The sequence below is a fragment of the Dasypus novemcinctus genome, chromosome 6 (assembly GCF_030445035.2).
Source record: "Dasypus novemcinctus isolate mDasNov1 chromosome 6, mDasNov1.1.hap2, whole genome shotgun sequence".
In the NCBI taxonomy this organism is placed as follows: Eukaryota; Metazoa; Chordata; class Mammalia; order Cingulata; family Dasypodidae; genus Dasypus; species Dasypus novemcinctus.
The window spans coordinates 357,962-430,050 of record NC_080678.1 but is presented as its reverse complement, the minus strand read 5'-3'; the positions used below and the strand labels follow the sequence as shown (position 1 = coordinate 430,050).

Sequence of the window (72,089 nt, the reverse complement as noted above, 5' to 3'; positions counted from 1 at the left end):
ATTTTATTCTACTGAAAAATATGTCTTGTTGTGGAAGTTGAGAGAGGTTCAATTATTTCCGTATAGAAAGGCCAGGACTCAGGAATGATTTTGAGAAGGAAAAATGGTTTATTGACCACTGGTAGGACTCTTGGGAGCTTTCTGTTTCAAACTGGAGCCTCAAACAAGATTTTCAAGTTCCTTTTATACAGGGTGGGGAGTCAAATGGTACTTTTATCAAAGAAAATTACTTTCTTTATTAGTTAAGTTTTTGCCTGAGTACCAGGTAGGTTTTGAATTAACATATAGCCCACATTCCAGACGAGCTTGAATTAGCATCTTGCCCACATTCCGTCTGTGCAAAATTGAATACACATTCAGTCTTATATCCTTTCTGAACATTCAAAGCCCATGTCACTTAACTGGATTTCTAGAAACTAGGCACACTTGGGTACAGAATTAGATGATTTTGCATTTATGCACAAGCTGTATTATATTTCCCATTCGAGGCCAAGTCCAAGTTCCCTTAAGTTTCAGCAACACCACCATCAGAATTTCTCTGGACTGACTGGTATGTATATAGAGTTTGCTAAATGGCCTCCCAGGACTGGAGTCATTGTCAGGGTCACCAAGGACAGGACTACAGTTTCTTACCATCCCACACCCACAAGTCAGGACAGACAACTTAGGTTATCTCTGAAGAGACAAAGAGCCTCGCACCAATAGCCCACCTCAGTCCTACAAAACAGTGCAGATTTTTAAGAGCTAATACAACAAATGGAAGAGAACATCTGAATCAAGTAACTTGGTCACAGAGAAAGCAAAGATAAAACAAGTACTGGGACACAGAATGGAAATGGATCATTAAGAAATCAGAAAGGATCTCTGAAACTAGCAAGCATGAAAAGAAAATTGGAAATCAAAACAGTAAGGCAAAGTAATTCTGTACTGATTAAAAGCAGCAAAAATATTCTGTGGGAGTTGGTGTAGCTAAGTGTTTGAGCACCTACTATGCTTGTGGGTTCAATCCCCAATACCTCCTATAAAAAAAAATCTGTTAAATATTCTAAAAGGTGACAATTATCAGTTTTGAGTGCACACATCCACCACACAGTCATATTATAACCACAAAAATGAACATCTTACTCTTCGGTGGCCATCCTTGACTCAGCTTTTTTCAAGAATCTCCACTTTGAGCCTTAGGGTTTTGCATTCTGCTTCTGTCACAGCTTTCACAGACCTCAATAAGTAGCAATTCTCTTCCATATTCTCTGTAAAGGAGAACACCTTTGTGTTCTGTAAAGGAGAACAACTTTGTCCTCTCTGTGTCTGCTTGAGGCAGGGAGAAGACAGTATAGAAACCCAAAAGCAAGAAGTCAAGCTTGGGGAGCGGACTTGGCCCAGTGGTTAGGGCAACCACATACCACATGGGAAGTCCATGGTTCAAACCCCAGGCCTTCTTGACCTGTGTGGAGCTAGCCCATGCACAGTGCTGATGTGCACAAGGAGTGCTGTGCCACACAGGGGTGTCCCTGCATAGGGGAGCCCCACACGCAAGGAGTGCACCCTGTAGGGAGAGCTGCCCAGTGCAAAAGAAAGTTCAGCCTGCCCATGAATGGCACTGCCCACACAGAGAGCTGACACAAGATGAAGCAACAAAAAGGAAACACAGATTCTTATGCCACTGAAAGCAACAGAAGCAGGCAAAGAAGAATACGCAGCGAATAGACACAGAGAACAGACAACTGGGGTGTGGGAGAAGGGGAGAGAAATAAAAAAGAAAAAAAAGTTAAGCTTTACCTTCCTAGGGCAAAATCATTTCCACTAAATGGGAGTTTCCAACAAACAGCATACCTTGCAGCTTACAGTTAGTGGACATCAAAGTGCTCAGCTGACATTTTAATTGATTCATATCATCCTCAGTTGCTGATGGGGCCATTTTTTCTTGTGAATTCCAAACAGAGAAATACAGATAACTGTGAGGGATAAGTAAAATTTCTTGGCAGCACATAGGACACTGTGTGAAAGTTTTATACCCGGGATACATCCATCATCTGTATCATGTGAAATTTCATCTTAGTGTTCATGTTGTAGAGAAATCGGGTGTGCGCGGTATCGAAGGCCAGGACACGAGAGTACCAAGAAGGAAGTTGGTTTACTTTGACCGGCCGGGCTCGGTGGACTCTTGTCCTAATAAAAACCGAGCCCTGAATAGCCTTTTCCAGACCCTTTTATACAGAGGATATAGGATTAGGGAGACTAACAGTGATGGTATGCAAACAGACCTTTGGTTACGTTCTTCAGTGTTTGATCTTAATATCAGATAGGTTATTTCCTCCAGGTGAGTTACATATTCTCCACATCCAAGCAAGCTTGGATTAGCATATCTTCCACATCCCATCTGGAGGCAACCCTGAATACACATTCAGTCTCACATCCTTTCTGAACATTCAAAGACTGTAGGGCCTATATTACTTATTTGGCCATTTTGGGGACTAGGTACACTTGGAAACAATTTTGAATTTATGCACAAGCTATATCATATTCCCCCCTTTGAGGCCAAGCTTAAGTTATTAAGCTTCAGCATCACTATTGTCTGAGTCCTCCTGGACTGACTGGTATGTATATAGAGCCATGAGATGGGAAGCTGTTTGCCTTTTTACTATACCTGTTATTAGGGTGCACATTCCGTTTATGATGAAAGGGAGGAGGCATGGAAGGATGGTGCATGCTCCTATGAAGAAGGCAATTATTCCCAGTAGAATTTTGAAATTGTTTACTATTGATTGCCAGCTTCCAAAGGGATTATTTAAATTCCAACCATTCCAGGTTTGCACTGGGACATGAGCAATTTTTACTATATTGCTTGTAATTTCATCAATAACCCTTCCAGTGTTATCTAATTCAAGGCAGCAGTTAGAGAGATTGAATTTTCCACAAACTCCCCCTTCAGCTGCCAAGAGATAGTCTAGGGCAAGATGGTTTTCATAGATAGCATTCCTGAATTTAGTTTGCTCTTGGGCTAGTAAGTTTAGTGCACGGGCAGTTTCATTAGTTATTATTTCTACTACAGCTTGTAGGCAGATGATTCAGTTTAGCATATAGATAGGAGTATGATAACCCCACATGCCACCCTCTGCCCAAGTTGCTGGCTCATAGTATTGGATTATATGCTCAGGGGGCCATTCTTCACCTCCCCAGGTAGTGACAGCCTGTTTTTCCCTTATGTTTTTTTTTTTAGTAATTTTTTTATTGACTTTGTAATAATATTACATTAAAAATATATATATATGAGGTCCCATTCAACCCCACAACCCCCACCCCACCTCTCCCCCCCCCCCCCCCAGCAACACTCATTCCCATCATCATGACACATCCATTGCATTTGGCAAGTACATCTTTGGGCACCTCTGCACCTCATGGTCAATGGTCCACATCATGGCCCATACTCTCCCCCATTCCATCCAGTGGGCCCTGTGAGAATTTACAATGTCCAGTGATTGCCCCTGAAGCACCATCCAGGGCACCTCCATGTCCCAAAGATGCCTCAACCTCTCATCTCTTCCTGCCTTTCCCCATACCCATCAGCCATCATGTCCACTTTTCCCAATCCAATGCCACCTTTTCTATGTGGACATTGGATTGGTTGTGTCCATTGTACCTCTATGTCAAGAGGAGGCTCAGATTCCACATGGATGCTGGATGCAATCCTCCCACTTTCAGTTGTAATCACTCTAGGCTCCATGGTGTGGTGGTTGTTCTTCTTCAACTCCATCTTAGCTGACTGTGATGAGCCTAATAAATCAGATTGTAGGTGCTGGAGTCTGTTGAGGCTCAGGACCTGGCTATCACATTGTCAGTCCAGAGATTCAAATCCCCTAAATATATCTTAAACCCCAACACTAACTGCAACTCCAGCACATTAGCATGAAAGTCTTATGAAGAGAGATCCCATCTGAGTCCAGATTCATCACACATAAACACCAGTTCCAAAGAGGGGCCATCTGACCTGGTAGTTAACCCCATCGGCCATGACCATAACTCCCATGGGTCTCTTTAGCCCTCAAAGGAACCAATACCTGGGGGTTGTATCTGCTTTATCTGTCTCTCAGACTCTGCTCAGTTGTGCATAAGGGCAATCCTTCTGACAGCCTCCAGACTCTTTTTTAGAGACTCGTAGCCATATAAACTCATTTATCCTTTCCATTTCCCCCTTACATTAGGTCAAACAGCATTTTAAAGTCATGTTATTTTATGTAGACAGGGATATTCTGCTGATTCGCATTGAACTTTCCATATGAGGTCATTTTCCAGTTGCATCATCAGTTGGTAGTTGATAGTGGTCCCTCGGTGCCAGGGAGGCTCATCCCCAGGTGTCATGTCCCACACTGGGGGGAAGGCATTGCATTTACATGCTGAGTTTGGCTTCAAAACTGGCCACATTTGAGTAACATGAAGGCTGACAGGAAGAAATTCCCACGCACAATGCTGCTCTAGGCCTTGTTCTTATTTTAGGCTTATCAGCTCACAAGCATAGTCATTAGCATCAGTTGAACCCTCACTCCCTCCCGGTCCCCACCACTGCACCTGGGAGACTGTCACTGCTCCCCTAGGGACCACGACAGAGCACCACTGGCCAGGAACCCAGTACCCCCCCTGCTGTGGTTTTTAATTGTTGCCACTATGAGTATATCCAAACGTTACCATGCACCCTGGACATATGTTCTGTACAGCTCCCTGTCAGCCATATATCACCTGTAAATGGTATCCTATACCAGTATTCCTCCATTGCCATTGTTGAACCACTCTGTGATCCAGAACTCCCTGAAATTTGAAGCCCAATATAATGTCAGGGTCCCTTACTAGGAAATGGCATATAGCGATGGGTTTAAAGGTTAGATAAAGAATATGTGTTGACTTGGAAAAAATTCTACATCCTATCTTTTTCTTTTTTTCCCCTAATTATTGAGCTTCTCTTCACAGGAGCCCTAGACCACAGCAATGCATACATATAATATACAGCACTCCCATACATCCACCACAAAACCTTTTCCCTTCCACAGCGATACTCTTACACCCTATTCACATCATATTTACTTAACGTGATGTACAGAGTCTGAGACAATAGCTTTCAAACAAAGTGACATCTGTGCTTACATTGTGGTGCATACTTTAGGATACACAGTTTTTTACATTCTTAGTTATCCTATATTTTACATTATGGTTTCCATTATCAGTCTGTCATCTCCTATATGTTATGGTGTAATATTACATGTTTTATATCCATCCTTGTGTACTCTCAAGAAACTCCTCTCTTACGCCCCATTTACCTTGGTTCCACACATTTAATGTCCATTTTCCCTTCCACCTTGGTGCCCACAGTGACAGCCAACCTCCGTTTCCCGAGGAGCCACTTCCAGAGATAGATGGAATAGTGTTCAGGGCCTAACTTGCTCAACTACCCCAATGCCCTGGGAGCCACCCTTTCTCTCAAGGGATACAGTTCCCTCTATTTGATGGCATTATGCCTCCCCAGGATGTGGGTCCAACCCCACTCTCACTACTTGGGTTTCTACCCCATGGTGTCACCCACTCTGGCAGAATGAGCATTTAGACATTCCCCAGGAGCCTGTCCTTCATCAGACCCTCCCCTCCGAGCATTCTAAACAGGTAACCCTCTTTATTATATTTTGATATGATTTTCTCGGCATTTTACTCTCCGCCAACACCTGACCCTATCCTGTGTTCGTATGCTACCCCGCCCTCCCCCCACTTTTGGGTGATGTTACCCATCCGCCCATCCCCAGCCTCCCTCAAACCCACAAAGCCCCAACCAAAGGCAACCCCTTGCCCCCCTTTTATCTCTTCTTTGTGTTCATACTTACCACCATCTCATCTTAAATTCCACCCCTGCAGACATCGGCTCACATCCTTCCTCCACCCTCCGATTTCCTGTAAGTCTATCGTTCAGTCTCTTGTTATCTAGGGCAGCTTGGTTATTTCATATCATTGAGGTCATGTAGTATTTGTCCTTCAATGTTTGGGTTGCTTCACTCAACATAAGGTTCTCAAGATTCATCCATGTTATCACATGTGTTTGTAGTGTGTTTGTTCTTACAGCTGAGTAGTATTCCATTGTGTGTATATATCACATTTTATTGATCCACTCATCTGTTGATGGGCATTTGGGTTGATTCCAACTTTTGGCAATAGTGAACAATGCTGCTATGAACATTGGTGTACATATATCGGTTTGTGTCCTTGTTTTCAGTTCTTCTGGGTATATACCCAGCAGTGGTATTGCTGGGTCATATGGCAAATCTATGGCTAGTTTTTTGAGAAACCGCCATACTGTTCTCCAGAATGGTTGGATCCTTCTGCATTCCCACCAGCAGTGGATGAGTGTTCCCCTTTCTTCACATCCTCTCCAGCACTTGTATTCTGTTTTTTTCATAGCTGCCAATCTTATGGGTATAAGATGGTATCTCATTGTGGTTTTGATTTGCATTTCCCTGATAGCTAGAGATTTGGAACATTTTTTCATGTGCTTTTTTGCCATTTGTATTTCTTCTTTGGAGAAGTGTCTGTTTAAGTCTTTTTCCCATTTTTTAAATGGGTTGTTTATCTTTTTATTTTCAAGATATAGGAGTTCTTTATATATGCAAGTTATAAGTTTCTTATCAGATATATGGTTGCCAAATATTTTCTCCCACTGTGTTGGCTCCCTTTTTACTTTCTTGACAAACTCCTTTGAGGTGCAGAATGCTTTAATTTTGAGGAAGTCCCATTTATCTATTAGTTCTTTTGCTGCTCGTGCTTTTGATGAGATATTCATAAATCCATTTCCTATTACCAGGTCCTGTAGATGTTTCCCTACACTGCTTTCTAAGGTTTTTATGGTCTTGTCTCTTATATTTAGGTCTTTGATCCATCTTGAGTTGATCTTTGTATAAGGTGTGAGATGGTAATCCTCTTTCATTCTTCTACATATGGCTATCCAGTTCTCCAGACACCATTTGTTGAATAGGCCACTCTCTCCCAGTTGAGAGGGTTTGGTGGCTTTATCGAATATTATGTGGCTATATATGTGAGGTTCTATATCAGAGCTTTCAATTGAAATCCATTGGTCTATGTGTCTCTCCTTATGCCAATACCATGCTGTTTTCACCACCATAGCTTTGTAGTATGTTTTGAAGTCAGGTAGTGTGATTCCTCCAATTTCGTTTTTCTTTTTCAGTATGTCTTTGGCTATTTGGGGTCTCTTTCCTTTCCAAATAAATTTCATAGTTAGTTTTTCTAGTTCCTTAAAGAAGGCTGTGTTGATTTTTATTGGGATTGCATTGAATGTGTAGATCAGTTTTGGTAGGATAGACATCTTAATAATGTTCAGTCTTCCTATCCATGAACAAGGAATAGTCTTCCATTTATTTAGGTCTTCTTTGATTTCCTTGAACAATCTTGTATAGTTCTCGGTGTATAAGTTCTTTACCTCTTTAGTTAAATTTATTCCTAAGTATTTGATTTTTTTATTTACTATTGTGAATGGTATTTGTTTCTTGATTTCCTCCTGATCTTGCTCATTATTGGTGTACAGAAATGCTACTGATTTTTGTGCATTGATCTTATAACCTGCGACTTTACTAAACTCATTTATGAGTTCTAGAATCTTTGTTGTAGATCTCTCAGGGTTTTCTATGCATAGGATCATGTCATCTGCAAATAATGAAATTTTGACTTCTTCCTTTCCAATTTGAATGCCTTTTATTTCTGGTTCTTGCCTCAGTGCTCGAGCAAGTACTTCTAAGACAATGTTAAATAGGAGTGAAGACAGTGGGCATCCTTGTCTTGTTCCTGAGTTTAGAGGGAAGGAGTCTAGAATTTCTCCATTGTAAACAATATTGGCTTTAGGTTTTTCATATATACTCTTTATCATGTTCAAAAAATTTCCTTGTATTCCAATCTTTTGGAGTGTTTTTATCAAGAAAGGGTGCTGTATTTTGTCAAATGCTTTTTCTGCATCAATAGATATAATCATGTGGTTTTTTTCCTTCAATCTGTTTATATGGTGTATTACGTTGATTAATTTTCTTATGTTGAACCATCCTTGCATACCTGGGATGAGTCCCACTTGGTCGTGGTGTGTAATTCATTTAATGTGTTGTTGAATACGATTAGCAAGTATATTGTTAAGTATTTTTGCATCTAAGTTCATTAGAGAAATTGGTTTGTAATTTTCCTTTCTTGTGATGTCTTTGTTTGGCTTTGGTACTAGGGTAATGTTGGCATCATAGGAGAAGTTGGGTAATGTTCTTTCTGTTTCGATTTTTTGGAATAGTTTCAGCAGGATTGGTGTCAGTTCTTTCTGGAATGTTTTGTAGAATTCACCTGTGAAGTCATCTGACCCTGGGCTCTTCTTAGTTGGGAGAATTTTAATAACTGATTCTATCTCTCTGCTTGTGTTTGGTTTGCTAAGATCATCAATTTCTTCTTTTGTCCCTATGGGCTGCTTATGTGTTTCTAGGAATTTGTCCATTTCCTCTAGATTGTCATTTTTGTTGGAATATAGTTTTTCAAAGTATCCTCTTATGATGGTCTTTATTTCTGTGGGGTCAGTGGTGATATTGCCTTTCTCATTTCTTATTTTGTGTATTTGCATCTTCTCTCTCTTTTTCTTTGTTAGTCTCACTAAAGGTTTGTCAATTTTGTTGATCTTCTCAAAAAACCAGCTCTTGGTCTTGTTTATCTTTTTAAGTGCTTTCTTATTTTCTATTTCATTTAGTTCTGCTCTTATCTTTGTTATTTCCTTCCTTCTTCTTCCTGTTGGGTTACTTTGTTGTTGTTTTTCTAATTCCTTCAAATGTGCAGTTAGTTCTTCAATTTTTGCTCTTTCTTCTTTTTTGATATATGAATTTATGGCTATAAATTTTCCTCTCAGGACTGATTTTGCTGCATCCCATAAATTTTGGTATTTTGTGTTATCATTATCATTTGATTCAAGGTAGTCATTGATTTCTTTTGAGATTTCCTCTTTGACCCACTGTTTTTCTAAGAGTGTGCTGTTTAATTTCTAAATCATTGTGTGAAATCTGGGCTTCTGTCCCTTGCAAATTTCCAGCTTGACTCCACTGTGGGCAGAGATATTGTTTTGTATGATTTCAATCTTTCTGAATTCATTCAGCCTTTCTTTGTGGCCTAGCATATGATCTATCTTGGAGAATGATCCATGTATGCTTGAGAAAAATGTATATCCTGCTGTGTTTTGGTGTAGCGATCTATATATATCTATTAGATGAAGCTCCTCTAATATACTGTTCAGATGTTTTGTTTCTTTGGTGATTCTCTTTTGAGATGTTCTGTCCAGAGTTTTTAGTGATTTATTAAAATCCCCCACTATAACTGTGGATGTATCTATTGTTTCACTTAGTTTTTCCAGTGTTTGCCTCATGTATTTAGAGGCACCGTTGTTAGGGGCATAAATATTTATGATTGTTCGATCTTCTTGACAGATTTTCCCTTTCACTAAAATGTCGTATCCTTCTTTGTCTCTCACAACTGTTTCACATTTAAAGTCTATTTTGTCTGATATTAATATAGCTACTCCTGCCTTTTTTTGGTTATTGTTAGCTTGCATGATTGTTTTCCAGCCATTCACTTTCAATCTCCATGCATCTCTGGGTCTAAGATGTGTCTCATGTAGGCAGCATATGGATGGGTCATATTTCCTTTTCCAATGTCCCAGTCTGCATCTTTTGATAGGTGAGTTTAATCCGTTGACATTCAGTGTTATTACTTTCAAGGAATTATTTGTGTTAGCCATATTTTGATTGGATTTGTGTTTCTCATATTTCGTTTGTATTTTTTTTTTTGTCTTTTTTGTTGTTGTTGGTCTTATACTCTACTCCAACTCTGCCTTTCCTGTTTTTTCCTTTCTTCCTGCAGAACTCCCTTTAGAATTTCTTGAAGGGGAGGTTTCTTGTTGGTAAACTCTTTCAGTTTCTGTTTGTCTGCGAATATTTTGAACTCTCCATCATGTTTGAATGCTAGTTTAGCTGGATAGAGTATTCTTGGTTGGAAATTTTTTTCCTTTAGTACCTTGACTATATCATACCACTGCCTTCTTGCCTCCATGGTTTCAGATGAGAAATCAGCACTTAATCTAATTGAGCTTCCCTTGTATGTGATGGTTTTCTTTTCTCTTGCTGCTTTTAGGATTTTCTCTTTGTCTTGAACATTGGATAATTTGACAAGTATATGTCTTGAGGTGGGCCTGTTGGGTTTTATGACTATTGGAGTGCGCTGTGCTTCTTGGATATGTACATTTGTCTCTTTCAGTAGATTTGGGAAGTTTTCAGCCATTTTTTCCTGCAACACTCCTTCTGACCCCTTTCCCTTCTCTTCACCTTCTGGAATGCCTATAATACGTATGTTTGAGCATTGTGCATTGTCATTCAGGTCCCTAAGTCCTAACTGGATTTTTTCTATCTTCTTATTGACCCCTTCTACTATCTGTTTGATTTCTGATGTACTGTCTTCCACATCACTAATTCTCTGCTCTGTCTCTTCTAGTCTGCTGATATTTGCTGCAAGTGTATTTTTGATTTCTTGAACTGTGGTGTTCATTCCCATCATATTTGTTATGTTTTTGCGTATGTCTGCAATTTCCCCTCTAAGTGATGTCTTCATGTTGTTAACCTCTTTCATTACTTTGTCAAATTTGTCAGTGATAAATGTTCTGAGATCTTTCATTGCTTGTGCAAAGTTTTGCTCCCCTTCGTGATTTTTGGTTTTTTTATTGGATTCAGCCATGTTTTCCTGATTACTGGTTTGGTTTGTAGATTTTTGTTGCTTTCTGGTCATCTCTTTATCTTGACGGATTTAATCAGTTCCTTAGCTTCTTTGTCTACTCTTGGAGGTTAATTAGCTGTTATTTTTGCATAGGTGTTATATCTTCTCTTTGTCACTTTTTTCTTCTTATTCTAATTTCTTGTTATTGGTTAAGTTCACTTTAAAGGAAAGTGTTAGTGTTGGGGAAAGGCAATTGTGTAAGCAAGGGAAAAGTGTAAAGTAGTATTGGTGACATATGTTAACAAAGCAAGAATATGAGATCTGGGAGGATGGAGGTTAGATTCATGTAAATTGTGTAGAGTTATAGCAATAGGTAGAGTACCTATTATGAGGTAGATGATTGAATATGGGAGGAATATGGTATGAGCTAAAAAGCTATTGTTTTCATGAGAGAGGGAAAGAGAAAAGAAAGGTAATAGTTTCAAGAGTGGATAACAGATGGAAAACAAAACAAAGGTATTAGGAATTAAGACTTAGACCCTTCGTGGATCGAAGAAAGGGAGGTGGGAGGTGGAATATTGGAGAGACAGTAGATGGTGGCAGATATCAAGATGTAGGGGAAAGAGGATAGTGTAGGTAGCCTAAATCAGTTCACACAGAAATGAGGCAGTGGAGGATGAGAAAACCCAGCAAATGTGAGGTGTTTCCTGCCGCACCTATTGTATAATTGAGTTAAAATAAACTAAGTAGAATATGAGGGACAAGAGGGAGAGAGACAACAGAAAAAAAGAAAAAAAGGGGGGGAAGGGACGAGAGGAAGAAAGGAAAAGGGGGTGGGCAAAGAGTGGGGAACAGGTAGGGGAAAGAAAAAAAAAACCAGATATACACAAACCAGAATTAAAACACCCACTACACAGCACCTACCACAAAAAAAAAAAAACCTTAAATAACTGAGTAAAAAAAGGCTTTGGGGGATACGCTGTGAGAGAAGACTAGGTGATTATGCAGCGTTAGCAATCAGGACATTGAAAAAAGTAAAGAATAAGTCAAAATGAAAATAAAAACAAAACAAAATGAAACGATAAAGAAAAAATGCCAATGTTGAAGGCTAGGGCATTTAAGGACCTCAGATGGACCTCAGTGCATGATGGATTCAGGGATGGAAAGTCTGAGATATTGAGGACTCAAGAGGTGTGAGTCTCTGTGGTGTGGGCCACCAGAGTTTAGGGAATTCAGACCTGGCAACCTCCAATCTGGTCAACAGGAAGCCTGGGAGCCCCGCAGTGTAACACAGCCCTCGGGGATCCCCACAGCTGGGTGCCAGCCCTATGGGGGAAGTCAGATCCTCAAACTCTATATTATGGCTGAACCCTGCAATTCACTTACTTAGCTGGGCTCATTAGTATGGGTATATCTCACTTCAGCTTTTGGACAGCTCCCGTCCTGTGATTCCAAACCACTGCCACTAGAGGGCGCCTCTACACCACAGCCACTTTACTAGTACAGATCCGAAGCCTGGTCTGTAATGCCGAAAACAGATTCCAAAACCGGAATTCCCAAGCTTCGCAAAATATTCCCTAATCGGCTTCCAGACGTGTCCCCCTCCCTTGCTGCAGCCTAAAACAACTTTCCGATTATGTCTCTTTATTGCCTACAGCCTATTTGGGTTGGAGATCGGCTGCTGGGCTTTTGGGGGTGGGGCTTCAGGCAGAAGCACTGTTGTTTATGTTCGCAATCAAAAGTTTCTCCCGCTTCACAATAAAACACCGTCTATCTTCCCAAATCGATCCGCAAAGGCGACCCGTCGCATCAACCCGCCAACAGCTTGCCCAGAACTCGTGAATTCCTTAGCACCTCAGAGCCATCTAAAAGCAGAGCCGCCGGGCTGGACTGCGGTTCCCCCCACCCCCAATAGGGAGGAGCCCATGTGCGGGTCTCACCTACGGGCAATAGAACCCAAATTATATCTACTAGACCAATCCTCTCTGTTACCTTTCCACTCAATCGCTGTCCAGGCACTTCTGCCCTGCAAAAATCCCGAAAAAACTCCCACCTTGGAGAACCTGCAGCCGCGCCCAGCCACCTCTTCCCAGGACTGACTGCAAAGGCAAGTTCACTCAGCGACCATCTTGCCTCCTCTTCCCTTATGTTTTGATATACTGGCTGGCTTAGCTCTTTCCCTTCTGTTAAGGGAATGAGGAAGAAGGAGGGTTTTATTGTACCAAGCATACAAGTTCCACACCAGTTTTGCGGCAGTTCTCGGAATGCAACCTTCCCACAAATCCAGTACAAACCATTTGGGGCAGTAAAGGGGCCCTGTGCAGTGGAGTTCCATGCTGTGATTAATTTGGGGAAAGTATGATTTATAAGAATGAGGTCCGATTCATTCCATGTTCCCCAAGGCTCTGTTGTATTTGTGGTATAATTTTGGAATTTTCCCCCTGTACCTGTTAGGTTTCCAACAGCAATAGATGAGCTTAGGCAGGCCCTTGAAGCACAATATTTTCCTATGACAGAAATTTGTAAGGGCCACATACTATCTCGGGGGACTGCCGGGAGGTCAGTTGCATTATATGGTTGGCTGTAATTGTATTCCCTGGTTTCCCATGGCCATTGGTCTCCCATATTAGTACCGCCACATACGTAGCATGAGGAGACATTTAAGGCTGCTCCTACCACTTCAGCCAGGCTTATACAGAGGTTTCTTGCTGCTTGTGGGATGGAAAAGGGCTTTTAGATTTCTTCATAAAAGGAGTGGAACAGAGAATGGGCTTTACTTGTGAGTGGGTATTCTCGATACCCAACCCAGATGTAGGCTCCTGAGTCTATTCCTTTACCATCAATGCAGAGGCCCATTTGGACTCCCTGAGTCTGCCAGGATTCAGGTTTAAGGATGGTGAGGTTTAAAGGGTTACATTGACCACGTGGACAGTTAGCCGGGGCCATACCCTTGGTGAGGATAGCTGTTTGTTTAGCTATGTCTGTGTTCCAGGTGGCCCAGGTGACACAAGACCAGTAGGGGCAGTAGTATGCACCTATGTATTTGCACCAAAAGCCCCGCCCCCCCTTGGGCTGCACTTCCCATTTCTGGAGCGCATATATACTTATTGCTATGAGTATACATTTGCTCCCAGCTGAGCCCTCCAAAATCTGTGCTCCATGGTATCCTGGAGTCTATAACCTGACATGCATCAAATAGGAGGGACACTCTTTGGTTCTGGCTCATGACTGGGGTGGAGGAAAGTAGATCCCCATTTTGATCAAGCACTCTTATTTCCCATTTATGGGAGACTGTTGGGGGTCTAGGGTCATAGCAGGTTATTTGGCCAGATGCATTACAGACACTACAGGAGATTCCCTGAAACTGACAGGTGGTTACCGGGCCCTTGCAGGTGTAATGACTATGATATATTAATGTGGTGTTGACATGGGCCCCTGTATGCACCTTTTGAATACATGGCTCACATTCTGTGGTGTTGACCTGGGACCAGGGGAGAGTTAGGGCTAGAAGTAGGAAAAACAGGCAAAGGGGCATTGCAACGGATTAAACTGGATTCCTAATTTTTGGCTGTGCATAGACCAATCAGCTTCTGGGCTGTGACTGGAGCAGGGCTCAGTGTTCCCTCCTCAATCTTCGGCCATGCGTGGACCAGTCAGCTTCTGGGGTGTGACTGGAGCAGGGCTCGGTATACCCCTTTTTCGCAAGATGAGTTTGGTTGGGCTATGGGTATCTGGAATACAGATCCAGGACTCTGGGGCAGCTCGCTTGACTCGGCTATGGTGTATCCACGGGGTGATTTCAGCTACTTTAACTGCAGTGGGGGTGGATAAAATGACAAGATAGGGCCCTCGCCATTGAGGGGTTAGTGGAGCTGACTTCCAGTCCTTGACCCAAACTGTATCTCCTGGCTTGTACGGGTGTACAGAGCTGCTTGAGCTAATGGGGGCCCTTTCTTGGACCCAGTGATGCAGGTTATGTAGGGTTTTTCCTAAGCTTATCATCTGCTGAGCTATTGATAAGTTTCCTCTTTCTCTGAGATCCCCTTCTATATTTCTGATTAAGGGAGGAGGCTTCCCAAAGAGGATTTCATAAGGGGTTAGGCTTAGTTTTCGGCTTGGGCTGGCTCGAATTTGTAGGAGAGAACTTGGAAGTACCTGCGCTCATGTTAGCCCAGTTTCTTGGCAAATCTTAGCAATATAAGTCTTTATTGTACAGTTCATTTGCTCTACCTTTCCTGAGCTGTGAGGATGGTAAGCGGTGTGCAGTTTCCATTAGATGCGCAGTGTCTTTGCAATCTTTTGAGTGATTTCAGAGACGAAGGCAGGTCCATTGTAAGAGCCAATTGAGAGCGGTAGCCCATAGGGAGGGATGATTTCCCTGAGGAGAACCTTGGCTACTTCTTCAGCCTTTTCTGTTAGAGTGGGGAAGGCTTCCACCCAGCCAGAAAATGTGCAAACAAGGACTGGGAGATATTTATAGCCTCCAGATCGTAGCATTTCAGTGAAATCAACTATTAGATCTTCGAGGGGCATACTACCAATTCTCTGGACTCCTGGCGCTGTTTTGGCCTCCAGGTGAGGGTCATTCTTTGCACATGTCACACACCATTGGCATACAGCATGGGTGATAGTGACTAGTCTTGGGATGTAGAAGAATCTTTCTAACACTTCCTTAAGATGGGTTTTTCCCAAGTGTGTGTTCTCATGGTAGTCTTGAACTACAGTTGCTGCTAATATTTGTGGCACAACTATTCTGTGATCAGGCAATGTCCACCATCCGTTTTCCCTTTGTGTCTCACCCTCAGAGAGTATCCACTTCTCTCTCAGCTTGAGTATATTGTGGCTCTTGGTGACTCAAAGGCTGCGGGGTGAGAACAGGCAGTGTATACTGGATGTTATGATAATTAAGGGGTTGAGGAATGAGAGCGGCAGCCAGGTTTTCAGATAGGGATCCCTCCCACACCACTCTTTTTGCTTCAGTGTCTGCCCTCTGATTTCCCTGGGCAATGGGGCTGTGGCTTGTCTGGTGTCCCTTACAGTGCATTACAGCTTCTTTGGCAGGCTCCCAAACTGCATCTAGTAGCTCCAGAATCTGTGTGCCATATTTAACGCTCTTCCCTCCCGAACTAATGAGTCCCTTTTGTTTATATAAGGTTCCATGTGCATGCAGGGTAAGAAAGGCATATTTGGAGTCTGTGTAGATGTTAACTTTGGCTCCGGCTGCAAGTTGCAAGGCTCGGGTGAGGGCAATGAGTTCAGCTTTCTGTGCTGATGTGTTATTTGGGAGGCGTTGCACCTCTACTGTGGTCTCAGATGTTACTACAGCATATCCTGCTCACTGATTGCTGCCCTGCATAAAGCTACTCCCATCCGTGAAGAACTCCATGTCAGGATTTGCCAGTGGCTGGTCTTGAAGGTCCGGTCAGCTGGAATATACTTCTTGCAACGTTTCCAGGCAGTTATGGGCTGGAATCCCTGGCTCTATGAGTAGCAGTGTGGCTGGATTTAGGGTTTTTACAAGTTCCAGCTGGATGGATGGATTTTCACATAATAGGGTCTGATATTTAACCAGGCCAGGTGGCTGTTAGTAAGCCAATGTGTTCCTTTGGCTTCTAAGATTGTGATTACTGCATGTGGAACCCGGACAACAATAGGCTGCCCAAGAGTTAATTTTGTAGCTTCTACTGTAATCATGGCTGCAGCTGCTACAGCCTGCAAACATGAGGCCCATCCCTGGGCTACAGTGTCCAGTTGTTTGGATAGATACACTACAGGTCTTTGCCAGGAACCTAGGTATTGAGTGAGTACTCCTACTGTGATGTTTTGGTGGTTGTGAACATAGAGGTAGAACGGCTTACTGAGGTCTGGAAGTCTGAGACTCGGTGCTTCCATTAAAGCTTGTTTGAGAGCAGTGAAAGCATTTTTCTGTGGGCTTTCCCAGAGCAGGGGATCCCGATCTCCCCCCTTTGTGACTTCATATAAAAGGCGCATGAGGACCCCAAAATTGGGGATCCAATTGCAGCAGAATCCAGCTGCCCCAAGGAACTCTCACAGCTTCCGGGCGAGTGTTGGGCTCAGGCAGACTACAGATCGCTTTCTTTCTTTCAAGTCCCAATTCATGGCACCCCTGTGTTATTTTGTAACCTAGATATTCGACCTGAGGTAGGCAGATTCGGGCTTTTTTCTTAGACACCCGATAGCCCTTTTGCTGTAGATGTTTTAAAAAAGCATGGATTCCACCAGCACAGTCCTGATAGGTGGAACTTCCTAGAATAAGGTCATCTACATACTGAAGAAGAAAACAGTTATGGCTTTCTGCTTTAAAGGATTTGAGATCACTGGCCAGGGCTTGTCCAAAAATAGTGGGTGCATTTTTAAATCCCTGAGGCAATCGCGTCCGTGTCAGCTGCTGCTTTTCACCTGAGTTTGGATTTTCCCATGTAAAGGCAAAAATTGGCTGGCTTCGGGGTGCTACCCTAATGCAGAAGAAGGCATCCTTGAGATCTAGGCATGAAAAGTAGATTGCCGATGAGGGTATTAAGCTGAGAAGAGTATAAGGATTAGAAACCGCAGAATGAAGGGCTATTACTGCCAAATTAACTGCTCGTAAGTCCTGGACTGGGCGGTAATCTCCATCAGCCTTTTTAACTGGGAAGAGTGGGGTGTTCCATGGAGACTGGCACGGCTTCAATATGCCCTCACTCAGCAATCTCTGAATATGTAGCTGGACCCTTTCTTGCACTTCACGTGGAACTGCATACTGCCTTATGCTTACTGGACTGGCCATAGGCTTTATTTCAATAATAATTGTAGGAATGTCATGTGCCATCCCCATTGGGTTACCTTCTGCCCATACTTCAGGCACATCTTCAAAGGGGAGCTGCATGGCCATGGATTGGCCAGGCTCACTGAGGCAAAACAGTCTCCATTCCTCCCGCAGAGGAAGGGTTAGAGCTACTTTCGAAGGGTCTTGTGGCCCCAGTGTCAGTGTGGATTGTCCTGTGGCATTAAAGGTAATTTGAGCCTGTAGTTAGACAGCAGGTCTCAACCCAGGAGGGGGACTGGGCACTCCAGAAGATAGAGGAATTCGTGAGTGACCTCCTTTCCCCCAATGTTGCAGGTCCTGGCTTGAAGGAAGGGCCGTTGGGCACTTTTGCCAGTTGCCCCTACAATAGTGGCTTGTCTTTTTGATAGAGGCCCAACTGACTTGGTCATTACAGAATGCTGAGCCCCAGTGTCAACCATCATATGTATGGTGCGGCCCCCAATTTGGACTCTGACCATAGGCTCCTTGGGACCAAGAGAATAGGAGCCTGGTCTGTCCTAATAATGTCTATCAGAGTCTTCCATTCCTGCCAGCCCAATGATCTGGTCTGCAGGGTTTTTTTCCTGAACATTTACGGACCCTGTGTTTGGTTTGTGATGCCCCACTGGCCTTTCTGGCTAATGTTTAGGCTGCAGAGGCCAGGTCAAGTGGCCAGCTAGGACACTCTCGCTTCCAATGTCCATCCTCTTTGCAGTATGCACACAGAATTCGCCCTAGACGTGGGCCTTTCCCTCTCCTTGGGGCTGGGGCTTGCCAGGTTACCTTCCTTGACACAGGAGTGGATTTTTCCACAATGGCTGCTGCCAGAAAATCTGCCTTTTCCCTCATCTTCCTAATTTCCTCCCTTTTTGTTTCTTCATCACGGTTGACATAGACCTTAGTAGCTACTTCCATGAGCTGAGAGATATTCATTCCAGCAAACCCATCTAATTTCTGCAGCTTTCTCCGAATGTCAGTCTGTGACTGGGCAACAAATGCTGCATTTATCATTGTTTGGCTCTCAGGAGCATCTGGGTTAAAGGGCGTGTATACACGGAACGCCTCACACAGTCTCTCATAGAATTTAGCAGGACTCTCATCCAGAGCCTATAGAATTTGACTGGTCTTTGCCATATTCACTGCCTGTGGCTCCCAGCCTTGAATCCTTCAACTAATGCCCTATGGAATGTCTCTAGTTGGTTGAGCCATCAGCACTATTTGGATCCCACAGGGAGTCCTCCTCTGGGAACTGCAAGCAGGCATATTGATCACTGTCCAAAGTTCCCTCAGGTGGGTGCTCTCTAAGCCAGGTTAGCGCTCCCTGTGTGACACGCATTCTCTCCTCAAAGTTCAATAAAGTCATTATAAGTTGTTTACAATCAGCCCACGTGGGTCTGTGGGTCTGTATGATGGACTGGAAAAGGTCTGTCGTGGCCTGAGGCTTCTCCGAGAATGGTGGGGTGTGTTTTTTCCAATTAAAGAGATCCATTGTCATAAAGGGCAGATAGACTAATGTCCGGCTTCCCCCCTGAACCTGGCCATCTGCATCATAAAAGATTGGGGCCTGGGTTTCACAGAGGGGTAACTGGAAGGCAGCCCTCTCCCTTAATCCTTCTGCCCCTGGGGCTCCCTGTGGTTTGAGCTGCAATCTCTTAGGGTCTCCTCCCTGACTGACCGGCAGCGCTGCAGCAGCGTTGCCAGGGCAACTGGCTGTAAAAGCAGCTGGTCTGCATTTTCCCTTGCCGAAGGTGCCAAAGACTGCTGCAGAGATGGTAAAAGCTGCTGTGGGGATGGCGTAGGGCTCTCAGGTGCAGATGGCGATAAAGGCAACTGCGGGGATAGTATAGGTGCCCTCTCTGATGGTGATAAAAGCAGTGGCGGGGGGTGGTGGTGATAAAAGCAGTGGTGGGGATGGTGTGGGCATCGCACTTCCCCATGTGGATGTCAGCAGGGCACTGCTTAGGGAGACTAGCTCATTTTCATTCTTTAGTATTGCCGAGGCGGGAGTCATCGCACAAGGTGGTGGAAATTCATGTTTGTATGGCTCTTCCAAAATGGGTGTATTAGCACTGGACTAGGGACACTTTCTCTGTGCCCTTTGCATGGTGATTGTTTGGTCTGGTCCCTGGGATGGCACTCCTCAGTTTCTGCATTAAGCAAATTCTAGCTTCCTTAGTCACACACTTTCCTAACCAAGGTGGGTTTTGGCTCACAGCATTCTCCCAAGCATCGATGTAGGGGAATTGGTCTGGATGCCCTGGATTTCCAGTTACTGCATCATGGACTTTACGGATGATCCGGGGATCCAGAGTGCCCTCCTGTGGCCAGCCCACACCAAAAGTTGGCCATTCTAACTCACAAAGCATCCTAAGCTTTCCTGGCTGAAACCTTATGCTTGTACATATCTCCCTGGAATGCACGGGGGAAGTTTTTCAGCATACAACCTAACAGGGTTTTACTGTGTGTGTTTCCTATTTCCACCCTGTGCCGATGGTGTACAACCGTCACTCAAGCCTTATGCTTCATCCATCTCCGGCTGCATCCCTCGCGGAGCTTTTGGTGCCTCTTAACCTTAGTGGATCAGTATAAGCCCCCGATATGGAAGAGGGTCCCTTTGCAGGGACCCCCCCCCCCCAGACCGCTCTTGATCATATGAGGTTGCCACAGAACCGCGGATGGGGTCTCCGCACTCGCCCCGCAGAAGTGATTTTCTGTGTCTCACTCAGTTGCCACAAGCGCACGCACACAACCACCCCGCTTTCCTTTCCTCGGACCTGGAGAGGAGATGGCTTCCTCCTGTATTCTCAGGAGTACTAGGGCCTCCTCTTTGAGAGTTGATCAGACTTCCTCCTAATTTTAGAATTAGGCTTCCCTGCACTATGCCCCCAGGGGTCTTACCAATCCGACGTGGGGAGCTCCTTGCTTCGTTCTCAGGGTCTCTCAAACGTTCCAGTGTCCCCGGCTCCTCCAGGAGGGCTCCAGTGAAGACTGCAACCTCTTTCTGGACTCAAATGGGGTGTCCAGGGGCACCCAGGGCTGGGTTTCGCCCGGGCCCTCCCGGCCTCCCCCCCGGAGACGTCCGGTAGGGGCAAACAACTGTTGCCGCCTCTGACCTCAGTGCGTCCCATCAGAGTCGCCAAAAATGTTGTAGAGAAATCGGGTGTGTGCGGTATCTAAAGCCAGGACACGAGAGTACCGAGAAGGAAGTTGGTTTATTTCAACTGGCCGGGCTCGGCGGACTCTTGTCCTAATAAAAACTGAGCCCCGAATAGCCTTTTCCAGACCCTTTTATACAGAGGATATAGGATTAGGGAGACTAACAGTGATGGTATGCAAACAGATCTTTGGTTAGGTTCTTCAGTGCTTGATCTTAGTATCAGATAGGTTATTTCCTCCAGGTGAGTTACATATTCTCCACATCCAAGCCAGCTTGGATTAGCATACCTTCCACATCCCATCTGGAGGCAACCCTGAATATACATTCAGTCTCACATCCTTTCTGAACAATCAAAGACTGTAGGGCCTATATTACTTATTTGGCCATTTTGGGGACTAGGTACACTTGGAAACAATTTTGAATTTATGCACAGGCTATGTCATTCATATAACCTAAACCACAGAAATGTTAAATGGCTTTAAGCTCTTTTGTATCCTTACTTGATATTGGCTTGATTCCAGAGTTACCAAAGTAAATTTATTTTAATGTTCAAACGTTCAAAAAGAAACAAATTAGCCAGATATTATTTATCCTTTTAGTGAATATAGTTTAGCTGTTCCTGCTATATTCACACACAGAAGTTATGCAAAATTCCCAACATTTTCATCACCCCTAAAAGGAAACCTCATTAACAGTTACTCCCCATTTATCCCAAACCCCTCTCCCCAGGCTCCAGGAACCACTAAACTAATTTCTTTCTCTAGGAATTGCCCTATTCGGGGCATTTCCTATGAACAGAATCATACAATATGTGACCTTTTCTATCTGTCTTAACTCAAAAAATTGTTTTCATACTTTATTCATGTTTTTGTGTGTGCCCATATTTCATTTATTATTGTGAAATAACACTCCATTGTTTAGATATACCATATATTGTCTTTGTATTAATCAGTTCAGTCATTCATTTCATCTCCTCTTTGAGGCTCCTATAATAATGCTGCTTGGGATGTTTCAGTGCAATGTCACATGTGGACATACATTTTCATATCTCTTGGACTATACTAGGAGCAAATTGCTGGGTAATAAGGTAATACTGTTTCACTTTTTAGTGACAGCCATGACCTTTTTCCAAGTGGCTGCATCTTTGTACAATTCTAACCTTAATGTACAGGGACCAGAATTTCTCCCCACCCTGACCACACTTATTATTTGTCTTTTAATCATAGGCATCCTCTAGGTGTGAAGTGGAATCTCAGTGTTTTCTTTACAATAATACTGTAATTAAGATATACCCCACATGCAATACAGTGTACCTTTGTCAAGTGTATACTTCACAGAAATGAGAAGTGAGGTTTCCTGTATGCCCCTGCTCTGCCATGCCCAGCACCTGCTTGGCCAGAAACATGCAGTTGGGGGCACAAGTCCAGGCCTGGGAGCCCAGGAGGGCAGTACTGGAGAGGGGATGCAACTGGCTGCAAAGAGCATTTGAATACTTAACCAAGGGGAAACCCTTCTGGCCTCAGTGGGGTCGATCTTAACTGCCGGTTCTCCACTCATCTCTGTGACTGTCCTCAAATGCACTTTCAGAGACACTCCTTGTTAGAGGTTTGCAATAATTAACAAGCTCTACCTCAGTTTCCCCTAATATGCATTGGGAAAAAGGTAAATGCCTCCCCCTTTGTCTGAGGGCATACATAGCACTTTCCCACAGGTTAAACAAAGGAACCCCCTAGAGACAGGAGTAAAGGGAAATAAAGATCTTCACCATCTGCATATCAGAGGGAGATGGAGATCTTTACTACTTCTACCTGCAAATCAGAGGGAGACTCAGAGAGAAACCTTCACTAGTTTCAAACCCTTTAAAACCCTACAGATGAAAAGAAATATTTTCTCCTGCAGCATTCCAAGAAGCCAGAAACTCCCTCAACCCCCTCCCACTACCTCACTGGAAACCTCAACCCCCCTCCATACTATCATTTCACCACCTAGGAAAGTTCTGTATAAGTTCAAGTCCCCCCATTCCAGGAGTGGGCTGAAGTCTCTCTTCAAACCCCCACCATGCTGGTGGGGGGGGCCTGAAGTCTGTTCTTAAGACCCCCTCCATTGGGAGAGCTTCTCAATAAATTCTTTGCTTATGGTCAATCAGTCTCTGTGTCCCAGTAAGCACCGTATTTTCTCCAACACTTCTCAACTGGAAAATGCAATCAGTCAAAGCCTAGAAAAGGAACAAGACTGTGTCAGAAAAAGCTCTTAATTTTATTTTGCAGATTTCCAACATTATTCCTGAGATGAACATATAGCAATATTATTGATTTTTTCAGACTGAGCTCCTTGCAGATCTTTCTGGGTCTTTTCTAAGATAATGATTTGTTCCAGGAGGTCTGAGTACTCTCTTTTCTGGTGTTCAATTTCCTGCTGTAACTGTAAGGGTAAAACAATGCATTAATAAAGTCAGGATTTCCACACACTGGGACCACAGGCCTGAGGCAGGGCAGGGGCCACTAGGCCCTTCCTTATCTTGTCATCCTAGTGTCTTTCCAAGTACTTGGTAAAGAATAGGAGGGAAGATTTTCAAAGCTCCATGCTGCAAGAGGGCAGAATTGGGTGTGTGGAGCCCCAGAAGTAGTTGTCAAGGAAGTTGATCCAATGACAGTTGAGAGCACCCTTCAGAAAGCCCTTCCAGACCCTATAAAACCAGTCCACAAGCACGCAATTCTCATGTCTCACTTCCAGTGTGGATGGAAGGGCCTGGCTCAGTGTCTCCCAGGCCTGGAACCCACAATGGAACCTCCTCTGGTCACTGGGGCAGTAACTGCCCTGCCAGAGTCATCAAAGCCTGCTCAGTTGTTGTAGCAGTTGAGAGATGTTCAATTATTTGCATATAGAAAGGGGAGGACTCAGGAATGATTTTGAGAAGTAAAAATAGTTTATTGACAGCCAGTTGGACTCAGGAGCTTTCTGTTTCAAACCCAAGCCCCAAACAAGATTTTCAAGTTCTTTTTACACAGGGTGGGGAGTCAAATAGTGCTTTTATCAAAGAAAACTACTTTCTTTGTTAGTTAAGTCTTTGCCGGAGTACCAGGTAGGTTTTGAATTAACATATAGCCCACACCTCAGGTGAACTTGAATTAGCATCTTGCCCCATTCCCTCTGGATGCAACCTTGAATACACATTCAGTCTTACACCTTTTCTGAACATTCAAAGCCCATATCACTTAACTGGATTTCTAGAGACTAGGCACACTTGGATACAGAATTAGATGATTTTGCATTTATGCACAGGCTGTATTATATTTCCCATTTGAGGTCAAGTCCAAGTTCCCTTAAGTTTTGGCACCACCACCATCAGAATTTCCCTGAACTGACTGGTATGTATATAGAGTTTGCATTGCTAAATTGCTAAATGACTGGAGTCATTGCCATGGTCACCAAGAGCAGGACTGCAGCCTCTCACCTTTCCACACCCACAAGTCAGGACAGACAGTTTAGGTTAAGGTTATCTCTGAAGAGACAAAGAGCCTCCCACCCATAGCCCACATCAAGTCTAAATAGCTGCCATCCCCCGTGGGCAACTCAGGGTAGAATCTGGTTGGTTTGGGACAGGACAAAGAATGAACCTCAAGAAGGTCATGAAAAAAATTGAAGAGACAAGAAATGTGCATACTCACCCCAGCCCCGGGGATTTGCCAATGAGGAGAGAATTCTGCACTCCCCTGCCCAGACTTTCAAGCAGATTTGAAACAGGGCAGTGAAGAAGGCAAGATTTTCAGTTGTCTTGATGTGGGCTATGGGTGGGAGGCTCTTTGTCTCTTAAGAGATAACCTAAACTATCTGTGACTTGTGGGTGTGGGATGATAAGAGGCTGCAGTCCTGCCCTTGGTGACCAAGGACTCCAGTCCCAGGAAACAGTTTAACAATGCAAGGTCTATAAACATTTAGTATTCAGGGGAAATGCAAACAAAATATGCTAAAAGCTTACCTAGATAATGCCTGAAGTCCAAGCTAAAAGCTAAGATGTGGAAGATATATATGCTAATCCAAGCCTATTGAGAACTGGAAAAAAAGGATCATTTAACCTTTACTCTCTGTATAAAAGAAACTCCAAAAGTCTAGTTCCGGGCTTGGGTTTGCAACAGGAAGCTCCCGAGTCTGGCCAGTGGTCAATAAACCATTTTTTCTTCTCAAAATCATTCCTGAGTCCTGGACTCTCTATACACAAATAATTGAACCTCTCAAATTCTACAACAGTCTTGTTGCCCAATCTCTAGAAGTGACTTTTCTTTACCTTCTTTTCTTGGGACTTAAACTCAACATTTTCCTTCCACACCTTCTCATGTTCTGTCTTAGCTTTTGCCTCAGTGATTTTGGCTTCATGAAGGGTATTTTGGACCTAAAGCAAAATATTCTCATTAAGAAATAAATTTCCAAGAACGAAAAAGTTACACAATTCCCACTAGTCATCATGTAATTTTAATTTTCTAATACATGTTGTTCCCCAACAAAGCCAAGGAATGCAATGAAATCTTAAGGAATCCTAGGTAATTATACCTCATTCATGTCAGAAGTAGTCTTCAAAATAAAGTCTCTCAAGTCTTCAATGACCTTTTCTTTTTCCAAAATCTACACTAGGATAGAAACAAAATATGTATTAAGATTTTCAGTGGAAACACTGGGCGATGTGCTAAAAAGAATATCAACAAAACAATTGCACTGGTACCCCTATTTTCATATAAAATGAGTTGATCCAGTTTATACCCTAGAAGGAAACTCAAGCACAGAAAGAATTTAGAAATGAAGAAAATCGTAGAAGGCATAATTATTTTATGTCCTTCCCCACTTTTTCCCAAAAGACAGTACTGGATGACAAGGGGAACACAGAGAAGGTGGAGAAATCTTTCAAGTCAAACAGCTTTGATGAAAGACTTTCCTTAGTGGGAGAAAAAAACAAACATCACCACTTATAAAGCTCTCTGTTATGCAGAGCATGTGTAGTTGTTAAGCACCTGCTTTGCACAGACAACATCCCAGGTTCAATCCCCACTACTTCCTAAAAACATGTTTAATAATTTCTCTGTTCTGCATTAAGAGTGATGAGGAACACTCAAATTGTCTCCAAATCCTGAGTGATCTCACCCAGCCCCTCAGTTCTGCTACTTATTTTGAATGGCATGCCAAGCGATGAGACAATTACTAATGATTGTGAAAATCTATAATTCCCAGGCCCTAAAAAATGAAAAGAGTAAAGGGTACTCAAGATCAATGTTCAGAGGAAGGTCCAGATTTCAGAGCCCCTATTGTTGTAGAATTCGAGATAGGTTCAATTATTTGTGTATAGAGAGGCCAGGACTCAGGAATGATTTTGAGAAGGAAAAATGGTTTATTGATGGCCAGCAGGAATTGGGAGCTTTCTGTTTCAATCCCGCCCCAAACAAGACTTCAGAGTTTCTTTTATACAGAGAGAAAAGGTTAAATGGTCCTTTTGTTTCGGTTCTCAATAGGCTTGAATTAGCATATATATCTTTCACATCTTAGGTAAGCCCCAAGCATGGACTTTACACATTCCAGATAAGCCTCTAGCCCATTTGGTTTGCATTTTCCCTGAATATTTAAAGTTTATAGACTTTGCATTGTTAAACCGTTTCCTGGGACTGGAGTCACTGCCATGGTTACTAAGGGCAGGACTGCAGCTTCTTATTGTCCCACAACCACAAGTCACAGACAGCTTAGGTTATCTCTTAAGAGACAAAGAGCCTCCCACCCATAGCCCACATCACAAGTAGGTGACTCCTCACAGAAATAAAGAATTATTCGGCACACATGATGCTTGCTTTGAATTTTCTGTGTTTATAGAATATAAAATGTACACCAGGATGAAAAATGAAACAGTAAAATACCTGAACAACAAGAAGGTGGAAGTATTCAAGGTAAAGCCATAAGAAAAGAAAATGAAAAGATGATTATATTTCTTTTCCAAATTGGATATTTTTTCTGGAATTACGGCATTTTCCTCCATGCAGATATTGATCTTCCCCAAAATTTGCTGTAAATTCACTAAAAAGAGATAAAAACAATCTCTAAAATTATTTGGAATATCCTATAAAATTGAATTACCCAAGTATATTAGCAAAAAGACACATTATTTGATGCTATGAGTGTAAACTCCTTAAAATTAATATCATGCCTAAGAGAAACAATTTTTAACAAATGACATAAATAGATTTTATAAAAATATGAAAATAAGAATCCTACTTTAATGAAATTCATATTTAATTTTTTTTCAAAGATTGAGAATCACAGTAAAAATGTCTTGGACTAATAAATCTGCTGTACCCTTCTTCTTAGAAAATATGATTACTTCAAATTTCTGTACTATTGCCAGAGATAAAGGAAAGAAAACCTGAGCATCCTGTCCACTTACATCTCTGTCCTCTAATTATCAAGATCAATAAGTATGTCACTGCCATGGCTTTACAAAAGAAAAACTCATGCCTCCTCCCACTTTTAAAAGCACACAGTAATTCCTGGAGTTCCTTCTGAAACATCACCTGTTGGACCTAATAGAAGCATACTGGGTCGTTCTGCAGTCCAGCTGAACCCTTTTCATGATCAGTAGGGTGGGGTCGTCTGGAGACCATTGGTTTGGGAATCAGATGCACCTGATTGAAACTTGGCATTACCATGTGGTCTACAGAAGGCCATGAACATCTGCTAGTATCTCTGAGTCACAAGATTTTTCATTTCCAAGGTGAGAGTGTTATCTCCCATCATTCAGGTAAACAGCCAGCACATACCTTACAGGTGGACACCATTTATAAAGCACCTCAAACTGGGTCCAGGAAGCCAGACACCTCAGACTGGCACTTAGTTCTCTCACTTGACCCCAGAGAGCACACTTTTCTACTATTGCCCAGCACAACAGCTCTGGTGCCTTGAGGCCAAGCTTCTCACCACAACAATGCTATCACCCTGTAATAAACAGCAGCATGTGAGGGCCTTCAATGTGCCATGCAGCCATCCTGCCCTTTAGAGTGCTCCACTCAATTGTCACCATCAACAAAGCACATGGTGATTTATTTCATCTTCTCCATTTTACATTGGGTTCCTTTTGTACATTCTGCCTGGTATCAGTGGCCTTTATAGACCCCCATAGAATCTGTTTGAAACTTCTATGAGGACACATCTTCTGCCTAGGAAGTCTTGGACACCCCTGGGCTTTAACTTCTCAACAGACACAGCTACCATCATAATCATCTTACTTTCCTCTCACAGCCAGGTTGTGCCTGATAACTCCCTGCAGACTCTACTCATCTCATCAACACCATCCTAAACCTTTTCCTCCTCCACATCACCTGTCTCACTGGTTGCACCTCCATTTACTCTGTTATCCAGGATGATAGTCCAGGAATAGTAAGATTTCAAGAGGTAAAAAGTGAACCAGACATCAGAAATCACCATATTTCCTTCTGGTTGAATTAGAACCCAAATCAACAGCAGTATTTAGAAAATATTAGAAAGACAATATAAGTCTAATTCATACCTTGATACATTTGAGACTTTACCTAGAAGAATGAAACCAAATTAAATTTGATGTCAAAACATATTGCTAATAAAAATCTTTAGTTTGTGGTAAGACAAAAATGAATAAGGAAAATCTTTGGATTAAGATATGCCTCTTTCATTCACCAGAAAGTATCTAAGATATCAAGTCAGAGCTGGATATATGCTGAATAGATAAACAAATCCAACTAAGCAGGTCCTATGAATGTTTCAGACCCATAAATATGGAGGTCATCAAATCAGAAGTGGAGTGGGAGATGAGCAGGGAAATGCACAATTAACATTGTTATAGATCAGTGATATTGACCAGATTCAGACTTTGAATATAGTTCCAATTGAGAGCTTTATTAGCCATGCTGTGACTGGCCCATCCTACACAGAGGAGGGAGCAGCCCTGAGTCTCAGGGAAGGGGTGGTTTTATAGCTTTTTAGGAAGGGGGCGTCTACTAATAAGTGAGCAAGCAAGCAGGCACAGAAGCGGAACACTGCTGTTAGCTGAAGATAATGTATCTCTGTTTTTTTTCTTTTTGAAAGGCTTCTTCATGTAAGCAGTCCCATATTATTTATTGGCACTCTCATTACAGGGCATCCTGTTATTTATTGGCACTCTCCTTACAGTCTGTCCTAAGTTATTTATTGGCACTCTCTTTACAGACCGTCTTAAGTCATTTATCTATTTGAAGGCACTTGCAATTCCCACCTCCCAATGTAATTCTATTCCTATTTTCCCAATGTGGCCTTACCCTTACAACACCAGAAATGACAACCCCATGTGTGGAGAAACTGTTTTAATAAATTAGAAAGAGAAATGCCTGGTTTCTGTTTTCTTCTTCATCTTGGAAAAAGAGCATTATCCATGTCCTGAAATGCCTTTGAAACATGAAATTTAGTATGTTCTGTGAGGATGTACAATGATGTAACTCTTTCTGGGCTTTAGATAACTAGGGTTGTTGCCACATTTCACTGCAATAAATACTATGCCATCAACTGTTGCCCTCCAAGGTCTTATATGCATGTTTGTTTTTTCATATGGTTGATTACCATATGTAGATTTATACTGAAAAAAAGGAATATGAACATTTTAAAGGCCTCAACTCTATTTCAATATTCAACTGCTTTTCAGGCGAGTCCACAATTCCATGAACACTGTATGAAGGGCTCAGAAAATGCTTAATATTACTATTTCATTTTGATAAAAAGGATTTATAAATGGAAGTATTCTCATGAAGATTATATACTTGTCTTGGCTACTGAGTTCTTATTTAAAAGATTAGATGGTTTCATACCATTAAGTTACATTTCAAACATTAACTAGTAATCATGTTGTAATCTAAAAGCAAAACAAATAAAAGGTTACAGAATTTGCAGCTTATTTAAGAGCCCAAGCACACATATGAGGCACTTGTTATACTCACAGGAAGCATAGAGCTCTAGATGAAAATGACCAATGAAGCAATTCCCAAGTAGGCAGCAATAATGATAGGCTTCCAAGGAATTCCATAAAGAAGCAGGATCAGGACAAAAACCATCAGGCAGATATTCAGACAGCTGGAAAAATAATCAGGAGCCTCAAGGAAATTTTCAGGTAGTGGTCACAAAGAATCAACCACAGAAACCCTAAACCAGTCTCCAAGAGATAACAATACTGTTCCAACATTTCCAGTGGATTCAGGATTCCAAGAAAGACTGGGAGTTGGCACTTCACATTGCCTGTGGGGCTGTTAGTGTTGTACATTGTGTGTGTTTCCTTAAGTAGAGAGCAATTTCCAGGTCACCATGGGTCCTACCCATGCCTGTGTCTAAGGCTGGGCACAGTGTTCTCTTGGATACCTTGATTTCTATCACTTAGACATGAGTATAGGGCAATGAATTATAAAAATGCATTAGAGAAATGATTTTGTTCAAAAGTAATCAAATTTTAGAGTTTAAATAGAACTTAAATGGTGATAATGAAGGTGACACTAATGTGAGATTTCTTTATGATTCTTGCTTTTAATTCACTACACTCTGCTGTGAATGAAATAAAGTATATAATGACCTTGATAATTGGTTTAGACTGCTCAGATGGTAACTAGGTTTTTTTTTTACACTTGATGCTGTGATAATGTATCCTTGAGGACAATGCATTAAGCAGTCATGACTCAGAAAGGTGAAGGAATGAATTACTGACCTTGGCAACAACATGAATGAATCTCAGAATCATTATTCTAAGCAGATGTCAGACAGACACAAAATAGTACATGTGGTAAGTGTCTATTTCTTTGAAATTCTACAAGCAAAAGTAACCTCTGATGAATGCAGGGAAGGCCTGGGTAAGAGTGTAAGGGCTTTTTCTTCTTTTTTTAAATTTTTTTATTTTTTTTATTTTTTCAAGGGCTTTTTCTGACCTGGATTTGGATTATTCTGCCATATGTATTTGTCAAAACTCCATCAATGTTCATATAAGTTTTGTGTATTTTACTCAGGGTAAAGTAAATCTTATATTATAAAATTCTGCCAACATACATGGAGCTCTAGTTAATGACAAACGTGGAATATTTACCATGAGTGATAATAATGCCAGCAATTTACTTTAAAATGGATCAAAATTAAGATGTAGAGAGGTGGTTTTAGCTCAGTGGTTGAGCACTTGCTTCCCAGGCACAAGGTTCTAGGTTTAATACCTGGTACCTCCTAAAAAATCAGAAAAGTCACCAAAGTTAAGATGGATAGATGGAGGACAGATGGATGGATGGGTAGATGGATGCATGGATTGATGCATGGATGGATGGATACATGGATGGATGGATGAATTGGAAGGGATGTGATAAGTCAACATTAATTAAATGTTAATTAATTAACAGTGCTGTCTGCTTGAAAATTTTCATAATAAAATATTAAGAACCCTTAGTGAAACCAAACTGGCACAAGCCAGTGACAGTACTTTTAAAGAGGACTTACAAAAACAATTGTTATTAAATGCCTAAGTGTCTGAACATTTTTAGGCAAAATCCCAGTTGTTTTTAGTTTTCAAACTAACTCAGCAGTGAATTGTAAAATGCAGATATACAGTGGGACAAACACATAGAATGCTTAATTCTCATCATGAAAAAAGGGTTAAATCCTGCCCGAGCTCTCTTTCCAAGGTAAAGGATAAACAAACTGTAGTATGTCATACAAAGGGATTATTTTAATTGATGAAAAGGAACAAACTATGAATACACAAAACAAGATAGATAAATTCCAAAATTATTGTGCTGACTTATGGAATCCAGAGCAAAAAAATATGCATCCCACAGGATTCCATTACATAAAATTCCATACAACTGCAGAACAGTGGTTGAGGGGAAATGCTTGCAATGGGAAGAAGGGATGGAAAGATAGATTACAAGGAGCACAAGAGAACCATAGCTTTCATTCTATATATCCATGAATTACTTGACTTAAATCCTTTATAAAATTTCCAAAAATACATTCAACCTGTGTGAATGAATGCAACACAATAGCAATTAAAATTCTATATTAAAGATTCGATTTATATACATATGTTTACAAAATGGACATGACTGATAGGCAGTGGTTATTATACTGGTATTACTATTATTCCAATAAAAAGTTAGGATAGGATATTGTTAAGCCCAAGATTCTAAAGCCATTGAAACTTTCCATATTCTTTTTCCTCTCTAAATCAGGGCATGTAATATTAGATTTTTGTAGCACATATTAATAGATTTGCTGATAGAGGAATCCTGTACATTATATCATTAAAACTATAAGGATTGTAGCTAGTTTGAAACAGAATTTCCAATAGCCACTAGCTAGAATTCACCTTCATACTGCATAGTAGTCCACTGAAAACAATAGTAACCAAGAAGATTATTATGCAAAAAGAATACAAAATTCCTGGAATGTATGCTCACTGCACACCAAAAAGGAAGCATATTCATAACATAATTAAATATTACAAGGATTTCAGTTGAAATAAATTTACAACTCAATTCTACTAAATAAGCTACAGTGTCCTGCACCTGTCTACAAAATAACCTCAGAGCTCTTAAGCACTTTCATCTTCAGCCATCACAGCTCAGGGGGTAAAGTATGTGCTCTGGAGAAACTTACATTATCTCTGAAAAATCACAGCCAGGAAGAGCTGTTCCTCTTGGTGCAATCTTTAAAGATGCAGAACAAATGCACAAAAAGGAGAAAGGCCACGTTGTCCCTAACTGGCAAAAGCATCCCCAGTCACAGGCATTCTTGTTACATCTTGAGTCTGTATCAGAAGTGGACCACTAGCTAGATGTGATCAGAAAGGACCACAGAAATCTGTGTTTCTGTTAATATGAGAAATCTCAAGGCATTAAAAATAAATAAATACTGCACGATGAAGTTTAAAACACAGAAACAACCATTTGGATAGCCAAATATGAGATAACTTAAATTTTCCTAATGTACAAGACATAGCGAAGACAGAAGAGACACGGAAAACACACATTTCCTTTTCAGGAAAATAGTGATGAGAGAATCTGAACTGCAAAAGAAATCCAAAGTCTGTGAAGAAAGACAGATATTTTCCTTTGTTTAACTTTTAACAGTAAGACATGGGTGATATCAATTCTATTTTTAAACGGGGTGATATTAATGTTCTTACAATCTTACAAGTAATTTTGCACTTGCTGTCTGTTCATCTTCCTTGTTTCTTTAGGAGGCACTGGAAGTGAACCCAGGACCTCCAATGTGGGATGGAAGTGCCTACTCACTTGAGCCACCTCTGTTCACCTTCTCCTTTTAATCATATTCAGATATACATTTCAGTGCTATTAATTGCATTCACAATGTTTGCTACCATGACCACCATACATTACCAAAACATTTCCATTTTTCCAAACAGGATTGCTTTACATTTTAAGTCTCAACTTCCTATTCCCACCCCATCTATGTTTTAGATTCTGATTCAATGAGTTTGCTTATTCTAATTACTTCAAATCAGTGAGATTAAACAATACCTGTCATTTTGTGTCTGCCTTATTTAACTCAACTGGTGTCTGCAAGATTCATCCATGTTGTTGCATGCATCAGGACCTCATTCCTTTTAACAGCTAAATAATATTCCTTTGTATGTCAATACCACATTTTATTTATCCATTCATCAGTTGATGGTCATTGGCTTGCTGCCACCTTTCTGCAATTGTGAATAATGCCTCTAAGAACTTTGGCATGCAAATCTTTTGAGTCCCTTGTTCCTATTCTTTGGGGTATATGCCTAGCAGTGGGACTGCCAAGTCATATGGTAATTCTATACTTAGCTTTCTGAGGAACTGCCAGTCTGTCTTCCACAGTGGCTGCACTATTTTACATTGCCACCAGCAATGAAGGACTGTTCCCAGTTCTATAATTCCTCACTAACATGTCATTTTCTGTTTTTTTTTTTTAAATAGCAGTCATTCTAATGGGTGTGAAATGGTATCCATGGTGATTTTTTAAACAAATAAATTTTGTCAATGTATATTAATAAAGCATACAATTCATCCAAAAGTGTACAATCAATGGTATTTGGTATAATCACATAGTTATGTATTTATCACTTCATTCATCTTTAGAGCATTTTCATTATTTCAAAATAATAAATACCAGACAAATAAGAAAATTATTTACCTCTCAATTTCTCTATGCCCCTGCTGCATAGAACTATTTCTGACTATTCTTTTATATATATTAATTTATTAAGCACTTTCACTGAAATATATTCACATACCACCTGAGATAGCCAAAGTGTAGTCAATGACTTTTTGTATAATCACAATGTTGTGCACTCATCATCACAAAAAATTTTTTAGAACAATATCATTATTTTAAAAAGAAAAACTCCACATCTCTTAGCAGTCCTTTCCCAGCCTTACATACCCACCAATCTAATTTCATCTTTATAAATTGATTTATATTTACATTATATATAAATGTAATCATACATATGTAGTATTTTGAGTCTGGATTCTTTCACTTGGTTTAATTTTTTTTTGGTCTGATATTAACATCTTGTAGTATTAATGTACATTTCTTCAGTTTTAAAGAAAAATGGTCTTACATGTGCAATTTTATCCATATTCATATTTCACATGTGGTTTTACTATACTATACAGTCCCATGTTCATCATACACTTCTTAACTTTCCTTTTAGCAATATTCATAACCTTAGACTTTCCCTTCAAACCACTTTTGTACCCACAAAATAGTACAGCTAGTAACAAATGTTATGTTGGGCTTTCAACTTTTCTGTTCATTTCCAAAGATTAGCACACATCTTTTTTACAAATTCTGCACAAGTTAACCCTCAGCTTCCCATTCTCTAGCCTCATTCTATTTTCTGGTGATCCATTATCAAGTTACTAACACCATGATATTATACAATATGTTTTCATAGTAGTACATTCATACAGTATTTGTCCTTCTGTGTCTGGCTTGCTTCACTCAACACAGTGTCCTCCAGGTTCATCCATGTTGTCATATGCTTCACAAATTCATTTGTTCTTACAGCTGCAAAACATCCAATGTTTAAATACATCACATTTATTTATGCATTCATCACTTGATGCTTCCATCTTTTGGCAATCATGAATAATGCCGCTATGAACATTGGTGTGCAGATGTCTGTTTGTATCACTGCTTTCATTCCTTCTGGGTATATATCCACGTCTTTTGAGTCTACCATCATCCTGGAAATCTCTCATTGTGGTTTTGATTTGTATTTCCCTGATGGTTAATTACATTATCTTTTCATGTACTCTCTGGACATTCGTACATCTTCATTAGAGAGATGTCTGTTCAAGACTTTTGCCCATTTTAAAATTGTTGCTCTTGTCACTTAATTGTTGAATTAAAGGATTTCTTTATATATTCCAGATACTATTAATAAGCCCTTATTAGATATATGATTTCCAAATATTTTCTCCCATTGAGTAGGTTGTCTTTTCATTTTCATGATGAAGTCCTTTGATCACAAAAGTTTTTAATTTTGAAGAGGTCCCATTTATTTATTTATTTATTTATTTTGTAGCTTGTGTTTTGGGTGTGAAGTCTAAGAAACCAATGCCCAACATGAGTTCCTGAAGATGCTTCATTATGTTTTCTTCTAGGAGCTTGATAGCTCTAGTTCTTTTAATAAGGTCTTCAATCCATTTTGAGTTAAATATTGTATATGGTGTGATATAGGGATACCCCCCTCCAGTTTTGCTAATGAAAATCCAGTTTTCTTAGCACCATTTGTTGGAGACTATTCTTTCCTAATTGAGAGGTCATTCACGTTGTCAAAAATCAGTTTGCTGTTAACATGAGAGTTGATTTCTGAGCTGTCAATTTAACTCCATTGATTTTTATGTCTGTTTTTGTGACAGTATCATGCTGTTTTGATTACTGTGGCCTTATACTTAGTTTTAAGAACAGGAAGTGTGAGTTCTCCAAATTCTTTTTTTTTTTTTTTAAGATGGCTTAACTATTCGGACACCCTTAATCTCCCAGATACATTTGATGATTGACTTTTACAATTCTGCAAAGAAGGTTGTTGGAATTTTTACTGGGTTGCATTGAATTTATATATTTCTTTGGGTAGTACTGATATCATTTTGATATTTAGTCTTCCAAGTCATATGCATGGGATATCCTTCCAATTATTTGGTCTTCTATAATTTCCCTTAGTCATGTTTTGTGGTTTTCTGTGTACAAGTCCTATACACATCCTTGGTTAACTTTTGTGAAGACAAACTTAATAATTAGGAAAAAAAAGGAAAAGAGGAAGTAATGGAAGAAATTGCTTTGCCACTATACATACAGGGCAACACTTATGGAAGTGATAAAAGACAAAACATAAAAAACAAAGCTTTTTCATTTTTAATTTTTGATACCCCAATATATTTTTACTTTAATTTGTATAAATTAGTATGTATTCTACATCTAACCTTTAAACTCATCACTATATTCTATTTTAATATTAATGGAACCTGGCAATATATTAGGTTTCATTTTTGAAGAAGTTTTGGACCACAGAGAGGTTCAACTATGGCAGGGGAGGAATACTGATGTGGGATGTTATTGATAGGGGGCACATGGTTGGGAGGGAGTTCCCCAGGGCATGTTTACAGGGTCCATAAAAATGTTTGGATATTTTCATAATGGTTACAGTTAAAAACAACTGAGGAAGTGCTGAGTTCCTAGCCAGGGGAGCTCTATCACATTCCCCAATGGAACAGCAACAATCCCCCAAGTGTAATGGCTAAGACCAATAAAGAAGGACGGTCCAATAATGAGCCCTTGATACTAATGACTATGCTTGTGAGCCTGTGCACCTGAAATATGAAGTAGGCCTAGAGCTGCAGGGTGCCTAAGAATTACCTCCTGAGAGCCTCCACATTGCTGGAATGTGGCCACTCTCAAAACCAAATTCAGCATTTAACTGCATTACCTTCTCCCCAGCACGGGACATGACTCCTGTGGATGAGCCTCCCTAGTGTCAAGGGATTGCTACTAAGTAACAGCTGATGATGTAACTAGAAAATGACCTTGGATAAAAGGGTCAACTCAGACCAGCAGAATATCTCAGCCTACATGTAATATCAGGTGTTAAATACTCTTTTTGACCTTGAATAAAAGAGGGAAATGGGAAGGACAAATGAGTTTATATGGCTATGAGTCTCCAAAAAAGAGTCAGGAGGTCATCAGAAGGGTTGCTCTTATGCATGTCTTAGCAGGGTCCCAGAGATAGCCAAAGTAGATACAAGCCCAGGTATTGGTTCTTCTGAGGGCTACAGAGACCCACAGGTTCTATGGTCATGGCAGATGGAGTTCAGTGCCCTGTCAGTTGTCCATACTTCAGAGTTTGTGTTCCTGAGTGTGATGGAGTTGGGCTCAGATGTGATCTTTGTTCACAAGCCTCTCCTGCTAGTTTTACCAGACCTGTGGTTGGTGCTGGGGTTTTGTGTATACTCAGGGGGCCTGAATCTCTGGACTGTCCATGTGATAGCCAGGCCCTGTGCCTCAGCAGACCTGCAACTCCTCCTCTGGTTTGGACTTACCCCAGCCATCTAACAGGGAGTTGAAGAAGGTCAACCACCCCACCAGGGAGGCAAAAGTGCCTACAACTGCCAGCAGGAGAATTGCATCCATCATCCATGTGGAATCTAAGCTCCTTTTGATATAGAGGTGGAGTGGACATAACCATCCCAGGGTCCATAGGATGGAGGAATAGAGTATGGATGAGAGTGGACTTACTGATATTCTATTCTAGAACTATTGTGATTAGTAATGGAGGAAAATGTAGCATTGATGTGGAGAAACTGGCTATGGTAGCTGCTGAGTGTAGGGAGAGGGAAGAAGAGATATTATGTGGGGGCATTTTAAGGACTTGGAGTTGTCCTGGGTTGTACTGCAGGGACAGTTGCTGGACACTGTATGTCCTGCCATGGCCCACTGGGTGGACTGGGGGACAGTGTAAACTACAATGTAAACCACTATCCATGTGTGCAGCAGTGCTCCAAAATGTATTCAACAAATGCAATGAATGTGCTACAATGATGAAAGATGTTGATGTGGGAGGAAAGGGGTGAGGGGGGTGGGGGCTATATAGGGAACTCATATTTTTTAATGTAACATTAAAAAATAAATACAAATAAATAAACAAGACTTATCCTTGATATTTGATTCTTTTAGTTGCTATTGAGAATGGAATTTTTTTTCTTGATTTCTTCTTATGCTTATTCATTGCTTGTGTATAGAAACACTATTGATTTTGGGAAATTCATCTTGTACCCTGTGACTTTGCTGATTTTGTTTATTTTCTCTGAGATCTTTGTTGTGTGTTTTTCAGGATGTTCTTTATATAGGATCACAGCATCTTCAAATAAGGCGAGTTTTACTTCTTCCTTTACAATTTGGATGGCTTTTCTTTCTTTTTCTAGCCTAATTACTTTAGCAAAGATTTCCAGTACAGCATTGAATGACAGTGGTGACAGTGTGCATCCTTGTCTTGTTCCTGGTTTTACAGGGAAAGCTTTCACTTTTTTCCATTAAGCAGGATGCTACCTGTGGGCTTTTCATATATGCGCTTTCATGTTTAAAAAGTTCACTTCTATTCCTACTGTTCTAAGTCCTTTTATCAAGACAGTGTGCTATATTTTGTCAAATGCCTTTTCTTCATCAATTGAGATGAGCATGTGTTTTTTTTTCCCCTTTATTCTCTTAATCTGGTGTATTACATTAATTGATTTTCTTATATTGAACCAACCTTTCATATCAGGGATAAATCCCATTTGGTCATGGTGTATAATTCTCCTAATATGCTGTGGGGTGAGGTTTGCTAGCATTTTTTTTTTTTTTGAGGATTTTTACATCTATATTCATAATAGATATTGGCCTCTAGTTTTCTTTTCTTGTGGTATCTTTATCAAGCTTTGGTATAAGGGTAATGTAGGCCTAATAGAATGAGTTATGGTGTGTTCCTTCCTCTTCAATTTTTTGGAAGAGTTTGGACATAATTGGAATCAAGTATTCTTGGAATGTTTGGTAGACATCTCCTGTGAAGCCATTTGATCCTGGACTTTTGTTGGGAGGTAACTTTTGCTTTCTTCTGCTTTTTTTTTCTTTTTTTCCCAGGGATTAAGCCTAGGACCTCATACATGGGAAGCAGGCACTCAACCACTAAGATACACACACTCACATTTTCGGAGTTTTTTTTTTTTTTTATTCTCATGAAATTTATTTCCACTGCTAGTTAATGTCTTCATCATTTATCCTAAGATTTCTCCAGGTTTCTTAGCATTATATAATAATGCCACCTATTTTTTTAATGATTTTTTAAAGATTCATAGATCACACAAAATGTTACATTAAAAAATGTGAAGTTCCCAGGGAAGTTTTTGGATTACTGATTCATTCTCTTTACAAGTAATTGGTTTCTTAATATCTACTATTTTTTTTGAGTCAATGTAGATACTTTATGCATTTCTGAGAATTTGTCCATTTCATCTAGCTTATCTAATTTATTGGCATACAGTTTTTGATAGTATCCTTGTACAGTCCCTTTTATTTCAGTTGGGTCAGTAGCAATGTCTCCCTTTTCACTTGCAATTTTCATTTATATCCTCTTTCTTTTCTTTGTCATCTAGCTAAAAGTTTGTCAATTTTATTGATCTTTTCAAAGAACCAACTTGTGATTTTGTTGATTCCCTCTTCTTTTTTCTCTTTCATATATCTCCACTGTAATCTTTGTTATTTCATTCCTTCTGCTCACTTTAGGGTTAGTTCTTCCAGTTTTGAGGTTAGGTCTTTGCGATGGTTAGGGTAATTTTGGTCAAGCAAGCACTGGGCTAATTTAATACAAGGACATTTATGAGCTTTAGTCATCAGTGAGTTTACTGTATAGATGGCTGATTACATCTTCGATCAACCAGCGAGACTGCCATCAGCAATGAGAAACAATTTATCTAATCAGTTAAAAGGGGAAGTGATTTCAACATTCAGAGAGAATTTTCCAGCTCGTCTTTGGACAGCCAACCTCTCCCAGAAACTCATCAAAGACCTTCATTGGACTTTCATCAGAGTCCCTGGTTTGCAGCCTGCCTGTGGAACCTGGACTTGTGCATCCCCACAGTCATGTGAGAGACTCTTACAAAATCTCATACTATTTACAGATACCTCCTGTTGATTCTGTTCCCTAGAGAACTCTAATACAGTCTCTGATTTAAATTCTTTCTTCTTTCTTAATGCACGCACTTAGAGATATAATTTCATCTCAGTAATGACTTTGCTGTGCCCTATAAGTTTTGGTATGTTGTATTATCATTTTCATTTGCCTTAAGATATATCTTAATTTCACTTCTGATTTCCTCATTAATCCACTGATTTAAGAGTATGTTCTTTAATTACCACACATTTGTGAATTTTCCATTTCTACCTCTGTTACTGATTCCTAGCTTCACTCCATTGTGGTCAGAGCATATACATTATATGATTTCAATATTTTTAATTTATTGAGACTTGTTTTGTGACCCAACATATGCTATATCTTGGAAATGATCCATGTACACATGAGAAGAATGTATATTTTTTTATTGGGTGTTCTATATATGTCTGTAAGTTCTAGTTGGTTTAGTGTAGCATTCAAGCCCTGTACTTCCTTATTGATCTTCTGACTAGATGTTTTACTCATTATTGAAAGTGGTGTGTTAAAATCTCCTACTATTAATGTAGAACTGTCAATTTCTCCCTTTAGATCTTTCAGTATTAGATTCATATATTTGGGTTCTGCTGTTAGCTGAATACATAATTGTTACATCTTCCTGTTGAATTGTCCCTTTCATTAGTATATAATGACCATCTTTTTCCCTCATAACTGTTCTGACTCAAAGTCTATTTTACCCAATATTAGTATATTCCCCACACACACACACACAACTCTCTCTTGTTTACCCTTCTATGGTATATTTTTTCCATCCTTTCACCCTCAACCTACTTATAACTTTGAATTTAAGGTGAGTCTCTTACAGACAGCACATAATTGGGTCATGCTTTTTTTATCCATTTTGCCAGTTTTTGTCTTTTGACTGGAGAGTTAAATCCATTTACATTTATTTTTTTCCAGATGTCCTTTTTTTGTCTTTATTTTTTTAATATTACATTAAAAAAATATTAGGCCCCCAAATACCCCCCACCCCCTTCACCCCACTCCTCCCCTCATAGCAACAATCTCCTCCATTATCATGAGACATTCATTGGATTTGGTGAATCCATCTCAGAGCACCACTGCACCTCATAGTCAATGGTCCACATCATAGCCCACAGTCTCCCACGTTCCATCCAGTGGGCCATGGGAGGACATACAATGTCTGGTAACTGTCCCTGCAGCATCACCCAGGACAACTTCAAGTCCCAAAAATGCCTCCACATCTCATCTCTTCCTCCCATTCGCTACACCCAGCAGCCACCATGGCCACTTTCTCCACACCAGTGCCACATTTTCTTCGATTACTAATCACAATAGTTCATGAATAGAATATCAGTAAGTCCACTCTAATCCATATTCTATTCCTCCATCCTGTGGACCTTGGAATGGTTGTGTCCACTCTACATCTATATAAAGAGGGAGCTTAGATTCCACATGGATGCTGGATGCAATCCTCCTGCTTTCAGTTGTAGGCACTCTTGACTCCATGGTGTGGTGGTTGACCTTCTTCACCTCCATGTTAGCTGAGTGGGGTAATTCTAACAAACCAGAGTGTAGGATATGAAGTCTGTTGAGGCTCAGGGCCTGGCTATCATGTGGTCAGTCCAGAGATTCAGATCCCCTGGGTATATATTAAACCCAGCACCAAGTACAGTTCTGGTAAAAGTAACAGGAGAGGCTTGTGAACAAAGATCTCATCTGAGTCCAGCTCCATCACACAGAAACACCAACTCCAAAGAAGGGCCAACTGACATGGCAGTGAACTCCACCTGCCATGACCATAAAACCTGTGGGTCTCTGTAACCCTCAGAAGAACCAATACCCAGGGTTGTATCTACTTTACTTGTCTCTGGGACTCTGCTGAGGTGTGCATAAGGGCAACCCCTCTGATAACCTCCCAGCTCTTTTTGGAGACTCATAGCCATATAAACTCATTTGTCCTTTCCATTTCCCCCTTGATTCAGGTTAAAAAGCATTTTTAACTCCTGGTATTATATGTAGACTGAGATATTCTGCTGGTCCAAGTTGACCCTTTTATTCAAGGTCATTTTCTAGTTACATCATCAGCTGGTACTTGGTAGTGATCCCTTGGCACCAGGGAGGCTTATCCCCAGGAGTTGTGTCCCAGGCTGGGGGGAAGGCAACACATTTACATGCTGAGTTTGGCTTCAAGACTGTCTACATTTGAGCAACATGGAGGCTCTCAGGAGGTAACTCTTAGGCATCCTGCTATAGGACTTTCTTCTGCCATTTTGCTATTTAACCTCCATAAGTCTTATATTGTATTGTCTCTCACTTCTGTTAATACCTACTGTGGTAGTTTGAGGCTATTTATGAATTCCAAAAAGGGAGAATATATTTGTAGTCTGGTCTGTTCCTCTGGGTGTGATATCTTTTGATTATATTAGATTCACTTAAAATGTCTTTGATTAAATTAAGTTTAGGGCTTTGATTTGACCACCTCAGTAGAGTAATAATTCAGTTTCAGTTCCTTTCCTCCTGATGGGCTATATAAATGGGCACTCACTCAAGAAAATACACAGAAGATACACAGAAGAAGAAAGAAAAAACTTTGTTGGTTTTGATCCTGGGGCCCTGAATAGAGCAGAGGCATTCACCTGACAGTTTGCAGCTGAAGAGCCCAGGGCCCTGAGCAGCTGAGAAGGCCCAGAAAGAAACAAACTCTCCAGCCTACAGCTGAGGTTGGGAAGAAGCTGGGCCCATGGAACTTTAAGAGGAAGAGGAAGACTGAACCCTCAAGAGATCAACAATCAACATGCTTCAACCTGGCAACAGTCTTTGGAGACAAAGTACCTTGAATTGGACTCTTTAGGGCCTTGTAATTGTAAGCTTTTACCCCAAATAAACACCCTTTATAAAATCCAAAAGATTTCTTTTACTTTGCATCAGCACCCCTTTGGGTGTGAGATATTTGTTACAATTTATGAAAGAATATTATCAAAATCTTACTACTAACTGTAGTTCTATCTTAAATTTGGTGTATTTGCCCTGCCAACCTACCCTATTATTATATTTTAAATATACTTTTATGACAGAAGTTTTAAACTTACAAAACAATCATGCACATGTGCAGAATTTTCAAACAATACCCCTCCATCAATATACCACACTGTGGTGGAACATTTGTTACAGATTTTGAGATATTATCATCAGATTATTACCAGGTCCACAATGTACATTTTTGGCCACTTTTTCCATACTCCCCCATTATCAACTCAGTACAACTTTGACATAGATTAACGAACATTATATTATTATTCTTAACAACAGATCAGAGATCACTGCAGTTGTACCTTTTCCATGCTTCTTCACATTCCCACCACCCTACAATAGTGATGTACATCTGCTCTAGCTCACAAATACCTCCTTGCATCTGTACCATCACCCACAATTCTCATCCACTTCTGTTTACTGTGCTATTCAGTCCCTAGATTATTCTCTAACTTTCTATCAACAGTCATTTACATCCCTAGATCACCATTTTCAGGCATATTCCCCATTTATAAACCAGCTGTTAATCACTATAATGTGTTACCATCAACTGTCCATTTTAAACCTTTACAGTAAAGTTAATTAAAACTTCTACATATATTAAACATCAGTAGCCCATCTCAGTCCTCCTATCTTCTGTAAGAATCCACCACCTGACACCAAGTCTTTATGATATTTTCCTACATTTTCTTCTAGAAGCTTTATGGTTCTTGCTTTTGTATTTAGGTTTCTGATCCAATTTGAGTTAAAATTTTTTGATAAGGTGTGAGATAGGGGTCCTCTTTCCTTCTTTTGGATTTGGATATCCAGTTCTCTCAGCACCATTTGTTGAATGTATGTTCTGCCCAAGCTGGGTGGATTTGACAGGCTAGTTAAAAACCAACCAACCAACAAACAAACAAAAACCCCACCGCTGTTGTGATCACATAAGTATATCCAATGGACATCAAGATTAGATACAATCTGGGTATTTCTCAGATTAATATCCATTTTGTATTCATTCAATACTAACACAAAATATCAAAGGAAGTAACACCTTATACTGAAATCGAGGATATATTGGTGCAAATATATTACAAATTTTTATGCAACTTCTCAGTGCAGGAAGATAATTTCAAACAAATGGATAAAGTAAATAAAGACTTTCAAGAAAATCCTGGCAGTTTGTAAAGCTGCATGCTTATTCTGCCTATTCCCTTGCTTTCAACAATAAAAGTCATTTTAGAAATATATTCGATTAATGTAAAACTTGAGCGCTCAGGATGAATATAGTTTCCAAATGTGAAAAACAAAAAAGAAAAGATATGGAAAGGGAGAAATCACTGGATGAAAGCTATCAATGTTATAGGAAATAGGCATATCAAAAAATAAGGAAATTATAAACATAATATATGTTATATATAACATAATGTATGTTATAAACTATAAACATAAAGGTAAACATAATTTACCTTTGAGGTGGAGGTAAAAAATTGGAGTAAATGCCTTCTGCATTAAATTTTTGAGAGAACATTTATTTTCAATGAATGCATGTGACTTCCATCCACTGCTGTAGCTCTTATATATTCTGATTAATACTGTAGAAATTTCATTTTAACTGGTTTTAAGCAACATGTAGTATCAATAATTGGTAGTAAAAAAAAAAATAGTACCAAGCTCTGATTTTCTAAAACGGATTCATGTAATATTAACAGTGCAATTTATCCCAAATTGGAAGTAGGCTTGATAACTTTTCTTAAAAACAATAAAGGTCCAGAGGGTCTTGTGACAGATGTTCCAGTAAGATGAAAATAATTAAAAACGATTTTGGATGGTTAAGCATGGCAATTTGCTCAACTGAAAATGAGATAAGGTAAGAAATATATATTTTTAAAATATTACTGATAAGTATGCTTACGTTCAAGCCAGAAAGATTGCATTATAATAGAATCTGTTTTAGGAATAAGTTAAATATTTAAACTTAAAACAATGTTGTGGGTTTGAGAACCTACTCTTTACTCTTCTAGTATTTTCCTACTTAAAAACTACTCGGGAAAAAAACACAACATTAAAACAGTGCACTAAAAGCCTGTATACAGAGCGGCATCCTCCCCTTCCCTGGGGTCGAAGAAGTCTCGTGTCCCCGACTCATTCCCTGGAAGGTCCCATCATGTTGGGGTTCAGTTCCCGCTGGTTTCCCTTTCTGTGAATTTGTGTCTTGACTTTTCCCCAGAAACAATCCCGAACAAGTAAAAAGACGGCAGCGTCCATGATTCTGAGGCGCAAGCCCCTCGATCACGTACGTTTTTAATAAAATTAGTCCTGTAAATTATTTTTAAAAATTGAACCGTAAAAGTTGGAAACGGTCCAAAGGCGGAAGGTTCTGTGATCACTGTTTAAGTAAAGTGTTTCAAGAGGAGCCACAGGAAAGCTCCCTCAGCCCTCCGGGCCTGAAGAAGCGACTTTTGGACCCACCATCCACGCGCGCCAAGCTGGTCCCAGAGGCCCGCGGCGCCTCCACAGCGGCGGAACCCACCTGTGGACGCGGCGCCTCCACAGCGGCGGAACCCGCCCGAGGCCGCGGCGCCTCCACAGCGGCGGAACCCGCCCGTGGACGCGGCGCCTCCACAGCGGCGGAACCCGCCCGAGGACGCGGCGCCTCCACAGCGGCGGAACCCGCCCGAGGACGCGGCGCCTCCACAGCGGCGGAACCCGCCCGTGGACGCGGCGCCTCCACAGCGGCGGAACCCGCCCGAGGCCGCGGCGCCTCCACAGCGGCGGAACCCGCCCGAGGCCGCGGCGCCTCCACAGCGGCGGAACCCGCCCGTGGACGCGGCGCCTCCACAGCGGCGGAACCCACCTGTGGACGCGGCGCCTGCGCGCAGCGATGACTCCGCCTCCCTGTGCAGCGCCAGCTGCCTGAACTGGCGAGCGCGGGCGCCCTCCGCCGCTGCGCCCCCTCGCGGCCGTCCTGGGAATCGCTCAAATTCTCGATTCTCAACGCCTGGGTCTCTGCCCTTAGCGCTGCAGATGCCCTGTTCAGGGCAAACCTGCTCGCTGCGCCGCCCCTGGCCTGTGAACAGGACTGGGAAAACAAGGAAATCCGCATGCATTCTAATCATTAAAAAAAAAAAAAAAACCTTTTGGCAGGATGGAATGCCAGAATAGATTTCAGATTTCCACAGAAAAGAAGTGCTGTCACCAAAAGCCATGAGACCAAGCGACCTGCTTCTGCCATCAGATTCTTCATCAGATCTACAACCTCTTCGACACAGAGGACTTCAGTACAGCTTGGGATTCGACCGTCCTGGATAAATTACTCTCCAACCTTGATTGCAATCAGGAACCTCCAGCAGTGAAGATGAAAATAGAAAATCTGACTGGTCCCGATTTGGCAACTGTTTATCCAAGGAATGTCATGGAGGGATTCATTCTCTATCTGAAAGCAAAGTGTTGTAGAATTTGAGAGAGGTTCACTTATTTGTGTATAGAGAGGCCAGGACTCAGGAATGATTTTGAGAAGGAAAAATGGTTTATTGATGGCCGGCCAGACTCGGGAGCTTTCTGTTTGAATCCCGAGCCCGGAACAAGATTTTCAAATGTCTTTTATACAGAGAGGTCCCTTTGTTTCAGTTCTCAATAGGCTTAAATTAGCACATATATCTTCCACATCTTAGGTATGCTTTTAGCATGGACTCCAGACATTCTAGATAAACTTTTAACATATTTTCTTTGTATTTCCCCTAAATACTTGAAGTTTATAGACCTTGCATTGTTTAACTGTTTCCTGGGACTGGAGTCGTTGCCATGGTCACTAAGGGCAGGACTGCAGCCTCTTACCTTTCTACACCCACAAGTCAAACAGCTCAGGTTATCTCTGAAGAGACAAAGAGCCTCCCACCCATAGCCCACATCATTTCCCCCTTTTGCCAAAGTTTAACTTGCTAAGCTTTGGCATATTTATTGTTGGAGCTATGAGGTGGATGGCTGTTTGTTGTTTTGATTATTTATCAGTCTTTAGTGCAGCATCCAGGACTGTTTTTTAAAAAATTTAGAAGTTTTCATTCTGGACAGCAGAATACTGGGGCGGGGACCTCCTGCAGTCATCCTGCGGCCACCGGCACTCACGTGGATTTCCAGTGAGGTTCCAGATCCATCTATTAATTTTATTTTACCCTTGAAGAGTTTACACCTTTAATTTAAAAGGGCTGCTGAAGGGAGACGATCTCTTTTCTGTAACTGCTTCCTGCTGGCCATGGGCTGTAGTCATTGCCTAATAAGGTGTAAAACTCTTATTAATTTATTTTAACTGGAGGAAGATGGATCTGGCATTCTGTACAAAGTTGGATGAAGTTTTCATATGGTTAATGAGATGTTCACTCTGAAAGAAACAAACTTAATTAAAAATTTGGAATACCCATTTTTAATAGAGGACATTGGATTACAGAGGTAGACAAGGTTAGGTGCCTATAAAGATGGCATTCCTTCTTAAAAGCTGGTGGGAACAGCATATATATTCTTTTTTAAGTTATTCATCTTTAGAGAGAAATTGTAACAGACACTTAGCTTTGTCTGAAGACACATTCCAAGCTGTTCAATGATTGGCATTCATTCGCTCTGTCAGATGCTCTTGGTCAACTGGCACTCCTTGGGCAACTGGCTTCATTCAGGATTAGAACACTAAGTTGGAAATTCTCTTAGTTTTCTCCTGTGGGAGTGATCAGAACTACAAAATAAAGGTTTTTTACACCTTGGTTTTAATTGTACAATTTCTAGCAATTTTGACTTGTTCAATAGGTGACTCACCATCATCAAGCATGCCTCACCTTTGCTACACAGCAGAGTACAGTAGAATATAGTAAGTTGACTGAGACTGGCTGAGACTGCCACCTTATTCTATAGACATGTTTATTAACTGTTTAGAAAATGAATTTACCAGGAATTTAACATGTCTAATATACTTCTGCACTTGATCCAAAATAGAAAAGATAATGTTATAATTATTAGGCATATATTTAGTACAGGATAAAAGTACAGCACTTAATATTAACTAATGTATTACTTAATGCATAAGGATTCAGAGTTGCAATTATTAGTTTTGCGTTTCAGGTTTGTAATCCTTTACATGTTATCTCTCCATGAGAGCAGGCCATAATGCCAATTGTGTTTAAGTTTCACTTATAGTATCCTGATATCATGGCTCCACTTAGCATGTTCTTCAACGCAGGGAGCAAGTCGCAGCATCCTTAATCTTAGAGAGATATTCCAGTATTCTACTAGCCTGATGCATAGTGCTCTCTGGCACTATGAAACATTGCCAGTCTGGAGGCGATATCCATTGTACACTTGGCTGTACTGAGTCATTATTGGCTTCTGCAGGAGCTTGAAACTGCAATGTAGTTTCCATCAACTTCAGGAGCAGAACCAGAGGCTGATATAGCAAATATTTTTAATTGAGGGGTCAGTGACCAGCCTAGCCAATAACTCACATGGAGAGGCCACCTGTAATGTATTCAAGGCCTGGTTTGAATGCAAAAGAATTTGACAATGTTAAAGTTTATTCCTTATTTTTATATATATTTTAAACAATTTAATGCAACACATATATCAAATGACTGTTTACTTGCTCAATTTTACTGTGAAGACAACAGTAGGTACTTTACTTTAGTAATAGAGGAAAAAAAATTATTTTTCATTGTTAAAATGAAAACAGAAGATTTCCAATAGAATCCAGATAACTTTTTATTACCATTTACTTAAATATGTACTTTTCAGTGGCCTTCAGACAGGTTCTATTATCAAGAAGTTATTTCTGCTACCAATACCAATCTAAGTTTTAGTTAACAATGACTCTTAATACTAGAACTATTTAAATGTTTTTAGTTTGGAAGATGTTTTACAAACTCTTTATAATTGACTATAACCACATTGACTAGCCACCTCATGTTTAAATAAACTTATTAAATTACAATTACCAACCAAAGATATTTACTCTATTTATTTAAGAGAGCATATTTTATTTTTTTCTTTTAGCCTAATTTCACCAATGTGAACTTATAATTTTATTACTCTAAAGATTTCATACATATAATGTTAATTTAGTTCATAAATTAACTATGGGAGATTACACTCAAGTTAAATAAAATTGAAACCATTATAGTTTATGCAAGGAATGTTCTCTTTTTCCCTTACAGGAAGCTAAAACTTTTCTTGTTTTGTTATGAAAACGAATAATTTAAAAGCTTACTGACTACTAGGTTTTAAAACACATTACACATTACTTAATTTGTTTAATCATAATTCAGGAAAAATCTCTCCATAGATTGGATACTTCAGAAGTTACAGCTTATCTGAGAAGATCTAACTTTCCCGTGCAAAAGTTTGTGATTTAACTGCTTCCTCTATTACATTCTACTCATTTTAGTTTTTACCTGTTCCCCTTTGTTAAATAAATAGAATTTAGTGCTGAAATAGCACTGACCTAGCTCCCTCTTGGGCAACCTTTCACTGCCCATAGGACTGGCCTAAGCTGGTCTCCTCCACTGCTGTCCAACCTGGGAGTGGGAGACTGAGGCAGCAGGCCACCAGGTTACACCAATTTTTTTTTATGTGAAAACTAACCTAATCTTTGTTTTTTTGTTTGTTTGTTTTTTTTTTTTTTTACATTTTATGGCTGACAAAATGTTTAAACTGGGAAATTACAGGGCAAACTGATTCTTAATTCCCTAGCCTAGTAGATAGGTTTAATCTGCCACACCTAGTCTTGCCTTTAAAGCTCTTGCAAAGAGGAGGCCCTTTCCCAATTGTTTTTATAATCAGATTTCTATATGACTTTTTCATCCTGTTTAGTTTAATTTGGGCTTTAAGAATATTTATTGACATATATAACTGCATATTTAATTTTTAACAATTTGAATAGAGCTCTTTTAAGAATTTTCATTTGTTAATTCGATATTATTATCTTGATGTATGAAGACATACACTGAGCAAATGGGCAGACAAAGAGTTAGAAACAGAAACACAACTCATTGATATTACTTATAATTTGCGTTATTTTATATACTGTTTAGCTTAATTTGGGGTCCAGAAATATATATTACTTATATAACTGCATATTTTTTTTAAGTTTTCTGCAACTTTATTTTTTATTTTTTTAATTCATTTTTTAAAAAAATATTACATTCAAAAAATATGAGATCCCATTCAACCCCACTGCCCCCACCCCTCACTCCCCCCACAGCAACACTCTCTCCCATCATCATGACACATCCATTGCACCTGGTAAGTACCTCTCTGGGCATCACTGCACCCCCTAGTCAATGGTCCACATCATAGCCCACACTCTCCCATGTTCCATCCAGTGGGCCCTGGGGGGATCTACAATGTCCCGTTGTTGTCCGTGAAGCACCACCCAGGACAACTGCAAGTCCCTAAAACGCCTCCCCATCTCATCTATTCCTCCCATTCCCCGCACCCAGCAGCCACCATGGCCACCCTTCCCACACCAATGCCACATTTTCTCTGTGGACATTGGATTGGTTGTGTCCATTGCACATCTGTGTCAAGTGGGGGCTTAGATTCCACATGATTACTGGATGCAATCCTCCTGCTTCCAGTTGTAGGCACTCTAGGCTCCATGGTGTGGTAGTTGACCTTCTTCAACTCCATGTTAGCTGAGTGGGGTAAGTCCAATAAATCAGAGTGTAGGAGCTGAAGTCTGTTGAGGCTCAGGGCCTGGCTATCATATTGTCAGTCCAGAGATTCAATTCCCTTAAATATATCTTAAACCCCAACACCAACTACAGTTCCAGTAAAGTAGCATGAAAGTCTTGTGAAAAGAGATCCCATCTGAGTCCAGTTCCATCACGCAGAAATACCAGCTCCAAAGAAGGGCCATCTGACATGGCAGTGAACCCCATCTGCCATGACCATAGAACCCATGGGTCTCTTTATCCCTCAAAAGAACCAATACCTGGGGTTGTATCTACTTTATCTGTCTCTTAGACTCTGCTCAGTTGTGCATAAGGGCAATCCTTCTGACAACCTCCAGACTCTTTTTTAGAGACTCGTATCCATATAAACTCATTTCTCCTTTCCTTTTCCCTCTTACATTAGGTCAAACAGCATTTTAAAGTCATGTTATTATATGTAGGCAGGTATATTCTGCTGATCTGCATTGAACCTTTAATTCAAGGTCATTTTCTATTTGCATCTTCAGGTGGTATTTGGTAGTGATCCCTCAGTGCCAGGGAGGCTCATCCCCGGGTGTCATGTCCCACACTGGGGGAATGCACTGCATCTACATGCTGAGTTTAGCTTCAAGACTGGCCACATTTGAGTAACATGAACGCTGTCAGGAGAAAACTCCCAGGCACAATGCTGCTCTAGGCCTTGTTCTTATTGCAGGCATATAGGCTCACAAGCATAGTCATTAGTATCAGGAGCCCACTGTTGGACCCTCATTCCTTCCTGGTTCTTACCATTGTGCCTGGGGGACTTCCGCTGCTCCCCTAGGGACCACAACAGAGCGCCCCCGGCCAGGAGCCCAGTACCCACCCAGCTGTTGTTCTTAATTGTTTCCACTATGAGTATATCTAAACATTACCATGCACCCTGGACATATGCCCTGTATAACTCCCTGTCAACCATATATAGCCTGTCAATAACATCCCATACCAGTATTCCTCCACCGCATTTTTGAACCACTCTGTGATCCAAAACTTCCTGTAAAGTGAATCCCAATATAATGTCAGATTCCCTTACTATTAAAATGGAATATAGCGATGAGTTTAAAGGTTAGATCTAGAGTACATATTGATTTGGAAAAATTTCTACATCCTATCTTTTTTCTTTTTTCCTAATTATTGAGCTTCTCTTCACAAGAGTCTTAGATCACAGTAATTCATATATACAATATACAGTACTCCCACACATCCACCAAAAAACCTTTCCCTTCCACAGCGATAATCTTTTAACTTATTCATATCATATTTACTGAAACTGATGTACAGACTCCGAAAAAATAGCTTTCAAACAAGGTGACATCTGTGCTTACAATGTGGTCCATACTTTAGGATATAGAGTTTTCTAAATTTTTTAGTTATCCTATGTTTTACATTATGGTTTACATTATTAGTCTGTTGTCCCCTATATGTTTCTGGTGTAATAGTACATGTTTTATATTCATCCTTGTATACTCTCATGAAGCTTCTCTCTTGCCCCCACATTTATCTTGGTTCCATCCATTCAACATCCATTTTCCCCTCCCATTGGGGCCCACAGTGACAGCCAATCTCCATTTCCCAAGGAGCCACGTCCAGAGATACTTGCAACAGTGTTCAGGGCCTGACTTGTTCAACTGCCCTAATGCCCTGGGAGCCACCCTTTCTCTCGAGAGATACAGTTTTCTCTATTTGATGGCATTAGTCCTCCCCAGGATGTGGTTCCACCCCAACTCTCACTTCTTGGGTCTCTACCCAATTGTACAACCCACCCTGGCAAAATGAGCATTCAGACATTCCCCAGGAGTCCGTCCCGCATCAGACCATCCCCTCCGAGCATCCTAAACAGGTAACTCTCCTAATTATATTTTGATACGGTTTTCTCAGCATTTTACTCTCAACCAACACCTGACACTCTCCTAAGTTCGTATGTTGTCCCTCTCTCCCCCCAATTTTGTGGGCAATATTACCCATCTGCCCATCCCCAGCCCCCCTCAAACCCACAAAGCCACACCCAAAGGCAACCCCTTGCCCCCATTTGTGCTCATACTTACCACCAGCTCATCATAGGTTCCACCCCTGCAGACGTCAGCTCACATCCTTCCTCGACCCCCCAATTTCCTGTAAGCCTATTTTCCAGTCTCTAGCTCTCTGAGGCAGGTTGCTTATGTCATATCATTGAGGTCATGTAGTATTTGTCCTTCAATGCCTGGGTTGCTTCACTCAACATAAGGTTCTCAAGATTCTCCATGTTATCATGTGTGTTTGTAGTGGATTTGTTCTTACAGCTGAGTAGTATTCCATTGTGTGTATATACCACATTTTATTGATCCACTCATCTGTTGATGGGCATTTGGGTTGATTCCAACTTTTGGCAATAGTGAACAATGCTGCTATGAACATTGGTGTACATATATCGGTTTGTGTCCTTGTTTTCAGTTCTGCTGGGTATATACCCAGCAGTGGTATTGCTGGGTCATATGGCAAATCTATGGTTAGTTTTTTGAGAAACGGCCAAACTGTCCTCCAGAATAGTTGGATCCTTCTGCATTCCCACCAGCAGTGGATGAGTGTTCCCATTTCTTCACATCCTCTCCAGCATTTGTATTCGTCTGTTTTTTTTCATAGCTGCCAATCTTATGGGAGTAAGATGATATCTCATTGTGGTTTTGATTTGCATTTCCCTGATAGCTAGAGATTTGGAGCATTTCTTCATGTGCTTTTTAGCCATTTGTATTTCTTCTTTGGAGAAGTGCCTGTTTAAATCTTTTTCCCATTTTTTAAATGGGTTGTTTATCTTTTTATTTTCAAGATATATGAGTTCTTTATATATACAAGTTATAAGTCTCTTATCATATATATGGTTTCCAAATATTTTCTCACATTGTGTGGGTTCCCTTTTTACTTTCTTGACAAACTCCTTTGAGGTGCAGAAGGCTTTAATTTTGAGAAAGTCCCATTTACCTATTTGTTCTTTTGCTGCTTCTGCTTTTGGTGTGATATTCATGAAGCCATTTCCTATTACAAGGTCTTGTAGATGTTTCCCTACACTGCTTTCCAAGATCTTTATGGTCTTGGCTCTTATATTTAGGTCTTTGATCCATCTTGAGTTGATCTTTGTATAAGGTGTGAGATGGTAATCCTCTTTCATTCTTCTACATATGGCTATCCAGTTCTCCAGGCACCATTTATTGAATAGGCCATTCTCTCCCAGTTGAGAGAGTTTGGTGGCTTTATTGAATATTATATGGCTATATATATGAGGTTCTGTATCAGAACTTTCAATTCGATTCCATTGGTCTGTGTGTCTCTCCTTATGCCAATACCATGCTGTTTTCACTACTGAAGCTTTGTAGTATGTTTTGAAGTCAGGTAGTGTGATTCCTCCAATTTCATTTTTCTTTTTCAATATGTATTTGGCTATTCGGGGCCTCTTTCCTTTCCAAGTAAATTTCATGGTTAGTGTTTCTAGTTCCTTAAAGAAGGCTGTGTTGATTTTTATTGGGAATGCATTGAATGTGTAGATCAGTTTTGGTAGGATAGATATCTTAATAATATTCAGTCTTCCTATCCATGAACAAGGAATATTCTTCCATTTATTTAGGTCTTTTTTGATTTCCTTGACAGTCCTGTATAGTTCTTGGTGTATAAGTTTTTTGCTTCTTTAGTTAAATTTATTCCTAAGTATTTGATTTTTTTAATTTACTATTGTGAATGGTATTTGTTTCTTGATTTCCTCCTGATCTTGCTCATTATTGTAGTACAGAAATACTACTTGTTTTTGCGCAGTGATCTTATAACCTGCGACTTTACTAAACTCATTTATGAGTTCTAGAAGCTTTGTTGTAGATCTCTCAGGGTTTTCTATGTATAGGATCATGTCATCTGCAAATAATGAAATTTTGACTTCTCCTTTCCAATTTGAATGCCTTTTATATCTGGTTCTTGCCTCAGTGCTTGGGCAAGTACTTCTAAGACAATGTTAAATAGGAGCGGAGACAATGGGCATCCTTGTCTTTTTCCTGAGTTTAGAGGGAAGGATTTTAGGATTTCTCCATTGTAAACAATGTTGGCTGTAGGTTTTTCATATATGCTCTTTATCATGTTCAGAAAATTTCCTTGTATTCCGATCTTTTGGAGCATTTTTATCAAGAAAGGGTGCTGTATTTTGTCAAATGCTTTTTCTGCATCTATAGATATAATTATGTTATTTTTTTTCTTCAATCTGTTTATATGGTGTATTACATTGATTGATTTTCTTATGTTGAACCATCCTTGCATACCTAGAATAAATCCCACTTGTTCGTGGTGTATAATTCGTTTAGTGTGTAGTTGAATACGATTAGCAAGTATTTTGTTAAGTATTTTTGTGTCTAGGTTCATTAGAGAAATTGGTCTGTAATTTTCCTTTCTTGTGGTGTCTTTGTTTGGCTTTGGTACTAGGGTAATGTTGGCATCATAGAAGGAGTTTGGCAATGTTCCTTCTGTTTTGATTTTTTGGAATAGTGTCAGCAGGATTGGTGTTAGTTCTTTCAGGGATGTTTTGTAGAATTCACCTGTGAAGCTGTCTGGCCCTGGGCTCTTCTTAGTTGGGAGATTTTTAATGACTGATATTATCTCTTTCCTTGTGATTGGTTTGTTAAGATCATCAATTTCTTCTTTCCTCAATATGGGCTGCTTATGTGTTTCTAGGAATTTGTTCATTTCCTCTATATTGTCATTTTTGTTGGAATATAGTTTTTCAAAGTATCCTCTTATGATAGGCTTTATTTCTGTGGGGTCAGTGATGATATCGTCTTTCTCATTTCTTATTTTGTGTACTTGCATCTTCTCTCTTTTTTTCTTTGTTAGTCTCTCTAAAGTTTTGTCAATTTTGTTGATCTTCTCAAAAAACCAGCTCTTAGTTTTATCTTGTCAAGTGCTTTCTTATTTTCTATTTCATTTAATTCTGCTCTTATCTTTGTTATTTCCTTCCTTCTTCTTCCTTTTGGGTTACTTTGTTGTTGTTTTTCTAATTCCTTCAAATGTGCAGTTAGTTCTTCAATTTTTGCTCTTTCTTGTTTTTTGATATATGAATTTATGGCTATAAATTTCCCTCTCAGTACTGCTTTTGCTGCATCCCATAAATTTTGGTATGTTGTGTTATCATTATCATTTGTTTCAAGATAGTCATTGATTTCTTTTGAGATTTCCTCTTTTCACCCACTGTTTTTCTAAGAGTGTGTTGTTTAATTTCCAAATCGTGGTGTGAAATCTGGGCCTCTGACCCTTGCAAATTTCCAGCCTCACTCCACTGTGGTCAGAGATATTGTTTTGTATGATTTTGATCTTTCTGAATTCATTAAGTCTTTCTTTGTGGCCTAGCATATGGTCTATCTTGGAGAATGATCCATGTGCGCTTGAGAAAAATGTATATCCTGCTGTGTTTGGGTGTAATGATCTATATATGTCTATTAGATCCAGCTCCTCTAATATACTGTTCAAATGTTTTGTTTCTTTAGTGATTCTCTTTTGAGATGTTCTGTCCAGAGTTGATAGTGGTGTATTAAAATCCCCCACTATAATTGTAGATGCATCTATTTTTTCACTTAGTTTTTCCAGTGTTTGCCTCATGTATTTAGAGGTACCCTTGTTAGGAGCATAAATATTTATGATTGTTCGATCTTCTTGACAGATTGTCCCTTTCACTAAAGTGTAGTATCCTTCTGTGTCTCTCACAATTGTTTTGCATTTAAAGTCTATTTTCTATGATATTAATATAGCTACTCCTGCCCTTTTTTGTTATTGTTTGATTGTATGATTGTATTCCAGCCATTCACTTTCAACCTCCATGAGTCTCTGGGTCTAAGATGTTTCTCTTGTAGACAGCATATAGATGGGTCATAGTTCCTTATCCAATGTCCCAGTCTGAATCTTTTGATAGGTGAGTTTAATCCATTGACATTCAGTGTTATTACTTTCAAGGAATTATTTGTGTTAGCCATATTTTGATTGGATTTGTGTTTGTCATATTTTGTTTGTATTTGTTTCCTTCTATTTTTGTCTTTTTTGTTGCTCTTACACTCTCCTCCAACTCTGCCTGTCCTGTTTTTTCCTTTCTTCCTGCAGAACTCCCTTTAGAATTTCTTGAAGGGGAGGTTTCTTGTTGGTATACTCTTTCAGTTTCTGTTTATCTGTGAATATTTTGAACTCTCCATCATGTTTGAATGCTTGTTTAGCTGGATAGAGTATTCTTGGTTGGAAAATTTTTTCCTTTAGTACCTTGACTATATCATACCACTGCCTTCTTGCCGCCTAGGTTTCAGATGAGAAATCAGCACTTAATCTAATTGAGCTTCCCTTGTATGTGATGGTTTTCTTTTCTCTTGCTGCTTTTAGAATTTTCTCTTTGTCTTGACCATTGGATAATTTGACAAGTATATGTCTTGGTGTGGGCCTGTTGGGGTTTATGACCAGTGGAGTGTGCTGTGCTTCTTGGATATGTACATCTGTCTCTTTCAGTAGATTTGGGAAGTTTTCAGCCATTATTTCCTGCAACACTCCTTCTCACCCCTTTCCCTTCTCTTCTCCTTCTGGAATGCCTATAATATGTATGTTTGAGCATTTTTTTTATTATCATTCAGGTCCCTAAGTCCTAGCTGGATTTTTTCTATCTTTTTATCGACCACTTCTACTATCTGTTTGATTTCCGATGTACTGTCTTCCACATCACTAATTCTCTGCTCTGCCTCTTCTAGTCTGCTGATATTGCTGCAAGTGTATTTTTGATTTCTTGATCTGTGGTGTTCATTTCCATCATACCTGTTATCTTTTTGTGTATGTCTGCAATTTCCCCTCCAAGTGTTGTCTTCATGTTGTTAACCTCTTCCTTTACTTCATCAAATTTGTCGGTGATAAATGTTCTGAGATCTTTCATTGCTTTTGCAAAGTTCTGCTCCCCTTCCTGATTTTTAGTTTGTTGATTGGATTCAGCCATGTTTTCCTGATTACTGGTTTGGTTTGTAGATTTTTGTTGCTGTCAGGTCATCATTTTTTCTTGACGGGTTTAATCAGTTCCTTACCTTCTTCATCTAGTTTTGGAGATTAATTAGCTGTTATTTTAGTGTAAGTGCTATATCTTCTCTTTGTCACTTTGTTCTTCTTATTCTAATTTCTTATTGCTGGTTAAGTTCACTTTAAAGGAAAGTATTAGTGCCGGGGAAAGGCAATTGTGTAAGCAAGGAAAAAGTGTAAAGTAGTATTGGTGATATATGTTAACAAAGCAATAATATGAGATCTGGGAGGATGGAGGTTAGATTCATGTAAATTGTGTAGAGTTATAGCAGTAGGTAGAGTACCTATAATGAGGTAGATGACTGAATATGGGAGGAATATGGTATGAGCTAAAAAGCTATTGTTTTCATGAGAGAGGGAGAGAGAAAAGAAAGGTAATAGTTTCAAGAGTAGATAACAGAAAACAAAACAAAGGTATTAGAAATTAAGAGTTAGACACTTTGTGGATCAAAGAAAGGGAGGTGGAATATAGGAGAGATAGTAGATGATGGAGGATATCAAGATGTAGAGGAAAGGGGATAGTGTAGGTAGCCAAAATCTATTCACACAGAAATGAGGCAGTGGAGGATGAGGAAATGCAGCAAATGTGAGGTGTTTCCTGCAGCACCTATTGTATAGTTAAGATAAGATAGAATAAGAAGAAGATGGGGGACAAGAGAAAGAGGAAAAGATAGGACTTTGGGGGATACGCTGTGAGACAAGACTAGGGGATAATGCAATGTTAGCAATCAGAACATTAAAAAATAGAATAAAAAATAAAAATAGAATAAAAATAAAAACAAAACAAAAAAGATAAAATGCAAACATTGAGGGCTAGGACATTCAAGGACCTCAGATGGACCTCAGGGCATGATGGATTCAGGGATGGAAAGTCTGAGATATTGAGGACTCAAGAGGTGTGAGTCCATAGAAAAGGTGGCATTGGATTGAGAAAAGTGGACATGATGGCTGATGGGTATGGAGAAAGGCAGGAAGAGATGAGAGGTGGAGGCGTCTTTGGGACATGGAGCTGCCCTGGATGGTGCTTCAGGGGCAATCACCGGACATTGTAAATCCTCACAGGGCCCACTGGATGGAATGGGGGAGAGTGTGGGCCATGGTGTGAACCATTGACCATGGGGTGCGGGGGTGCCCAAAGATATACTTGCCAAATGCAATGGCTGTGTCATGATGATGGGAGGGAGTGTTGCTGAGGGGGGGGGGAGAGGTGGGGTGGGGGAGGTAGGGTTCAATGGGACCTCATATATACATATTTTTAATGTAATATTATTACAAAGTAAATAAAATAAAATAAAATAAAAAAAAGAGGTGTGAGTCTCTGGGGTATGGGCCACCAGGTTTTAGGGGACTCAGACCTGGCAATCTCAAGTCCGGTTAACAGGAAGCCTGGGAGTACCACAGTGCATCACAGCCTTCAGGGATCCCTGCAGCTGGGTGCCAGCCCTATGGTTGAGGTCACATCCACAAGCTCTATCCTGTGTTCTGTACCCCACAATTCACTCACTTACTGGGGTCTATTCTGTGGATATATCACCAATTGACTTCAGGACCCCTCCCACCCAGTGATCCCCTGGAATGGCCACCTGGGGGTGCCTCTATGCTGCAGCCAATTTAATGACTTAGATCAATAGCCAGGTCCAGGAGAGGGGCTCCAGCTGGAAACGCTAATAACAGAGTCCAAACCCAAAAATCCCACACTTCGCAAAATATTCCCCTAATCAGCTTCCAAACGTCTCACACCCTGCCAGACCCTGGTAGCATCTCTTTATTGCTATCACTTTAAGTCCACTATAGATAATCAGCCAGGTTTGGGGGGGCATGGCTCTAGGTGGAAGCGCTATTGTTTGTGTCCGCAATCAAAAATTCCCCCTGCTTTGCCATAAAACTCCTGTTTGTCTCCCCAAATTGGTCTGCAAGCACCTCCTGTCCTATTAACCCCCCAATAGGTCCCTCAGGGCTTATGAATTCCCCAGTACTGCAGAGCCTCAAAAAAAAAAACTGTCTTGGCAGTGCCCCTTGCTGCAGCAGCGCCCGATGCTGTGGCCCCGCCCACCCAAGGAGGGAATTTTCCGCCTGTAGCCGGGACCTCCATGTATATTTTATACATGTATTTTCTCTGTTACCTTCCCACCAAATCGATGTCCAGATACCTCCTGACCTGCAAAAATCCTGAAATAGCCTGGTCCCAAAGAGCCTCCAACGCTGCCCAGCCGCCTGTTTTGCAAAATGCCAGAGTGAAATATTTTTGACTTGCTGAGACAATCAATCAAAGCCAGGTGGCCTCGGTGGCAACTACTCGAGTCTGCCCCTGTTCAGTACCGATTCAAACTGCCGTTCTTTATTGACAGCACCACAGAGGACACGAACACTCATCATTGTTGCTAATTCCACTCTGAGAAATTGATCCAAGACAAACTGGTATACAATGAAGTCTACAGCAAGTTCATGGCAGTCAAAACTGGAGCTCCACTTGGCGTCTGGGCCACTTGGCCCGAGCACCAGCTCACCGCAACCGGATCCTGAACACCCCAGGCTGTGGGAGGAGCTGCCACAGCTGCACGGCATGCTGGAGGGTGCTCAGGGGGCAGGGCTGAGTCTATAACTTCATATTTAACCTCAACAATTTGAGCAAATAGGCAGGCATGAATACTTTGGCACAAAAACATAAATTTAGTTACTTTAAACTTCTAATATTTACAAAGCAAGTGTGACTGCAATACATTTCAAAGACTCCTGAAACTTTTCTTAATTTGCACTAAGGCTGTGCAGTTTTACACTATGACCATGTAGTTTTACACAAGAATTTTCTTTCTTAATTAATGGATTGTAACTAAAATGTTCTCAATGCTTTAGCACCATTTTGTTTTAGAACTTTATATTTTACTTCGAAATTAGCAGAATTTTGGGTAAACAACAAGATTAATTTTATATGTATTTACTGAGGTTATTTGAAGCCTCAGGGAGACAGACTGGTTTCTCTCATGAATTGCCAATCTTAGGAACACTGACCGTCAAGGCAGGAGACTTCTCCCCCTCCACCCCCCTTTTTGATTTTGGAGATAATAAAACTCCAGTGCTCATTTAACCTTATTCCATCAGGTAGCAATTTATTTAGTTTACTCTTCAATTCATGAGAGAAAGGGTTACTAATACCAGGACAGGAGACAGTGATGTCCCATCTCTTCTCTGGCCTGTAGGGGCAGAAGCTATTATGAAATAACCATAGGCAAAGGCAAGGGGTGAGGTCAGGCTTGAAGTAACCATAAACTAAGGAAAGGTTAAGTTTAGAGTTTACACTTAAATAATAATTTCAGGCTAAATTCACTCAGCTATAATTTCAGTTATTATCTTTCCACTGTTTTATAATATAAATGCATTTATAAATGATTTTAACTTTGTTACAGTTTTTATTAATTTTTTTTTAAACTTAATTTTGTACACCTTTAAACACCTTTTATTCAACTTATAACATATTAAATGAACTTAACTATTACTTTAGTTTTTCTTTTAAGGTAAAAGAATAAATCTCTTGCAGTTAGTTTGAAATAAAAAGCTACTTTTCAGGATTTGATTTCTAGAATACAATGTTCCTTAAAAGAGAAGACCCTTTCTTTTCAAACACTGAGGAAATGATGAGGTTAAAGCACAAGAAGCTATTTTGATAAAACAGAATTTCTTTGTATATTGATCTTACTCAATTTTAATCATAAAAATTTTTCTTCCACAAACCTACACTTTCAGTATTCATTCAGGTTTTGTCCCACACTCTACTCTTTCCAATAATCAATCACTTTATCTTAGGACAAAATCATCTTTTGTTTCCTTAACAATAAAAACACATTTCATATATCCCACATACTAAGTTACCAGGCAAACTTCTTACAACATATAATTGCCATTAATACTAAAAAGCTTGTTAAAATAATTAACTTTTCTTCATTTTAAATACTTAGTAGCATGTAGTACCAGAAAGTTTTTTTGGAAGCAAGTTGGCAGAGGAGGCTGGTTGCCGAAGAAATGTTTTCTTGTTATAAAATTACCTTTTATTATTATTATTATCAATTCAGTTTTTGTTTAATAATGACTTTCTGCAATTAGCCATTCAAATACCTTAATTTAAACAATGCTTTGTTAAACTTTTGTAATTATTTATACCTTAAAGACAAATTTTACCTTCACAGATCTCATTCTCTTACTTAAAGTTACTACAATACCTTCTAAGAACCTGGGCAGAATGCAGACATATTTTGGCTTTGACACCCTAGGGAGGGAACTTTACTGCATTTATTCTGATTCTGCTTTTCACCCCCTTCACTTCCCCCCCCCTTCCAGGCAGTCGGGTGCACAACAATCAAACAGAAATGCAGCTTATGAATAGAAGGTGTGGAGTCACTGGGAAGGGGCAAGCCACTCCCCCCTTTCCAGCTTTCAGGCCAAAATGGGCAGACAGAACCTAATCAAATTTGGCAACTCTCCAGGGGACCCAGACACCCTGACTGGGGCAGCCCCAATAAACTTGGGTGTGTGGTCCAGACACAGATCGCCTCCAAGCCCCAGCAAAGGGGCAGACCAGAGACAAGACAGCAGAGCATGCACAAACATCTAGACTCTGCAAACATCCAGACTCCTCAGTTTTGCCCCATAATCATTTCACCCCCTTGCCAATGGCAAGGGAGGGTTCTAGCTCTACTGCATTCTACTTTACATAAGGACACAACTCCAACACTAGCATTGAGCTGACACAGACAGAAGCACAAAGGTCACTAATCTGACCCACAAGTTTATATATATTTTTTTTTCAGCACTACTGCCCCCACAGCCATAACAAACCTTAGAACACTTAACATTTGGTATAGAGCAAATTCATTCACAATTTAGCACCATAACAAAAGATTTCAGCTAGACTTTTTCCACTGTTTAATTTTACACCCAGACCAAGCTCCACTAGAAAAGCTGATCCATTTTTCTGTAACCAAGTTTTTTTTTTTCAATCTAGACCAATTTCCAGGATGTTAGGACTCAAACCTATAAACAGCCCTTTCTATTTAAATCAAGCCTCCACTCCTTTAGTGGATATAAGACTAGTACCAGATTCTAACATGCAGTTAGACAAACCCAAAACACCAGGGCTTTTTCCCGGTTTTTCTCTAGGATATTAGGACTCGAACCTATAAATAGCCCTTCCTATTAAAATCAAGACTCCACTCCTTCAGTGGATGTGAGACCAGTACCAGATTCTAACATGCAGTTAGACAAACCTAAAACACCAGGACTTTCCCCCGGTTTTTCTCCTTTTCCCAGGCCTAGAGAGAATGGCTTCCCCCAATTTTCTGGGGCTACTAGGGTTCTCTCAGGAAGTGATCAGCCTCCCCTTCCTAGCAATTAAAGCTAGGGCTTTCCAGACTCTGCTCACCCGGGGAGTCTTACCTTCTTCCATGTTCGGAGTTCTTTTTCATTCCCAGAATCTTTCTCTTCAGACCTTCCATTGCCCTCCATTTTTGTTGGGAAGATTCTGGTGGAGGCCACATCTTTTTCTGGATTAAATTTAATCCAGGGGCGTCCAGATTTTGGGTTCACCTGAGTCCTCCTGGCTACCTCACGGATTTGGAAGGGGCAGCAAAATGCTACCATCTCTGGCCTTTGTATGCTGTCCCACCAGAGTCGCCGAAAATGTTGTAGAATTTGAGAGAGGTTCAATTATTTGCATATAGAGAGACCAGGACTCAGGAATGATTTTGAGAAGGAAAAATGGTTTGTTGATGGCCAGCCAGACTCGGGAGCTTTCTGTTTGAATCCCGAGCCTGGAACAAGATTTTCAAATGTCTTTTATACAGAAAGGAAAGGCCAAATGGTCCCTTTGTTTCAGTTCTCAATAGGCTTGAATTAGCATATATCTCTTCCACATCTTAAGTAAGCTTTTAGCATGGACTCCAGACATTCTAGATAAGCTTTTAACATATTTGGTTAACATATTTGCATTTCCCCTAAATACTTAAAGTTTATAGACCTTGCATTGTTAAACTGTATCCTGGGACTGGAGTCGTTGCCATGGTCACTAAGGGCAGGACTGCAACCTCTTACCATTCTACACCCACAAGTCAAACAGCTCAGGTTATCTCTGAAGAGACAAAGAGCCTCCCACCCATAGCTCACATCAAAAGGACTACAGCTGCCATGCCTAAATTTTATCAGAAGGGAAACTGAAGTGTGCTTTTCCATGTTTAACATTCCCACTGCAAAATTAGGATGTAAAGGAGAAAGTTATCTTCAGGATTCCCTGTAATTTGCTCCTCTAGCCCCAGAAAGCAATCTGGCCTCACACTTCTGGATCAGCTGGAAACTAGCTGAAACCAAAATCATGGGATAATATTAGCAATATGTTGTACATCGTGAGATTCAAAAGGTCTTTATTGGATTTTTTACCCCTCTGTGTGGTCTTCAGCACTTTCTTTATATATAATTTTTTCAATTTTCCCCTTGCTATTTTCCTGCTTACAGGGCATGATCAAAGATGCTTTCAATCTCTCATTTACCACTAAATGTCATTCATGTTTCATTGCTGATTTCATGGGTTGGCTAAAGGTTGAGATTCTCATGATCCCATTCACACTGGTTTGTATCATTTGTAGAGTTACTGGCTTGTGTAGTTGCATTTAAGTGTTGAGAGATCAGATAACAACTGAGGAATATTATGATTAAAAGGATAACAAGTGCCCCTATGTTTACATCTCTGAACTAAGGTCCCCATGAACCACAACTCAGACCAATCAGATTCTGGAGGTGTGTCAGCTGATTTGGCTGCTTCCCTAGCATGGGCTTCTGCTGCCACTGCCTCTTGGTGAACTTCCTTTTGACTGTTTTTTACAAATACACAGCACTGGGTGCCCACCAGCACACACACACCTCCTTGGGAAACCAGAATATAGTCTAATGCCAGTTGATTTTGTAGAGTCATTTTTGGAGTTCTTTTTCTTCATCAGCTAGTGACCTGATTGCTTGCCCTAAGTGGGCAATAGATTTTTCTAACTCTAAAATTACCTTTTCCAATAATCTCATGGCATTTCTTCCAAGACAGGAGGTTGCTCCAGTGACAAGGAGTTATACTAAGAACAGAACACCCTGTGAGTGTAGCCTGAGTTAATGGGTTTTTCTAGGATTCTTTTAGAGCTGTATCTCATCTGGCAACATCTCTTCACTGTAGAGTATGAGAAGATGCCATAAGAGCCCTCATTTGTCTAAGTTTCCCTTTGGAAGTGTATCATAAAGAGTCATTTGGGGAAGAGGGTTTTTCTAGGATCCATTTAGAGCTGTATCTCATCTGGCAACATCTCTTCATTCTAGAGTATGAGAAAATGCCATAAGAGCCCTCATTTGTCTAATTTTCTCCTTTGGAAGTATATCATAAATAGTCATTTGGGGAACAGCATAAGCTATGTAACTGGAAACAACCCAGTTTATGGATAGTACCATAAGGGACTGGGATATTGGCTTGTCAAGCTAATTTGGTATAAATTCCAAAATGAGGACCATAATCATCATCTTCATCATCTTCTGGTATCTTGGTGCCACTTAACCACAATTTCCCTTGTCTGACACTTCAGCCACCAGAAATTTGTGCCTTAAGTGTAATAACTACTTATGTTATTAAAACTGTGGGGAAAAATGTGTCTCTAAAGGAAATCTGGCTCCCATAGTCCTGTCTCATGAAAGCAAAAGGAGTCTTGTCATGTAGAAACTGAATATTTACTATGCCCTACAAGGTGGCCTTTGTTATCTGCCTTGTTTCTAGAAAACAGCACATTCCTTGGGTTAAAGAGGCCACATTTTAATCCCAGTCTCAGGCACTCTTAAATCACAGTCCAGAGTCATTCCAAAAAGGAGATCTAGCTGATTGGGTATGATGTTTCCTGTAGGGCAAGGTCTACAAGTGGAAGTGGGTGGTTATTAGAGGAGTACCTGTTTTGAGACTAGTGGGGGATGGGCACAATCCTAGTAATTACTTTTGCTCAAGGAAGGGGACTCAAGTAAACAAAGATAAAAGAAAATCATGGCAAAGGTAGCGTATGGTTGGGGATGGAGATTGGGCATTGTGAGGGGAATAGGCTGAATAACAGAATGTTAGGCAAATGGGGAAAAGGAAGAGACAGGGTATAAAGAAATCCAGGAGAGGAAGTGAACATTGCTCAACTAATAGAGTGTCCATGTACCATATAGAGGGTCCAGGTTTCAATCCCCAGGGTGTCCGGACCCATGTGGTAAACTGGCCCATGTGCAGTGTTGCTGCACACAAGGAGTGCCATGCTATGCAGGGGTGCCCCCACAAAGGGGTGCCCCAGACACAAGGAGTGCACCCCATAAGGAGAGCTGCCCTACCTAAAAAAAGGGCAGCCCACCCAGGTGTGGCACCGCACACATGGAGAGCTGATGCAGCAAGATTATGCAACAAAAAAGAGCACAGTTTCCCAGTGCTGCCAGATAATGCAAGCAGATGCAGAAGAACTCATAGCAAATGGACATAGCAAACACGAGTGAAAGGGAGAGAAATAAATAAAATAAACCTTTAAAAAAAATCCAGAGCCTCTTGATCTATGATCTTGGCCATGATCTTCTTGGGTAAAAGTTGTCTACTTCATTACTGTCTGCTTCTAGAATCCTCCTGTCAATTTTAGTTTGAGGCCTGAAATGGCAGTGAATTCCCAAGTTCTTGAATCATGTTTCAGTTGTGACATGTGGAGCCAGGGACCAATTCCCTGTAGTTTTATTGCTGTAGTGATGGTTGATAAGACTTGATAAGGTTCTCTCCATCTAGGTCCTAAAACAGTCTTTCATTGATGTCTCTTCCAGTATACCAGTTCTCCAGGTTGAAGGTCATATAGAGTCTACTGTGGAGAAATATTGGGAAAGGAGCCTGGATTTGTGAATGGTGGAACTGGGTAGATGCTATTAGTCCCTTACAATAATTAGCAATTTCAGATTGTAATATATTGGAGCCTGGTACAGCAGGAGAAATGATGAGCTTCATGGGTCTTCCCATTATGACTTAAGGGGGGACCCACTGGTGTTCTCTCAAGAGTCTAAGTTTTATGGTCATGAAGGTTAAGAGAAGAACCTTAGGCCAAGGTAGAGAAAGATTCATATAAATTAGCCAATTTAGGTTTTAAAATAGATTTCACTCTTTTTACCTTTCCTGATGATTGAGGATGTTAGAGACAGTGTAGCTTTTGGCTGATGGGTGAGCCTTGCAAGTTCCCTGATTACATTTATAGTAAAATGGGTGCCCCTATCATTTGAGAGCATAGCAGGAATTTCATAGTAGTTGTTTTTTGTTTTGTTTTGTTTTGGTTTTTGTTTTTAGCTGCTGTGAGAGCAGTAGCCTTGTGACAAAGAAAGGCCTCTATCCATTCAGATATAGACAAATGATAACAAGGACATGTTCACATCCCATAGACAGGGGGAGCTGCATAAAGTCCATTTAAAGATGTTCAAAAGGGCCCTGTTGCTGGATGTTTTTGGCCCAGCCCCAGCTGTACCCTTTTACCAGGGTTATTAATTAACAGGTGGAACATGATTCATATACTTGCCTTGCTTCTCAAGTAAAGTCTGTTTTTCGTTCTTTTTTGTTTGTTTGTTTATTTGTTTTTTGCTGAGGTTATGATGTGGGCTATGGGTGGGAGGCTCTTTGTCTCTTCGGAGATAACCTTAACCTAAGCTGTCTGCCTGACTTGTGGGTGTGGGATGGTAAGAGGCTTCAGCCCTGCCCTTGGTAACCATGGCAATGGCTCCAGTCCCAGGAAACAGTTAATCAATGCAAACTCTATAAACTTTAAATATTCAGGGAAAATGCAAACCAAATGTGCTAAAAGCTTATCTAGAATGTATGAAGTCCATGCTAAAAGCTTATCTAGGATGTGGAAGATATATGCTAATTCAAGCCTATTTAGACCTGAAACAAAAGGACCATCTGGCCTTTCCTCTCTGTAAGGGACTCAAAAATCTTGTTCGGGGCTTGGGTTTGAAACAGAAAGCTCCTGAGTCTGGCCGGTTGTCAATAAATCATTTTTCCTTCTCAAAATCATTCCTGAGTCCTGGCCTTTCTATACACAAATAATTGAACCTCTCTCAAATTCTACAACAGTAAAGGCTCTCACCTGTAATTGATTCATGCAATTTCAGGGAAGCATCATAGTAAAACAATGAAGCTGACAAGGAAATGTGGTTGTTTCTGGGGCATGTAACATTTTTAAAGAATAGCTAATGATGATCAACACCATGTTGTTGTCTAATATCAGGCAGATCAGTATTAGGACACCTTGTGGGCAGTGAGGACATTGTCAAAGCTCTAGGATATATAATTTCTGAAATATTTAATTCATAACATTTTCCCATACAAATTTGTCCAACAGAATGTTAGAAAATCCCCTTTAATTTGACAGTTTTCATGCAACTCATGACATATCAAATAAAACTCTTTCTAGCACTTCTCTTTATATAAGGTGAAAGAACAAATCCTTTGTGCTTTTCTAGGGACCCTCTAAGTAACCCCAGAGGCAGACTGAAATAAAAAAGATATTTGGGGCTTGACTTTGAGAAGGCAAAATGCCAAAATTTGTCAGGAGGTTTGAACACTTGGTTAAATCAGATAATACTTCACTGGTAAACAATAGTTGGCTCCCTATTTAACCAAAGTGACAATAAAAATTTTTTTCAAAGTAAATGTAGGAGGTAACATGATTGTAAGCAAAAACAAAAGCTTAATTCTTTTAAAAGTGAGATGACTTGTTCTCTTAATAAGGCCAATGTAAAGCACAGAATCGTTGCCTTCTGGGAAGATTACTCAAATGGTTAAGAAGTTCTCCAACCTATTACCAATAGCTGACCACTAACCCAAGAAAATTTCATCATATTAACAAAGAGAAAACCAAATTCTAGTTTGGACAAATATACTCTTTAATATGAACAATCTTATAAAAAAGCCTACAGATCTTAGGACCGACTATGACAATATTCATTTCCACCAGCCTTCCACTGTTTCCACATCCTTTCAGGTTTTGTCCTACACTTTTCTGTTTCTCATTCTGCAACAACCAGTCAACTTTTTCTTTTCTTTTTCTTTTTTTTTTTTTTTTTTTTTTTTTTGCTTTAGGACTCAATTACTCTGTTTTTCCTTAACAAAAGCACATCATGCCTTACATATTTAAGATCCCAAAAAGATATTGGAAATTGTCTTCAAACTGACATCCTAAAAAAGTGCAAACTTTTGAAATAAAGTTTATTGGAGTAATAGCTCAACTTGGTGGGTTCCAGGGATGCCTGGGCATCCCCTGGGCCCTGGAGGTTTGAGTGTGTGAGTGTCAGTCTAGGTGTCTGAATCTGAGTGTGTATGTGTGTCCCTGGGCATGTCTCTGTATGCTTCAGTTGTGTAATCTGCCTGCATTTCTGTGTGTCTGAGTTGTGTTTGTGAGTGTGTGAGATTCTGTGTCTGGGAGGGTGTTGATCATGTGTGTGTGTTTTCCTGTGTGGCTTTCTTTGGGTGTCTCAGGGTGTGCTTGTTTGTCTGCATGTTGCCAGTGAGTGTGTGTCAGTTGTGCATATCTGTGTGTCTGCACCTGTCTCTGTGTGTGTGTGTCTGTGTGTGCTCCTGCTGGAGTGACTGTGTTTTGTATCTTTGCATGTGAATTTGCCCCTTTGGGTATTCCTGTGTGTGTGTGCCCACTGTGTGAGTCTGCCCTGTGGGGCCGTTACTAGAGCCCTGAGTGTGTGTACCTGTGTGTGTGTGTTTCCCTCAGGGTATCTCTGCCCTACTGCAGTGTGGGTCTGGGTGTGTGTCCGTGGGCCCCACACCTGTCTGTCCAGGTGTGTCTGGGGGTGATTGTGTGCCCAGATGCATCTTGGTTCTCATCGCTTCTGTATATTTCCCTGTGTGTTACTCTGCACCCCAGTAGTGAGCAGCTGTGCAGGGCCCCTCTCCAAAAGCCCCCAGCGGTGGGTAAGAGCAGGGCACCAGATGTCCTTCTGCCACCCTGGAGGGCTGGACCCCTGCTGCCCCTGCTGCTCTCAGCAGTGGATGTCCTCCAGGTGATTCCACTTCTGACCCTGGGCCATGGGGGCTGGGAGAGCTCCCAGCAGCTGGAGAGGATGTTTGTTGGTGGGAGAAGTTTTCTGGGGAGGATTCTGTGTCCCAGGACAGGGCTGGGCAAGTCCTGGGTCCCTCAGAAGGAATGACTAGATGGGCTTCCCCAGGGAGGGTGCGAGGCAGGGCTTCAAGGCTCTTACTAGGGATGAGTGGGGGGCACCTTGGGCAGGGCTTGGAGGATCCTGGGGGGTCCTGGGGGAGTCCTGGGCTCCCAGTGGGACTGCTCTGGCCTTACCCACCTACAGGACACAGGCAGAGCCAAGCAGGGGCTGGGATGACCCTATTGGGCCTTAGGATACTTGGCCATTGAAAGGGCATGCAGGGTCATTATGGGGGTGGGTGCATAGTGAAATATGGTCCTGGGCTTATCTCACATCAGAGGTTGGGGAGAATTAGGGAGGAAAGTTCTGGAAAGTGCTCTGCACAGATTGAGACACAGAGGGATCTCACAACACAGAGGAGCTGTTGATGTCAATGTTCATATTTTATTACCTCCCACCCAGGCCCAGTGCTCACCTGGGCAATTCAAAGAGATGGAGGACTTGGAGGAGGGACAGTAACTGCAGTTAGATTAAAAGAACAAAAATAGTCAGGATCTTGGTGCTCCTGATTCTTCCCCCTCCCCAACCAAATTAACTCTCTCAAAACCCTCACCCCCATCACCACAGTGGGCATACTGATGCAGCCAGGGCTTTGCTCACTTGGGGAGTCTGAGTTTATGGTCTTGTTGTTGATTACATCTGAGCAAACTCCTTTTTCCAAAGTTCATGCCATCTAAACTTGCCAGAGACAGTTTGGGGCAGCTCTGGGACAAACTCCACCTGGGTGAAGACAGAGCAAAGCCACTGTGGCTTAGCCTGGCTGTCATTCCCCAACAATTTTCCACTCCCCTCCTTCACTGTTCACAAACCCCCAGGGAGGTTGACACCCTGTGCTGGCCTTAATATGGTCCACTGGGTATTTCAGGTCCTCCTGACTCTCGGATGTTGGCCATAGCCATGTGGCTTGCTTTGGCCAATGACATGGCATCTCTAGGCAGAAGAGGTCAGAGCCATTGTGAGGGGGGTCCTCTCTCTCCATCTGCCATAATACCCAGCAGGTACCTACATGGGGGCTGCTCCTTTATCCTGGTCCCAGGATGAGAAGATATGGAGAAGAGGTCCCTGGAGAGCTATGGTGGACACGTGCATGAGAAAGAAATATGCCTCCAGTGTTATATGCATCTAAGCCTTCAGGGCTGCTTGTCACCTGCCACATAACCCAGCCCATCCTAACTGGTACACATCACCTAGTCTACTCTCTATGAAGCAGCAAGGCCTAGCATTAAAAGCATGAACTTGGCTGCCAGACCCCTGGATTTGAGCTCCCTCTCTGCCTTTTATGACCTGTAATTTCAGGCAATTTACTTTGTTGTTGTTGTTTTTTTAAAGATTTATTTTATTTATTTCTCTCCCCTTCCCCCCACCCCAGTTGTCTGTTCTCTGTCTATTTGCTGTGTGTTCTTCTTTGTCCACTTCCATTGTTGTCAGTGGCACGGGAATCTGCATTTCTTTCTTTGTTGCTGTGTCAGCTCTCCATGTGTGAAGCACCATTCCTGGGCAGGCTGCACTTTCTTTCATGCTGGGCGGCTCTCCTTATGGGGCACACTTCTTGAGCGTGGGGCTCCCCTACATGGCAGGGCATTCCTTAAGCGCATCAGCACTGCACATGGGCCAGCTCCACACAGGTCAAGGAGGCCCGGGCTTTGAACCACGGACCTCCCATGTGGTAGATGGATGCCCTAACCACCGGGCCAAGTCCGCTTCCCGACAATTTACTTTGAGTGTCAGAGCCTCAGATTCTGTCTGTAAAGTGGGATAGTTATACCATTTCAAGTTGTGGCAAGGATTACATGAAATAACAGTGCATGAAGAGAATTGAGGGCAGGGCTTAGCACACATTGTAAGTGCTCCTTAAGTGTTGGCCTCATAGCTACATAATAAGAGGCCACTTAACCTCTTTACACATTGGTTTCCTCATCTGTAAAATGGGTATAACAAGAGTCCTTAGCTCATTGCTTTTTATGAGGATTAACTGTTTTGGGGCATGTAAGTGACCAGTAAATGTGAGGCATATAGCTGCATGATATGCATTTAGACAGTGCAGCAAAGAAGGAAATGCTACCTTTTTGTCATATGTATCTTTTCAAACTTTTTTTTAAATAGGAGCATACTATGTATAAT

The 72,089-nt window shown here is 40.7% G+C and overlaps 1 protein-coding gene across 1 annotated transcript; it reads right to left on the bottom strand.

Moving 5' to 3' along the window:
* Window positions 1-22,963: 22,963 nt before the first annotated feature.
* LOC101413974 (uncharacterized) lies at window positions 22,964-60,299 on the bottom strand. Its single transcript, XM_071215597.1, has 7 exons — window positions 60,054-60,299; window positions 46,289-46,358; window positions 45,497-46,033; window positions 26,621-26,777; window positions 25,275-25,351; window positions 25,012-25,116; window positions 22,964-23,147 (listed from the first exon to the last, which is right to left on the bottom strand). Exons 1-5 carry the CDS (start codon window positions 60,297-60,299, stop codon window positions 25,321-25,323), a joined length of 1,041 nt encoding a protein of 346 aa, XP_071071698.1. The 3' UTR covers window positions 22,964-23,147; window positions 25,012-25,116; window positions 25,275-25,320.
* Window positions 60,300-72,089: the final 11,790 nt, after the last annotated feature.

What these genes read in the sequence shown, in the direction of transcription:
- LOC101413974 (XM_071215597.1), bottom strand. Translation starts at nt 60,299, where the DNA reads ATGCCGTGCAGCTGTGGCAGCTCCTCCCACAGCCTGGGGTGTTCAGGA. An exon ending in AAGAACGGCAGTTTGAATCG is followed by an intron (nt 46,359 to 60,053) that starts GTACTGAACAGG and finishes TTGGATAAACAG; the next exon opens with TTGCCAAATCGGGACCAGTC. An exon ending in GGTTCCTGATTGCAATCAAG is followed by an intron (nt 46,034 to 46,288) that starts GTTGGAGAGTAA and finishes TCCTGTTCACAG; the next exon opens with GCCAGGGGCGGCGCAGCGAG.